At 43.1% G+C, this 60,948-nt stretch overlaps 1 protein-coding gene and 2 non-coding genes across 4 annotated transcripts; 2 read left to right on the forward strand and 1 right to left on the reverse strand.

Moving 5' to 3' along the window:
• Nucleotides 1-5,678: 5,678 nt before the first annotated feature.
• LOC132822794 (microtubule-associated proteins 1A/1B light chain 3A) lies at nt 5,679-43,798 on the reverse strand. 2 transcript variants are annotated; one of them, XM_060836146.1, is made up of 4 exons: nt 43,672-43,798; nt 39,988-40,043; nt 30,689-30,795; nt 5,679-6,832 (listed from the first exon to the last, which is right to left on the reverse strand). In XM_060836146.1, the coding sequence occupies exons 1-4, from the start codon at nt 43,709-43,711 to the stop codon at nt 6,670-6,672; spliced, it is 366 nt and encodes a 121-aa protein (XP_060692129.1). In that variant the 5' UTR covers nt 43,712-43,798; the 3' UTR covers nt 5,679-6,669. The 2 variants fall into 2 exon arrangements, with proteins under 2 accessions (XP_060692129.1, XP_060692128.1); XM_060836145.1 differs by lacking the exon at nt 43,672-43,798 and adding an exon at nt 43,166-43,317.
• A 14,867-nt stretch (nt 43,799-58,665) lies between these two features.
• trnam-cau (transfer RNA methionine (anticodon CAU)) lies at nt 58,666-58,738 on the forward strand. Its single transcript has one exon. It is a non-coding gene; the product is annotated as a tRNA-Met (tRNA).
• Nucleotides 58,739-59,824: 1,086 nt separating this feature from the next.
• Nucleotides 59,825-59,897, forward strand: trnam-cau (transfer RNA methionine (anticodon CAU)). Its single transcript has one exon. It is a non-coding gene; the product is annotated as a tRNA-Met (tRNA).
• The last annotated feature ends 1,051 nt before the right edge of the window (nt 59,898-60,948 follow it).

The raw sequence follows: 60,948 nt of genomic DNA on the forward strand, positions 1-60,948 counted from the left end.
CCTGTGCAATGTGTGCTTCTGCAAACCATCTCCAACAGATCAGCAACTATTAAACGCACTAGTGTCCGTGAGTTTGTACTGTGTGCATATTTAGCTAATGTGTCTTTCTGCATTGTAACGAGTCTACTTCAGAAGTACCTAAATGAATGTCAGGCACATTCAAATACAGAATTAGCAAGGCAGCTGAGGTTTTTAACCCTTGGTATTTGACAGATTAGCATAGACTGTTCAATGTGATCAAATGCATCCAATTTAGACCAGGAGGAATTCTACTAGTGTAAAATGATACACCAAAATGGTTAAACTGTGGACACATTTTTGTCTGTGTGCATTCTCTTTCACTAAATGTTTCACTTTTCTTATTAAAACCTACTTTTTTAACCAAATATCTGCTCACCTGTCCCAAAATGTCTATAGCTTATGATCAAATATTGTCAAATAACGCTTTTTTGCATAGAACATCCATTGCATTAAAAATGGAACTGTTACTTATCTGCCAGTATTGTTCATTTCTCTTGTAATTTGTTGCTGTGAAACAACATTATCATTAACTGACAACCAACCGAAAAGACTATTGCTCTTTCTTCCCTTCACTATTCCCACCATTCAGCCTTTTATGTAATCTCTTCTTCCTGTTCTGACTTGAAATGTTAATCTCCTGCTTAAATAATGGGAGAATTTCCGGTCAGGTACCTGACTTGTTGTTTACATGTCTAGCTGTTGCTGTTTCCCAAAGCAAATGTCATCTTACTTTGTGGTTCCCAGTTTGGGAGAATGGTCAAGAATCTGACAAAAGATGGATTTCTAATTAAAGGAACCACCATATGGTTTACAAGGACAGGCAGTGAAAGGAAACTTGGAAAAGCTGATCCCTAGTTGTCTTACTCTTACGTGTAGATCCTACTGAAGAGGTCTGAGGGTTTGCAGTGAGATGTGTTCTCTCGAGCACAAATGAAAGAGAGCATCTCTATGCAAGCAGGCAGGGTTGGAAGGGGCTGAGGAAGTCAGCAGTAGGAGTGTTTGAAGACCGTGTACCAGGAGGAACAAGGACCTCAAGAGGATGGGAAAGTTAGCTGGTACACCCCTAACCTGTTCAGCATTCTCCTGCATATTTGTCAAGATATAACACTTTAAAGCACAACTCATTCTCTGCTGGCATCACTTCCACTTAGGAGAAAGTGAGGACTGCAGATGCTGGAGGTCAGAGTCGAGAGTGTGGTGCTGAAAAAACACAACAGGTCAGGCAGCATCCGAGGAGCAGGAGAAACAGGCATCGCTTCCACTTACACCCAGCCTATCTTCAATTTTCATAAAAAGGTGTCCTTCCATCCTTCCCTCAAAGGATATTGTCAGCACAGACACATATCTGACACTTCTTCTTGTAAAAGAGAACTGTACTTGGCGAGTGACAGAGAGAAGCAGCTTACCACCAATCCCCCTTCACCCCCAGTGATATACACCTTTGTCGGCCACTGGGGCAATGTGAACATTTGGCTCCACTGGAAGGTGATCTTGTTGCAGGAGGTGGAGGATCTCGACAACAACTTGCCCTGATAGCCTGAGCCTCCTGGGACATTGAAGCTTGAGACATGTTGGGAGATTGACCCTGAGTCTGTAGCCCCCATGTAAGGGTCTCAGTTTATTCATTATTTGTACCTCAGAAGATTGAACCGAATATATTAAAAAGACAGCAGAAATAACCAAAAAAGTGGAGGAGGGAAAAGGGGTACTTGGGTAAATTCAAATTATTCAGGAAGCATCAACATGGTATTGTGAAAGGAAAATCATGTTTAACCAAACTTTTGGAATTCTTTGAGGAGCTAGCACGTGCTGTGAATAAAGAGAGACTGAGGAATGTACAGTCCTTAGAAGGAGGAAGGACTGCAAGTGCTAGCGATCAGTCAAAAAAGCGTGGTGCTGGAAAAACACAGCCAATCAGGCAGCATCCGAGGAGCAGAAGGGTCGATGTTTTGAGCATAAGCTCTTCAAGAATGTCCTGATGAAGAGCTTATGTTTGAAATATTGATTCTCCTGCTCCTCAGAAACTACCTGACCAGCTGTGTTTTTCCAGCACCACTCTTTTTGACTTAGATTTCCAGAAGATATTTAGTAAGGTGCCACAAAAATTATTGCAGACAATAAAATTTCATGGTGTCAGGAGTAGCATGTTATCACAGATAGATGATTGGCTTGCAAGATGTATTGAGTGGTGTCCCATATAGATCAATGCTGCGACTAAAAGCATTTATAATTGATGTAAATGACTTAAATGAAAGGATGGAAGACACGATTGCAAAATTTACTGATGATAAAAAGGTATGTAGGAAAGTAAATTGTGAAGAGAATGCGAAGAGATTACAAAAAGACAGACTGGTTGAGTGAGTGGACAAAAATGTAGCAAATAGAGTATAATGTGAGAAAATGTGAAGTTGCCCATTGTGGCAGCAAGAATAAAAAAGTGATGAGAAATTGCAGAGGGATTTAGGTGCCCTCCTGCGTGAACCTCAAAAGATTTGAATGCATGTGCAGCAAGAAATTAGGAAAGCTAATAGAATGTGATCATTTATCATGAGGAGAATTGAATACAAAAGTAGAGAGGTAATGCTTCGGTTATACAGGTCATTGGTGAGACTGCACCTGAAGTGCTGTACACATACTTTATATAAGGAAGGATGGAAATGCATTGAGTGCCGTTCAGGGAAGGTTTATTAGGTTAATACCTGTAAATGAGCATTCTATCCAGACCTCTTTATTCTGTAAGTTTCAGTTAAATCCTCCCTCATCCTCCTAAACCCAGATTCCTCAGCCTCTCCTCATATGGCAAGTCCCACGGCCTTGGTGAGGGATCTGGGTGTCCTTGTGCATGAATCCTATGCAAGTACAGAAAGTAACTAGGAATGCTAATGAAATGGTACAGTTTATCATGAAGGGAACCAACAGTAAACTAGGGAATCTCATGTTTCCATTACACAGGCCACTGGTATGATCATCTCTGGAGTACCATGCACAGTGTCAGTCATCTTATTTAAAGAGGGCTATAAAATGCAGTTTAGAGAAAGTTTACTTGGTTATACCTGGAATGAGCAGTTGCCTTATGAGGAAAGGTTTGCCAGGCTTGGCTTGTATCTGCTGGAGTTCAGAAGAGAAAGACAGGACTTGATTAAAATATACTAAATGGATGAGGGTCTTGTCAGGGTAACTATGGAAGGGATGTTTCCTCGTAGGCAAACCTAGAACTAGAGGTCACTGCTTAATAAGGTTATGCCTTTGGAAGACCTTTTAGAGGTTGTGGAAGCAAAGTCCTTCAATATTTTAAAGGCAGAGGTAGACAGATTCTTGTGAAACACAGGGAGACAGATCAAGAGTGGGTGGGAATATGAATTTGAGATTGCAACCAAATCAGCCATGGACTTATTGACTGGCAGAATTTTCTGGAAGGAGCTGAATATCCTCCTCCTGTGCTAGATTCTGATGTCCTGCTGGTTTTGTGACCATCCAATCGAAACTGAGAGTTGAGGAGGAGGCAGTTGATGCAGCTGCTACTGTAGCTCCTGCTGGTGACATGACTTCTGCTCTTGTCCCTCAGTGGAGCTGGAACATGCAAAGCAAAACGTGGTGAAGACTGACTGCTGGGAAATGTAATTGAAAGTGAATGAAATGCTAGACACATGAAGTGTCTTCCAAGAAGTTGATAATCGCATAAGAAATGATGGCACACTCTAGGAGGAAAAAAGTTACTTTGAACAGCAGTCTTCTTACCTGGCCAAGGCTAGAGCTCTTCTTTGTAATTGATCAGAGTCTTCCCAGTTTGTCAATTTCACTGAGGGAAAAAAAAACTTATGCAGATGCCTCAGTAATGCTGATGAACTTCAGAGACAAACTGGAAACTAAACACTATTGAGGATACAGGATTTCATGGTAAATCTGCCCCCTAGTTGGCCTTTTATTCACTCAGAACTATTTCTTACTAGACCCACAGAACCTGGAACCCTCCAAAGAGAAAACTGGATGCCATTGGCATCTGATCCTACATGGTTTTCTGTGTCTATAATCCTGTGTTTTCTGAAAACTGCCTCTTTTTGACTGGGGAAATTCTGCCCATTATCTGTACTTTTCTCTCCATTGTCACTGCAAACCTGCCTTGTGTTTTTCAGAATTTATCTTTATTTCAGGTTTGTGGTATTTTGCCTTGTAGCCTAAACAAAAGGACAGCAAAAACATGTAAGTGTGTATGCTTTGCACTGCCTCGCAAGCTGCTGGATTTACCACAAATGTTGCAGTGTTAACTTTACCAACATCCCTGATCCTTAAAGTTGGTCAGCTTGAATTGGCAACCATATCTTTATTTGTTGGATGCAAATCAAGGAAGGGTGGGGAACTCTAGAAACTTTCAACAGCTAATGGTCAGCAAAACAACCCACTGGCTCATAAACTGATTCCTTAAAAGATTACAAGTGCTTCTGTGCTCTGCCTACAAGGATAACACTGTTTCCAGACCACAGTTTCAATCTGGACAGGACATGCAGGCGAGTAACACAAAAGGTAATTCCAGGAATCTGGAATTTAAAAATATTTGGAATGGTTACAGAATTTGAGTTTCTTTGAAAGAGAAATTCCATGGTCTATCATATTGAGATTATGAAGTGAGCTGGCAAAATCTTGCACTGGTGAAGTTATAAATGAAGCAATTAACCAATGGAATATGTTTACCATCAGATACTGGGTATGCATTACCTAAAAAAAAAGCCAATAAATGGATGCAATAAGACTCAAGTTTTTTCTAGCTATTTCTGGATCAAAAAGAATTTGTTGATCAAAAGGATCATCAGTTGGTCTCAAGAGATAAATACCCAGATGCTCTCCTAACAAGAAATCTGGAGGGTGGATTGGTTATAGCACATAAAACAAATGCTGTTGTGTGAAGTGGGCTTTCTTTGTTTGTTTTAAATTGTAATCTTTTCTTAATTCTCCATCTTCCCAACCACCACCTCCCCTTCAGAAGACCCTTTGAGTTCTGTGAAAACGTACTGGTCTTCTAGGGCAGCATGATCGCTCAGTGCTGCCTCACAGCGCCAGGGACCTGGGTTCAATTCCGGCCTCGGGCAACTGTGTGTGGAGTTTGCACATTCTCCCCATGTCCAAGTGGGTTTCCTCCACATTCCAGAAGATGCGCAGGTCAGGTGAATTGGCCATACTAAATTGCCCATAGTGTTAGGTGCATTAGTCAGGGGTAAATGTAGGGAAATGAGTCTGGGTAGGTTACTCTTTGGAGGGTCAGTGTGGACTTATTGGGCCGAAGGCCTGTTTCCACACTGTAGGGACTCTAATCTAATTATCTTGTTTGAAGATCTATTCTTTATGAAGGAAATTCAATAGTAAATGCTGAAAGCACCTATGACTGTGTTCATTTACTCCTGAGTTAGTGCAGCAGGGCTCAGCAGATAGTAACAAAAGAAATGTAACACCTTTTCCCAATCTAAATGTACCCAACACTCCCCCACCCCAGTAGAGATCCTCAAAATGAGCTGCGATCAAAGATCAAAGCCAGATACACACTGGATGGTGCAGTTCAGGTACATATTCCATTTGGGAACCCCACTCTCAACAGGCTGTTCTGGGTTTCACAACTCAAAGACAAACCAAATGTTGAAAATACAAAATGCATTAAGGAGACATGGGCCTGTTTAAATCATAACTTTTGTATTGGACTTTTTTTGTAAATTATGCAAGTTTTGTTCAAAAAGAAGAAATTAAAAAAATCAACGATTATGAGAATTTCCGTGAATGCCATTCCCTTTTTATCACACATTAAACAGGTGCCATAACTACACAGAACTGATGACCAAAACTAAAATAATAGCCAAAGTAATCAGATAGCAACACGCACACATAATTAGAATTGTCACCAAAAAAAACAGGATCCAGCCACCTACATTAACATTCTACCTCTGAATATGCTACAATGTGACAGTACTAGGGTTTTCCTAAACACCCGTGCTGTTTGTAAAGTGCATTAAAAGCAAATTCTATCTACAATAGCTGATCATGAAAACCAGGAAAGAACATTTTACACAGTTCTAAGTTGCTTTCCTCCTCCCACTTTTCCAATTCTTCCCCCCCCACCCCCAGTCTTCTCCCCTCCCTAGTTATTGACTTGTAGCACCGAAATTCGATATGCACTTAAAATCACACTTAAAGTCATTGGTACATTTATATATATATATATAGATTTTATATATATATAGATTATAATATATAGCTCAGTCTCTCCATACAAGGCCATCCTCATCATTCAGTACCAGTCATCCTAAGGCCTTGAAACTCCTCATTGCTTCGGTAGGTGGACCATGCATTAATCACTTTTTTTTAATTACAAAATGAAAATTAAAAACACAAGGGATAAAAGACCAATAACTAGCAAATAAACAATTGCCAATCATATAGATACAAGTGAGAGAAGGCTATTGTTCAATGTTTTACATGACCCCGGTACACCATGCGTTCATAGTATGTGTGAGTGACAGAATGCAGGATAGAAATCCTGGTGGTTTGGGTTTTTTTTTGTTTTGTTTTTTAAAAACACAGTGAAATTCTCTCTTCTCTCTATCCTTGACCAGTTAACGAAGTGCAGGGATCCTCAACGTAGTGATGGTGGTGCTGCTGCGGCCTTCAGCACCCAAAGGTTTCCTGAGAGGCGTATACCATGTAGAGGAAGCCATCTTCATCCTTCTCCTGCTCATAGATCTCCGAGATTGAGGTCGAGACGCTAACCATGCTCCGTTGGTTGACCAGCAGGAAGAAGGCTTGATTGGGGTTCAGCTGGAGTCTGCGCCTGTGGGTGGGTTTTGGGGGGGGGTAGGGGGGGTGGGAGGGAGGTAATGGAGAGAAGCAACAGTTATTAAATCTGAGGGATCTACTCCAAAAAGAAAATTGTCAAATAAAAACATCGTCTCCCGAAGGACTAATCCTGGAGGCCAGCACATGGAGCAGCGACCCCTCATGTTCTGAAGCCCCGGGGGCACGGACTCAGTGAAAAGGACAATAATTTAAAGATGCCTCTTATTCTGGATTTTGAATAAGTCAAAACTTTGTATTCCCATATTAGACCTTTTTTTTTAAACTCTTTCAATTCAAACAGATGAAGTACCTCAGACGGCACTAAAAAGGTGACATTACAAACTTTTCACTGCTGCACTCACGTGACAATAAAGCTGTTCTATTCTAAAACAGAAGTTGCTGGAGAGAGTCAGCAGGTCTGGCAATTTCTGTAGAGAGAAAACAGTGTTGAGTCCAGTGACTCCTCTTCGTAGCTAGAAAAAGTATGATCCAGCTGGGGAAAGAAATGAGTAAATTGATGGCTTACTATTATCTATAGTCAAAAAGTGTGGTGCTGGAAAAGCAGAGCCAGTCAGGCAGCATCCAAGGAGCAGGAGAATTGACACTTCAAGAATAAACCCTTCAACTTTTGACTGTCTAACTATATTTGTCTCTCTTTCTCTGGGCTTCATGTCCATCAATATACTCACTCCTTTCCCCTAACCCCCAAGGAATAGAATAGAACAGCCTTTATTGTCACGTGAGTGCAGTGAAAAGTTTGTAATGTCACCTCTTTGGCACCATTAGATTACTTACAGTGTGGAAACAGGCCCTTCGGCCCAACAAGTCCACACCGACCTGCCGAAGTGCAACCCACCCATACCCCTACATTTACCCCTTACCTAACACTATGGGCAATTTAGTATGGCCAATTCACCTGACCCGCACATCTTTGGACTGTGGGAGGAAACCGGAGCACCCGGAGGAAACCCACGCAGACACGGGGAGAACGTGCAAACTCCACACAGTCTGTCGCCTGAGTCGGGAACTGAACCCGGGTCTCGGGTACTGTGAGGCAGCAGTGCTAACCACTGTGTCACCGTGCCGCCCACCATCTTCGGTACTTTGTGTTCGTTACAAAATTGAAAGAGTTTTAAAAAAAGATCGAGCATAGGAAGTTTTGATTTACTCAAAGTCCAGAATAAGAATAAAAGGTATCTTTAAAAGTACTCAAATTATAGTCCTTTTCACTGGAGCACTGCAGCAAGCCCAAGACAGACGCGTTGGCCAGGGAACACAAAGTGGCAGGTAACTGGAAGCTTGTGGTCAAGAATGTGGTGCTGGAAAAGCACAGCCGGCCAGGCAACATCTGAGAAGCAGGAGAATCGACGTTTCAGGCAAAGGCCCTTCACCAGGAATGAGGCTGGGAGCCTCGGTGGGGAGGAGGTAGCTGAGAGTGCAAAGGTAGACAGAGAGGTGGAGGTAATGGTGATAGGTCAGAGAGAAGAGTGGAGTGGATAGATGGGAAGGAAGATGGACAGGTCATGAGGGTGGTGTTGAGCTGGAAGGAAGGTGGGGGTGGAGGGGAAAAGGAGGAAACTGGTGAAATCCACATTGATGCCGTGGGGTTGGAGGGGCCCAAGGCAGAAGATTAGGTGTTCTTCCTCCAGGTGTCGGGTGGTTAGGGAGTAGTGATGGAGAAGGCCCAACACCTGCATGTCCTTGGCAGAGTGGGGGGGGGGGTTGAAGTGTTTGGCTACAGGGCGGTGTGGTTGGTTGATGCGGGTGTCCCCGAGATGTTCTCTGAAGTGCTCTGCGAGTAGGCGTCCTGTCCCCCCAACTTGGAGGAGACCGCATCGGGAGCAATGGATACAGTAAATTACATGTGAGGAAGTGCAGGTAAAACTTTGATGGAAGTGGAAGGCTCCTTTGGGGCCTTGGACAGAGGTGTGGGGGTGGGGGGGATGCTGGGGAGGTGTAGGTACAGGTTTTGCAATTCCTGTGGTAGCTGGGAAAGGTGCCGCAAGGGGAGGGTAGGTTGGTGGGTGGTGTGGACTTGTCAAAGGAGTCGCGGAGGGAATGGTCTTTACAGAAAGTGGATAGGGGTGGGGATGGAAATATATCTCTAGTGGTGGGGTCGTTTGTAGGTGGCAGAAATGGCAGAGGATGATGCAACTATAAGGAGGTCAGTAGGTGGAAAGTGAGTACCGGAGAGTTCTGTCCTTGTTGTGGTTAGAGGGTTGGGGTTCAAGGGCAGAGATGCTGGAAGTGGATGGGATGCATTGGAGAGCATCATCAACCATGTGGGAGGGGAAATTGCAGTCTTAAAGAAGGAGGCCATCTGGTGTGTTCGATGGTGGAACTGGTCTTCCTGATGCGGCAGAGGCAGAAGAATTGGGAATAAGGGATAGCATTTTTGCAGAAGGCAGGGTGGGTGGAGGTGTATTCCAGGTAGCTGTGAGTCGGTGGATTTGTAGATGTCCATGTTGAGTCAGTTACCATTGATGGAGATGGAGAGGTCCAGGAAGGGAAGGGAGGTGTCTGAGATGATCCAGGTGAACTTAAGTTCAGGGTGGAATCTATTGATGAAGTTGATATACTGTTCAATCTCCTCGTGGGAGCACGAGGTGGCGCCTATACAGTCATCAATGTAACAGAGGAAAAGGTAGGGAATGGTGCAGGTGTAACTACGGAAGATGGGCTGTTCCACGTAACCAACAAAGACAGGTATAGCTGGGGTCCATGTGGTTCTCCATGGGCTATCCCTTTCATCTGGAGGAAGTGGGGGGATTCAATAGAGAAATTAAGGACCAGTTGAGGCAAATGAATGAGTGTATCAATGGAAGGTACTGGTGGGAACGTTGGGAGAGGATGAAACAGAGGGCCTGGAAGCCTACATCATGGCAGATGGAGGTATATAGGGATTGGGAGTCCATGGTGGAGATGAGGCATTGGGGCCAGGCAAACAAAAGTCTTGGAGCAGGTGGATGGCATCCCGAACGTATGTCGGGAGTTCCTGGACCAGTGGGGATAGGACATTATCAAGGTATGTGGAGAGGAGTTCGGTGGGGCAGTAACAGACCGAGACAATGGGTCGGCTGGGGCAATCAGACTGGAGTAGGAGGTAGAAACAGGCAGTGCAAGGTTCCCAATCAATGAGGTTGGAAGCTGTGGGTGGGAGATCCCCTGAAGTGATGAGCTTGGGGCCATTTTTACGGACTGAACATAGGTATTCGGCAAAGTGGCTGGCCGGTCTGCATCTCATCTCAAAGTGGAGGAGATCACACTGCAGATGCTAAGGCTCTCCAGTACTTTCGGCTTTTATTTCAGATTTCCAGCGCCTGCAGTATTTTGCTTCTACTAGTAAATAGGTAAACCCTAGCAAAGTCAGACAGAGACTGGCAGACACAAAAATAAACTTTGCTTTGACATCAGGGGCTGAGATCTCAATCCAACCAGCCCACTGGAGTTAAAAGTTTTCACCTGGTGTTGAATTTAAGGGCCAATGCAGAGTTCTCAGTTCTGCTTGGAAATGTTTCTGGAGGCTTCATCACAAAAACATTCCAAATAGTCTTCTACCCAAATAGCTGTTTTGCTACAAATTAATTTACACAGCCAACTCCCATATGTAGCAAAGTAATAGTGATCAGAAAATCAGATGTTGAAAGATCAATAAATATTGTCAGGATGTTAGTCAGCGGATGATAGTCACTAGATGTAGTCGTCAAGAGAAAAACAAAGAAAAATGATATTCAGGATTGTTAAATATTGCTAAAGTCCCAGACTACAGATATTTATTGTTATTAAATATTTATTTCTGAAAATGTGTGGATATAATATTGCCATTTCTGTTCAAGATTTGGGTTTTCTGTGAGAAAAGTAATGTGGGGAAAGTCAATTGGAAAAGTGACATTCGGTTACCAGGGATCAGGTATAGCATTGTTGTCCATCAGCCCTCACTGAATCCTGAGCCTTTTCCACTCAATATCAGCCACCTTTAAAAGTGAGAAATGAAAGATTTGCAAGAGGAACTAATATGTGAGACAGCAGAATTAAAAGATTTACATTTTTTTTATATAAAAGAGTTGTCTGGTAGGACGGAAATTGAACGTTGCTGAAAAGAGGGACATGGAGTCAAAGGCTTGGAGAGCCTATAATTTTGCCCTAATGTTGCCACGGCAACAGCATGGCCAACCAGAGTCAACTTAACAACTAATCAGTGCACTTTTCTCCTGCAGCATATATTACTGGGAATGTTTGAGATTCGGTATTCTTGCATTTGTCCTGATGAGTGTAAGACACAAAAACCTAATCTCTCTTTCCAGCAGTATTTGCTGTTGCACTTCACCACATCAGTCAGAAATGTTACAAGCCTGACAATGTATAATAATTATTTATTTTCAGAGCAATTCAATGTACTGTTAATGTGCATGGCAAGATCTCAAAAAAAGGAAGAATAGATAGCTGCTTGTGGTGGTTGATTATCAGAGCGAGAAACTATTCTCCCAGATAAAGCTGCCATAGACCTTGCTATCCACCTACTTCATCAAAGTTCCTTTAGGATGGCCACAAATCAGCCATGATCTCCTTGAATGGTGGAACAGATTTGAAGAACTGAATGGCCTCTTCCCGTTCCCATGATGCACATTAAAGATTTCAAGCTTATTCGAAGACAGATACCTCTGGCAGTGTAGCTTTGAAGTGTTAGCCAAATATGTATTCTCAAAAACTTTGAATGTACACCATGGGAGGTTTGATGTAATTGCCTGAACATCTACCTTTGAGGTGGACGAGGTAACTATCATTTTAATGTAGAGATTTCAACGAGGTGTACCAAGGGATCAAGCTTAGAAGATAGAGCTGGCATTTGTAGAGTGCTTTTCACAACTTCAAGATAAAGTACATTTTTTTAAAAAAAGTATAGTTTTAAAGGAGACATAAAACTCGATTTGTGCACAGCAACATCCCACAATACCTGTGGGATAAAGGCCAAATAATCCATATTTAGTGATACTGGTTGAGGCATTGATAGTGACCAGGACAATGGGGAGAATTCCCTGGCCTTTCTTCACAACTGTGTCACAGGATATTTTACATTCACCTGAAAGGATTAACTTGTAACAACAGAAATGGGAACCTTTTTCACTTAATTTCAGTTAATGGGTTTGTGAAATTACCTCATATTCATCCTGAGATGCAGTGAGATAACACTATTAAATGGCAGCATTAGCTGCACCTGCCAAACTTCATTGTGTAAAAAGTAATAAGGACATTAGCAAAGGAACACAGTAGACTTTATAAAAGCTGTCAAATGGAATTATCTACTCAAATAAGTAAATGCTGGTTAGTTCTCACTGCTGTACTAAGTTTTATGCGCACAATACTGGAGGAGAGTTTAATGAAATATTACAGCACAGGAGATGGCCATTCAGCTCATCAAGTCTGTGCCAGCTTCCCCACCCCCCAACAATGCTCCTGCAATTACTTCTGTTCCAAGTGTATTCACAATTCTTTCCCAAAAGAGGTGGGATCCATCACCATCTGTAAGTTCCCCTCCAAGCCACTCACCATTCTGACTAGTAAATATATCACAGTTACTTCAGTGTTGCTGGGTCAAAATCCTGGAATTCTGTCCCTAATGGCAATGTGAATCTACCCCAAACCAAATGGACTCCAGCTGTTCAAGGCAGCAGCTCACCACTAACTCAAGGGGCAATTAGGGATGGGCAATAAATGCTGGCCTAGCCACCAACACCCATATCCCTCAAATAAAAACAAAGAAAGAAGCTTTTATTGCATTTACTTCCAACACCTTTTCAGAGTTTGCTCTAATAGTACAGTGGGTTGTAAACCCAAACATGACTGTGGTAGTGGTGGTGACAGCAGAGGTGGGGGGATTGCCGATGGTGGGAGGAGAAGAAAGGCTCCAATTTATGTGCAGTTTCACTGGTGCCATCCAATTTTGGCTGCACGTGCTGGACTTTGTTATAATCTGTCAGATTTTAGGCTTGGAGAAAGTGAGGACTGCAGACGCTGGAGATCAGAGTCGAAGAGTGTGGTGCTGGAAAAGCACAGCTGGTCAGGCAGTATCCGAGGAGCAGGACAGTCGACGTTTCGGGCATAAGCCCTTCATCAGATTTCTGGTTTGATACAGAAACCCAAACATTCTGACTCAGACATTGCTGACAACTGATCCAGGTAAAAAAAGTGTGTGAAATCAGTGCAGGATCTCCTGTTTGTTGTTGTATCACCAGACCATAGGGGGTGCTCTCTCATTAGAGAGAGAAGCGACTGGTGGCGATGTAACCTGAAGGCCACCAGACCTCAGGGGAGGGAAGAGGTTGAACAGGAGAGTTGTTCAGGGTAACCTTGAACTGGTGATGGGAATTGAACCCATGCTGTTGGCATCACTCTGTAAACCAATGATCCAGCCAACTGAGCTAAACCAATTCCCAGATACTGTAAAGCAAGGTTTTAAATATCTTTTTATGATTAAGAAACCCCATGATATCTTGTGAAATTCTGTTCAACCTACACCCCCTCCCTCCTCCACTCCCATGAAATATAATCATGCCATTTATGTTGTCTAGTGTGCAAGATGTAGGATCAGAATAGGGCATTCAGCCCATCAAGTCTGCTCCGCTGTTCAATGAGACCATGGCTGATCTCAATCTTCAACTCCATTTCCTTGCTTTTTCCCTAATAACCCTCAGACTGAGGAAGTGAAATATTATTGAATGAACAAATTTAAAAATTCAAAAATCTTCAATGATTGTTCTTGCATTTAATGAGAAATAATCTCTCAAAAAATCTGATACACAGTTTTCAAACAACCTTAATATTACACTGGAGCCCATTAAAGAATTATTGCAAAGTTTTCCAGAGAAACTTGGTTGTAATCAACTGCCGTACAGTGCAATTTCTACTAGCAAAGCATCATGACAGATTATCTACTGTTCAATTAAAAATCATTTGGCATCTTTAGGATTTTGCTAATGTAATTTTAAAAGTACTGCCCTTGACTGAAGGCAAGCCACAACTTCCCAGATTACAACCGCATCACTTTATTTTGTCCCATTTTCCAACGCCTAAACACACATTTGACAACATGCATAGCAATTCAAGGTTTTATGTTTAGCCAAGAAGATTCAGCTATTAAATGATCACATATCTTTATTCGTGTCCACCTGACACCATATCCCATTCTCTGATTACAATGTATCATTGGCTTAATTTACTGATGGTTTAACCATTACTGTACAGAACAAATAGGAATTTTGAAGAAAGCAGCTCTCATCCTTGATATAATAGTCATGACCATTTATACCTGTAAAAAGTGTAGATTTCACATTTAATACAAGTGTTAAGATACATGACAGACCCAAGAAATGATCTGAAATGAGATCAAGCCAAATGTCAAACACTAAAGGCTTTTCTCATTACACAACTTTGTCAGCGAGCAAATAAAAATATTTTAGTCATGGAAGTTTACACTTTAATTTTTTAAAAAGCTTGCTAGCATGGAAGTCTTTTAATCCATGACGGGGAAAACAAAATGATTTTTCCACACTTCATTTTTATTGGCAAGTCAATACATGGCAGTCCTGAAATACAAGATTTGCATATCTACATATACTTTTAATTACTAATCCTTTACACAATGACAGTTCCGTTTAGAAATAAACTGGTCAATTTAACAAGATCGAAATACAATGCTGGATAACATGTTAAGATTGTTAACTTGTTGCAGCATGTTTTGACTAAAAACATTGACACAAATATCATGCAAAAATCATAAAATGGAAATCAGTCATGCTGGATGTGTTTGTGTTTATCCTCATGGATCTTAATTAATATCCCTATCCTGGCTCTCATTACAATTTAATTGTGATTATTCGACACAAAACATGTCCTCCAGCTGTGTCCTCAAATCTTTTAAATTCAATCTTCTTTATCCATTTGTTCTAGACTTCCCCAACCATATCCCATGCCTTCTTAATGTTAAACTTCTCTCTCAAGTCATCCACTGTTTTATTAAAATCAGCTCCACATTCTTGCCTATATTTCCTCAAACTAAGCAGTATTCTAGTAGGTCTGTGCTGCACCTTCTCTCTCTTTATCACCAATTCCTCTCCAGGAGGAGGAATCAAAGACCACTGTGTAGGAATTTAAGTTGGTAGGTAAACTGGCAGGAGGCTGAGATAAAGGGAAGGGTTGGGGGTGGATTTTGGGTGCGGAGGGGGCAGAGTGGTGAGGGAGGGATGGGTGAACACAGAGAGGGGGTATGACCTGGCTGGTCAATGGGAGGAATGAATCTGGTTTTTCTAGATTTACTACTGCAATGGCACTTCCCTGTTTTACAGTTTTATGATAAACGCCAGTATCTGTTTTTTTTATATAAAAGACTGGCCTACATAAAGTTGGTTCACAAAAATGCAGTGAAATGAAAGGATGAATATTAAATTCCGAATTTTCTTGGCAATGCATACGGTTAGGGGAATGTCCATAGGTCCCAAAAACATTTAGTTGTTTCACATGGCCAGTTTTTTTCCCCATCGCATAGTCTTCCAGTTTGTTTTCCGCATTGCAAAGTATGGTATTTAACAACAACATGGACTTGCACAGGAGCTTCCACACCGTTCTGCAGCCATATAGCATTCTATCAAGAACATTTCCACAGCCTAAGCTTGAGAAAAAGATTTCAGCAGTACCCCTCCCCTCCCATCCAAAATTTACATTTTTATAGCCCTGGTTGTCTGTGTAATATTAGGAAGTGCTTTCATTACATGGAGTGTACTTCTGAAGTGTTGTCATGTTGGCTTCTCCTTCCTACATGATAACATGCATGTGGCAAACTTCTGTAAATCGTAATGTGATATTGATCAAAACACAAATACTAGCAAGAGACTTCCCTGTTATAAAACACAGAGCACTGGAACTACACAGCAGGTCTGGCAGCATCTGCAGAGACAGGAACGGAGTTAACGGTTCAGGGCGTTGACTTTTCAAGAACACTCTTCCTGCTCTTCTTCAGAATAATGCCATGGGATCTCTCTCACCCACCGGAGTGGGCAGTTGGCACCTTGGTTGGCGGTCTCTTCCAAAGATAGCACCTCTGACAGTGCAACACACTCAGTAATGCAGCAAATTGTCAGCTCACATTTTATACTGTTTCCTGTTCAACTTATCAAAGACTGAATGTATGTGGAGACAGTCTCTCCTCTTTTACAGAAAGGGAGGACTGAAAGAACAGGATATTAAGTATATAAACATTACACTGCTTACAGCCATTCTTTGTCCAATTTCAGGCCTGATTAGTAACTGAATGGAGACTGCCTGGGAATACCAGATGCACTGGATCAGTGTAGGGTATCTGATCAGTGCAGACAAGTAGGATTGATGGGTCTCTATCCATGCTGTATAACTACAATTCTATGAGTAGGGTTTTGGACTTTTGTGACAGAGTGGTAATGTCCCTAACTCTAGGCCAGAAGTTCTGGGTTCAAGTCCCCCTGCCCCACAGGTGTTGTAACATGTCTGAACAAGTCAACTAAAAATACCTATAGGTTAGACAAGATGAGTTTGTCACTAGCTATGTTTATTTATACACAAGCATCTTCTTTGAAGAGGAAGGTTTGGAAACAAAATGGAGGTGTTCAAAATCATTACTGTGTTCGATAGAAGATGTAATCAAAAAGGGTGTACAGCAACAAATCCTCGGTTTTCTTTAAAACGTCTGGCTGACTTATTTCACTATGTCCAAAGACCTTTTCTTTAAGTGTAAATATAACCGTGCGTAATACCTGCTTGAAAGGAGCCAGACTGTGCAGAGATACAGTTAACAAGGGCAACTAATTTACAATCACAGAATGGTCAATGACCAACATTCAACTCTTTTAAAGGCAACTAAGAAAAAGGGCAACATGAGGAAACATTTCCTTTAAAACAAAACAGCAAGTTGTAGTAATCTAGAATGCACTGCATTAATACGGGTGGTGAATGCAAAGTAACTTATGGTTTTCATGAAAAATTGGATTAAATGCATCATGAAAAAAAAACTTAGAGCTCTGGATTAATTGGGTAGTTCGACCAAATACCTAGCACAGATATGATGGGCAGAAAGCTCACCTCCTCTTGCTACATCAGTCTACAATACTGTTTGCAGTAATGGCTTAAAATGCACGTCCCGTTTATTTATTTAACTTTCCACAGAACTGTTCCAAAATTTTTTTTCCAGTTATTTTCATCATTTTTCACTGCTCCTAATGGGTTAATAGTTGTTCCTTGCAGCAGGAAGGTTTCTTCCATCAATAACAAGTATCTAGTGACCAGCACTGTGAACATGTGTTCATTTGGATTAACTCCAGGCACAACATGTGAGCCTCGTAAGATCTCCCCACCATCGCCAAAGCTGGCAGAGACACCAATCTGCTGAGGCTAGGCTAAAATTTCTTTTAAAAGAAGCCCCTCTGTATACATCAATAACTCAGAATTTCTATTGAGCAACTGTGTGAAATATTAAAGTAAACAAGAGAATTGCTTGGTGCGTGATGATTCACCTTTCCACTGGTTGTAAGCTGAGAATCACACTTGATTCCTCCAAAGTCTGCTCACTATCCACAAGGCACAAGTCAGGAAGGTGATGCAATCTTCCCGCTTTCCCAGATTAGTCAGTTTCAACAACGCTCAAGAAACTCAACACTATCCAGGAAAAAGCAGCCTATTACACGGACACCCCATCTACCACCTTAAAACATTCACTACTTCCACCTCTGGTGCACACAGAAGCAGCAGGGTAATACTATCTACAAACAACACTCACCAAGGCTCCTTTGACTACAGTTTCCAAACCCAGTGACCTCCACCAGCTGCACAGACAAGGGCAGCAAATGCATGGAAACATCCTTGGCAAAGTCACACACTATTCTGCCTTGGAACTGTAGTCACCATTGCGGGGTCAAAATCCTGGAACTTCTTTCCTAACAGCACTGTGGGTGTACTGACACTTGATAGATCACCTACTCAAGGGCAATTTGGGATGAACAATAATTGTTGGACCAGCCTGCAAAGCCCATATACCATGAATGAATACATTTAAATGAAACCTTCTGCCTAGCTGCCATACAGCAGGAATTGTCATGCCTGGTAAAAGGGTCCACACATGAGCAGTGAAAACTATAACTCACTTGACGCTCCTTCTCTCACATACAGGGGGTTAGCATGAATGAGTATTTTGGTTGGCATGAACCAGTTTGGGCCTAATGGCCTGTCTCCACTCTATATACAGGACTGACTCTAGAGACCTTATCAAAAGAAGATACAAATCCAAAGTTGGCAATTCCACTCTAGCAGTTAAATCACCTCATGAAATATAATCCCATGAAAGACTAATAGAGATGTTCACATACTGATCAGAATTCTTCTTTATGGATTTTTCTTCAAAAAAAAAAAGAAGGATAAAACAATGGATAGACCATGATTGTTTTCTTTGGAACAGCAGCGGATTATAACTACTGGTCCAGACAGTGGCCACCCATGTCCCATGATCTTACTGAAGTATAAAACCTGATGAGGGGTCTACGCTGAGAGTATATAGAAGGGCCCTAATCCCCTATGAATTCAGGACAAGAGATCGGAGATCTGGTGGAGAATTTGAGAGATAGATTTTTCTTGCTTAGAACAGGACACCTAGAACCCACTGCCTGAAAAGGGCATTAGAATCGCTTTTTAAAAAATAAAACATGGAAATGAAAATCTCAGCAGTCTGACAGTATCTTTTGAGAAAAAGTAAGAGTTAACATTTTGGGTCCAGTGATCCTTTTTCAAAACTTGGATGTAAACATGAACCACCATAAATGCTGGGGAGGCTTAGGGTTTTTAGATTAGATTCCCTGCAGTGTGGAAACAGGCCCTTCGGTCCATCAAGTCCACACCGACCCTCCGAAGAGTAACCCACCCCCGACTAATGCACCTAATAACTATGGACAATTTAGCACAGGCAATTCACCTGACTTGCACATCTTTGGACTGTGGGAGGAAACCAGAGCACCCGGAGAAAACCCACGCAGACATAGGGAGAAAGGGCAAACTGCACACAGACAGTCACCCAAGACTGGAACCGAACCTGGAACTCTGGCACTGTGAGGCAGCAGTGCTAACCACTGAGCCACTGTGCCTGTGTTATTGTTGCTGGAATAGTAATCCAGAATCCCAGTTTAATGTCCAAGAGAAATGGGTTCAAATCCCACTATGGCAAAATGGTGAAATTTGAATCCAATATAATTTGGAATTAAGAGTCTAATAATGCTTGTTATAAATATCCATCTGGTTCACAAATGTCCTTTAAGGATCAAGATAGCTTTTAGCTATCCTTACCTACATTTGCCCTAGAATGGCAAATAAATACTGGTGTGACCAAGTGCTGAAATACGGAATTAGGTTGGGCGGTACCATGTCATCCACCATGTTGGGTTGCCAGGGTTGGAGTGTTTAAGCTATAGGGAGAGGCTGAATATGCTGGGACTATTTTCCCTGGAGCATCGGAGGCTAAGGGGTAACCTTGTAGAGATTTATAACATCATGAGGGGCATGGATGACGTGAATAGCCAAAGTCTTTTCCTTGGTCGAGGTCCCTCCCGAGAATGGCCAGGTGTAAATTTACAGGAATCTATGATTTGAGTCACTCACATGGTCCATTGTTTCAGGACGTTTGCTGCATCACTTCATCAGATGGACTGGTCCCATTTCAAGGTTAGAACAGGAATGTGGGGAACAGTAGACATCGTACTCCTGGACCATCCTGAGAGAGAGGTACTCTGAGCTCATAAATAATTGCTGGCTTCAACCATGCATTGCAAGGTAGTAACATAACCTTCAGGCTTAGATTACTGTTGCTCTTGTGGTTTGCAGCATGTCGGAGTCAGCAAACTGTATTGAGACACATTCATCTATTCAGGGACAATACTTGGTGAATAAGCCTTGGGGATGGGAATGTTGTCTTAAGTTACACTTAATAATGTTAGATGGCAGCTGGGTACCAAAGACACACCAGAAGCCCACTCACATATTTCCAATAATGTTCTGGAGACATGAACCCCACCTCAGCCTCTGCTCATCATCCTGATCACTCTTAGAGATATACTCTTGGAGTCAGGGTTATACAGCACGGAAACAGATCTGTGTCCATGTTCAATTAGCCCAAGCTGACCAGATCTCCCAAATTAACCTAGTCCCATTTGCCAGGACTTGGCCCAGATCCCTCTAACCCCTTCCTATTCATAAACCCATCCAGATGCTCATAGACAATAGGTGCAGGAGTAGGCCATTCTGCCCTTCGAGCCTGCATCACCATTCATTATGATCATGGCTGATCATCCTCAATCAGTATCCTCTTCCTGCCTTATCTCCATAACCCTTGATTCCACTACCCTCGAGAGCTCTATCCAACTCTTTCATAAATGAATCCAGAGACTGGGCCTCCACTGCCCTCTGGGGCAGAGCATTCCACACAGCCACCACTCTCTGGGTGAAGAAGTTTCTCCTCATCTCTGTCCTAAATGGCCTACCCCTTTGAAGCTGTGTCCTCTGGTTCGGCACTCACCCATCAGCGGAAACATGTTTCCTGCTGCCAGAGTGTCCAATCCTTTAATAATCTTATACGTCTCAATCAGATCCCCTCTCAGTCTTCTAAACTCAAGGATATACAAGCCCAGTCGCTCCAATCTTTCAACATAAAATAGTCATAAATGTCATTGTATCTGCCTCCACAGTCATTCCATACACACACCACCCTCTGCTTGAAAAGGTTCCCCCCAGATCCCTTTTAAATATTTTCCTACTCACCTTAAATCTATGCCTTCTGGTTTTGACTCCCACACCCCAGGAAAAATACCTGGGCTATTCACCCCGTCCATGCGCTGCAGGATTTTATAAATCTCTCCAAGGTGACCCCTCCGCCTCAGATGCTCAAGGGAAAACAGTCCCAGCATATTCAGCCTCTCCCTATAGCTCAAACACTCCAACCCTGGCAACATCTTTGTAAATCTTCTCAGAACTCTTTCTAGTTTAATAATATACTTCCGATAGAGGGAGACCTAGAATTGAACGCAGCATTTCAAAAATGGCCTAACCAATGTCCTGGACACCTGCAATATGACCTCCCAACTCCTACGTGCAACGCTCTGACCAATAAAGGAAAGCAAACCAAATGCCTTCATTACCTCAACTACTAGAAACCATGAACCTGCACTCCAAGGTCTCTTTGTTCAGTAACACTCCCCAGGACCTTATCATTAAGTGCATGAATCCTGCCCTGATTCACTTTTCCAAAATGAAGCACCTTGCATTTACCAAAATTAAACTCCCTCTGCCACTCCTTGGCCCATTAGGCCATCTGATCGAAATCTTGTTGATTCCATAGCACCTTTAGAGTGCAGCTCCGTGTTTTTTTTTAAATTTAGCCTTGGGATGTGGGATCACTGGCTAGGCCAACGTTTATTGCTCATTCCTAATTCAACCACATTTTCACACGTAGGCCAGACCACGTAAGGAAGACAGATTTCCTTCCCCAATAGACATTAGTGAACCAAATGGGCCTTCCTGACAATCAATGTTGTCATCATTAGACTCTTAATTCCAGATTCTTTATTGAATTCGGATTCCACCACCTACTATGGCAGGATTTAAACCCAGGTGCCCAGAGTATTAGCTGAGTTTCTGGAATAATGGTCCAGCGATAATATCACTTGCCCAACTGGACACGCTTACTTGCAGTCCGGTTGCCTCATTCAGATGGGCTTGTTCACCTCGTCAGACCAGGTGCGACATGGTAGCTCAGTGATTAGCACTGTTGCCTCACAGTGCCAGGGACCTGGGTTCAATTCTTGCCTCGGGCTGGAATTTGCACATTCTCCCAGTGTCTGTATAGGTTGCCTCCAGGCGCTTTGGTTCCCCCTCTCAGTCCAAAGATGTGCAGGTTAGGTGGATTGGCCATGTTAAATTATCCACAGTGCTCAGGGATGTGCAGGTTAGGTGCATTAGTAAGGGGAAATGTTGAGTAATACAATAGGGGAATGGGTCTGGGTGGGTTACTCTTTGGACGGTTGGTGTGGGCTTGTCGGGTCAAATGGCCTGTTTCTGTACTATAGGGATTCTATACAACCTCTCAAAAGTGATAACAACAACAGGTCAAACTGCAGATGGTGTTTTCTCACGGGCTGATCGACATGCAGAGGCTTCACAACAAGCAGTGTAAGTGTTTGTGCAAAGAAAGGGCTTGGTTATGAAGGAGCCATGTTACTGAAGCAGCCTGGAGCTTGGAGGGAGAAGTCTACCATGTTAGGTAGATTTTTCAAAAATGTTTCCATTGAATCCCCTCAACAGCTTTCTGGGAGAAAATTCCATAAGAATTCCGTAGAGAAATGCTTCACCTCTTAATGGCCTGCTCATAATTCAATAAGTCTCCCGCTTTGTGGGCTTCAGATCTCGGGCAAATGTATTCAGCAAATAAAATAACTAAAAAAAGTGTTAAACTCGATCAATAATTCCACACCCTTTCTTTTAACCTCAATCACTTCCCCATGCCATTTCCAGGATAAAACTATTAGCAGGCCTGAAAATAAAAAAGTTTATAGCTTGTGGCAACGTGTTTAAGGGTTAAACTTCTTTATACCTCTTCTGTGAAATGAAGTGTGGATACAGTGAGCATTTCCTGTAACAACAGATGCCTGAATTTAGGCCTTGGATTAATACTACATTAGCAGCTAATGCACAGATGGTGATTCATGTGGCAAAGACCCGGAAGTGATATGTCACTTTTGTTTAAGGACAGAAGGGGTGGGGTCACTGGGACCAGAAACATCAACTCTGATGCCTTACTGCACCAGGGACATAGGTTCAATTCCAGCCACGGGCCAGGTCCCCCTTCAGGTGCTCCGGTTTCCTCCCACAGTCCAAAGAGGTTCAGGTTCGGTGGATTGGCAAAGCTAAATTGCTCATAGTGTTCAGGGATGTGTAGGTTAGGTGCATTAGTCAGGGGTGAATGTAGAGTAATAGGTTAGGGGAATGGATTTGGGTGGGTTACTCTTTGGAGGGTCGGTGTGGACCTGTTGGGCCGAAGGGCCTGTTTCCACACTGTAGGGATTCTATGATACTGAGTTTCCTAATCTGAGAATGTACCATAAGGAAGACTGCCAGGATACAATTAAAGAGGGCTGCATAAGTCTCCATTACTCTATTGTTCTGAATCTTTCGAAGGGAAATTAAATTCAGAGTTCCCACAGTGCAGAAGGAGGCCATCTGGCCCATCGAGTCTGCACTGATCTTTTGAAGAGCAACCCACCCAGACCCAGGTCCCCATAACTCCACGTTTACCATGGCTAACCCACATTGCGTGCAGACTATGGGGTAATACGGCATGGCCAATCCAGCTAATCTGCTCATCTTTGGACTGTCTGTGGAAGGAAATTGGAACACCCGGAGGAAACCCACATAGTCATGGGAAGAATGTGCCAATTCCACACGGACAGAGAGTCACCCAAGGGTGGGATCGAACCAGAGTCCCTGACACTGTAACGCAGCAGATATTGGCTAATTGTGAAAGAAGCAATACTCTGTGAATGTGTATATCTGAAACAAACAGAAAATGCTGGAGGAACTCAATGGGTCTGGCAGCATCTGTGGCAAGAGACAGAGTTAATGTTTCTATTTCGGTTGTGAAGAAGGGTCACTGGACTCAAAACGTCAATTCTGTCTCTCTCCACACATCCTGCCAGACCTGCGGAGTTTCTCCAGCATTTTGTATTTATTTCAATATTGCTACCTGGTAACAGCCTCTTTAGGATAATTAGTTAATGGCAATCCTCTGCCAAAGAAGTTATTGTATTGAACATCCTCCCTGTCTGGTGAATGCACCAGAAAGTGAACCACAGAGGATACGTTTGTTTTCTGGGGATATGAGGGCAGGACCTGTCTTTTTTTTATTTTCATTCACGACATCACGGCCTGAGGCAACTTTTTTTTTCAGCTCATCCCAGATTGCCCTTGGAGATGATTAAGAGAAGGTAACTGCAATTCTTGTGACGCAAGTAACCCACACCGAGCTGTTAGAGGGAGAGTCTGAGAGCTCAACCTCATCTAGAAATTCCTTAATTTCTCTCTCTCTCACCGTTCTAAGAATCATTAGAGCGATATGCACGGCTTCCCAATATAAAGGGATCGGTCTGGAATGAAAATGCCTTGAGAAGGCTAGACTTAGGGCATCTGCAACATTCTCACCTACTTCCACCAAAACTACAGGGGGAGTTTGAAAAGCCATTATTTGCTCCATTACTGTTATTTTGCTTATATGAACATCCTGTTGGATCCCAGTCCTGATTCAATATTAATTTCCTTCAAATTTCTGATGTGCTGGACTCTTTCTCTGCAGTAAATAGAGACAAGTAAATATTCAACTTCTCTACCACTTCTGTTTTTTTTTGTTGACAACATAACTGAGCAGTTTTCAAGGGGTCCACGTTACTCCTGAACAACCTCCTTTAAGACCATGAGAAATAGGAACTGGAGCAGGCCATTCATCCCCTTGAGCCTGCTCTGCCAGTGAGATCATGCTTGACCCAATACTTGATGCAGTATCCCCTACATTGGGGAAACAGGATGCCTACTTGCAGAATGCTTCACAGAACATCTCCGGGACACCCGCACCAACCAACCCCACCGCCCTGTGGTGGAACACTTCAACTCCCCCTCCCACTCCACCAAGGACATGCAGGAGCCTCCTCCATCGCCACTCCCTAACCACTCAATGCCTGGAGGAAGAACGCCTCACCTTCCGCCCTGGGACCCTCCAGAGCCACGGCATCAATGTGGATTTCCCCAGTTTCCTCATTTCCCCTCATCCCAACCTTACCCCAGTTCCAACCTTCCAGCTCAGCATCGTCCTCACGACTTGTCCATCTTCCTTCCAACCTATCCATTCCACCCTCCTCTCTGACCTATCACCATTACCCCCCCACCTCCATCCACCTATTGCACGCTCAGCTACCTTCCCCCCACAACCACACCTCACCTCCCAATTAACTCACCATGCCCTCGGCTCACAGCCTCATTCCTTATGAAGGGCTTTTGCCAAAACATCGATTCTCCAGGTCCTCGGATGCTGCCTGACCTGCTGTGCTTTCCCAGCACTATACTCTCGACCCCAATAATCCTCACATTCACTTTCCTGCCTTTTCCCTATAACCCCTGACCAAGAATCTATCTCAGCCTTAAATAGCCACAAGGACTTTGCCCCCACCAATCTGTGGCAAGAAATTCCAGAGGGTCTCACCCAAAGAAGAGGTTCCTCCTCATCTCAGCCTTAAATTATTGCCCCTTTATTCCGAAACAAGTCTTCTGGTCCTAAACTCTCCTACGAAGGGAAACATCTCTCAGCACTTTACACAATCAAGCCCTTTCAATCGCTCCGCGCTCTAAGTTCCAGAGAGTAGAGTCCCGACCTGTTTAACATTTGCTGATAAGATATTCCCTCCAAACTGGGGATCATCCTAGTGAAGATTAGAGTGATGCTGGAAAAGCACAGCAGGTCAGACAGCAACCAGGAGCAGGAAAATAGACGTTTTGGACAAAAGCCCTTCATCAGAAATTTTGCCCGAAACGTCAAAATTTCCTTCTCCTCGGATGCTGCCTGACCTGCTGTGCTTTTCCAGCACCACTCTAAGCTCCAGCATCTGCAGTACCCACCTCCCCCTATGACACTAGTGAAGCCTTCTTTAGGTTATTTTCTAAAATACTTTGGTGCTGAGTTTGAAATCTTCTCATTCTCCGGATGGTAATTCTTATTGCCTGCATTATGGCCCTTTGCTCTTTGCAAAGATTTTTGTTTGGTTTCTTTTAATTTTGTTTTAAGTTTTCACTTAGGTCTTTAGACATCCATGGCAGGGTTTTTTTTGGAAAAACAAACACTTACATCACAGCGTATAATCTGGTTCTGGGTCATATTTTCCATGCTGCTCTGTCATTATACACTTCCCTGCGAACATTTGCCATTGTATTCTACTGAAGTTAGCTTGGCCAAAATCTATAATCTTAGTAACTTTCATATTTCAAGTTTACAGGGGGTGGGTGGAAATGCTAGAATTGCATGGACATCTTTGTGTGTCACAGTCTGCATTCTGAGCTGGAAAGACTCAATATAGAGACATCGACCAAAAGTAGCATTCATTCCAAACAAATACAGCTTCACCATCCACAAACTCCAATCCAACTTTCAATTTCTAGTAATATTTTTTGGCCACACAATTTTAAACATGGTCTCAAACATACACAACCATTAAATACCACTACAAAAAGCAGTACCTTTCTCGTCTACTGCACAAAATTGCCAATTTTATCCTTCATTTGTGATAGAGTCAGCAGATACAGTTTATTTTTATTTACATACATTTTTGAGCCACACCTAAATTACAGGTGTACAGCCCAGCTCTTTGTTCACAGTAATTAGCACCTATTCAGTTAATTATCTCTGTTTCTGTCAGCTAATCTGCAGTTTCATCAATGTTAAAGTTAACTGCAAAATGTTAAATTAAAATGTTCGCAGGTCTGGCAGCATCTGAGGAGAGAAATCAGAGTCAATGTTTTGGGTCCAGCGACCCTTCTTCATAACGTTTGAGGAAGGGTCCCTGCACCCAAACCGTTATCTCTGATTTCTCTCCACAGATGCTGGCAGACCTGCTGAGATGTTCCAGCGATTTCTGTTTGTGTTTCAGATTTCTAGCATTTGCAGTTCTTTCAGTCTTTGAATGAAAAATGTACACCTGGTAGTTACCAGAAAACCCCCATCCTTGCCACTATATTATGGTGCATTTCATTTTTGAATGATCTGGATGTTAGCAGAAATTCTGTGATTGTCATGATGTCAATGAACATCCCCGCAATGAAATGTATAATGAAGGAAAGGTCATTGATAACACTGAGGTTGGTAATTATCAATGCTGAGGTAAATCTTAAACTAAGGGCTTGGTAGCATAATGGTAGTGCCCCTACCTCTGGACCAACAGTCCCATCTGCTGTAGTAGTATGTCATAACATCTAAATTTTAGGCCTTTGTAGATCTGGTACAGTAACCCTCAGCGCTGCTGTTTAGGTATAAACAAAACAAGCACAGGAAGCACAATCCAACAATCTTGAACCGACCTGTGGGTATAAGTGTTATGTTTGTTCATAAAGAGTAGTGCTGAAAATGTGTTGCTGGAAAAGCACAGCAGGTCAGGCAGCATCCAAGGAAAAGGAAATTCAACGTTTCGGGCATAATCCCTTCTTCAGGGCTTATGCCCGAAACGTTGAATCTCCTTTTCCTTGGATGCTGTCTGACCTGCTGCACTTTTCGAGGAACACATTTTCAGCTCTGATCTGCAGGATATGAAGTGGTCCACCCTTCCCACTGACCAATTACCATCCCACCTACCTTTCCCTCAACTCCATTCCCCCCCTTTCTACTTATTCCCGAGTTCCCTTCCCCCTTCCCTGTCCTGATCCGAACCAGCGACTTTCATTTTATTACTTTGTCCCTTGTGTTCCATGTTAAACACTCCAGGGGACAGGCATAATACGGGGACCTAAACCTCAGACTGGCCAGCAGCTCCACCCAATGAGGTGGGACCACCTGGGACAGAGAGCTGAGCATGTCTCCAAATGCACATCTCTAAGGCCAGCTGAATATTTACAATTAAAAGTAGCCCACAGTCATTTGGGAAATCAAACATTCCACAAGAATGGTTTTAGCCAGAATTGCCACCTGTTTACAATGGTGGATCGTTCATTGCGTCCACAAGAGAAGATATTGAAGACCCTCTCTGACCTGTCACTAGTCACCTCCAAGCAGCTGCTGGCCTCTGAACTCAGGGGTGGGTTTTGGGACGGTCAGTAAAAAGCAGACAGGTTCAGAAAGTGGTCACTGAGTGAGGTTTCAATGGGTTGCCCATCTCAATGGAGCAGATTGCAGATTTGCAGAAGGAAACGTACCTGGAGATGGGACAGCATCGTACAATTCTATTCCACTCCACACCATCATCCCAATAAAGCTTCTGTAAAACTCAGCCAATCCTCTCTGATGTACGCCATAGCAAATTCCTTTCAGAATCTCCATTAGCCCTCCCTCTCTTGTCTAGAAAGAGCCATAACCTGTTTGTGGTATAACTTCTACCAGATCTGGTATCATCCACATAAACATTACCAGTCTCTTCTCCACCGCCTTGAAATTCTTTACACAATACAAAAATAGGGTTTAGAGGGATATGGGCCAAATGCTGGCAGCAAATATGGGCTAGATTAATTTAGGATATTTGGTCTGCATAGACTAGACAGACTGAAGGGTCCATTTCTGTGCTGTAAAACTCGAGGTGTGTACACTGTACCATAGTGTGTTGTAATCAGGGTTTCGTACACGCTTCCCATAACTTATCTGCTTTTCAATTCCCAAACCGCAAGGAAAACGCCAACAATCTGAAAATTTGACAGCACCGATTAACATCCACTGTAGAACTGAGTCTTTAAAAGGGAGAGAAGGAAAATTATACATGGCAACAAGGAAGCTGGGAAATTTAAAATGTGTAGTCTGAATATAAGAAATAGGACACAAGATTGGTCCATACTCCTCCTCCAACCATTTAAGATCATGGCTGATCACCCTCCTCATTTCCACTAGTTTGTCCTAGACCTTCATTCAGTTAGCCTTCATTAATTTAATGAGCAACTATAGCTCCATGGTGTATAAACTTCCAAAAGATAGAGAACCCACCAAGTCTTGGCCCTAAACTGATTTAGATGCCTAAATGTTAAATTTTCCAGCCACAGAAAACAGCTTCTCAACATCCACCCTATCGAGCCCTTTGAAAAATTGTTATGTTCAATTAGATGACCTCTCATTCTTCTAAATACCAGAAAGCAGAGGTGCATTCGACTCAATATCTCCTTTCAGACAACCCCCTCATCTCAGGAATCAATGCACTGCAATCTCTCTCAGGCTTGCTTGGATAATGAGACCAAAACTGTACATACTACTCTCATCAATTGCGTTGAGACTTCCTTACTGTAATAAGCCAACCCCTTTGCTGTAAAGGCCAACAGATCACTTGCCTTCCAAACTGCACACTGTACCTACATATGAAATTCCTGTGATTTCTGAACAAGAGCAACCAAATCCATCTGACTATTAACGTTAATAATTTTATATTTACAATCTTTTTAAAATTTGGATAACATTTAAGAACAAAATGATTCAGTTGAAATGGGAAACTCAGGCAAGTTGGTCTTGTACTGTTTTCGGTCTTGATTCAAGAGCAAGCTTATACATTAACAACAAAAACACTTGCTCTGTTTACATGGAGGACAAATGATTCTCTAGTTAATAATTGTGCCATCATTTCTTTACAAAAGATCAATCAAAACCAAATAACTGCATGACTCGACTCTGAGCACAAATTAAAAAGGTCCTATGAATTTGGGTTGGTGATTTGACTAGGGACTAAATTAATAAATATAAAGGAAATTCTTCAGAGAACAGAACCTAACACCTAATCCAGATGGAGATCAGGACTGTTTCAAACCCTTTTTGGTTTGAGCACTTACCATGCTTGAAAACAACCGCACTGCTTCAATGAACCGAGAACAGCGTACACACCTATGCAGGGATTAGTACACCAGAGTTTAACAGCTGAATCTAATGAGCCTCATAAGGCATTGTTATCAAGGCCAATGCTGACAGTCACTTAGGGACAAAAGTGCCACTCGAAGAATTGAACATCAGTCACATGTTGATTTTGTGTCCTCTGAATTCGTGGCATTTTCTCCCTTCTTTCCTCTTGCCTTCCCTTCAGATTTGGACACCTTACTCCCCCCCAATACCGCCCCCCCGCCCCCCAAACACACACACACACACACACACACACACACACACACACACACACAAAAAGAGTTGAACAGATGACTGCAGATCAAATTAAACCATTCTTCTGATGCAACATTCTGTGAACCCAGATATTTAAGATAACATATGTCGATCTACAGGGCCCACTCAAAGAGCCGAGTTTGAAACAGTCGAAATAGAAAACAGGTGGTCAGCAAAAAGGACAGATGTTAAATTTAATTTAAATAGAAATGTTATCCTGGAGAGACTAGAGAACAAAGAACAGAAATGTGAAACCATGAAAATCTCTTGATTCTGAATTGAGGGATTTTAAAAAAAAAGATATACATCATAAATGCAAACCATTTTAAGGAAGGTGTTCTCTAATATCTCATCCAATGGACCTTGCTATTGAAAGGGACACAGGAACAGAGGTAGGCCATTCAGCCTGGATTAGCAGCATTGATGCTTTCAATTGCAAACATCAGCAGGCAGTGTCCACAAAACCCAAACAAATTCAGTCCTTGGGACAACACAAAGATAACTCCAGAGATCCTCACTGGCAGGGAGGAGGATCAAGTATGCTGAATGTTTCCCCAGCCTCTACATCACGTCACAGGGCACAATTACTGTCAGCCACAAGTGAGGAAGAGAGCCACTCTAGTCTTCAGGTGAATAGCAGATGCTTTGTGCATGTGCTTGTGTGGTGTCCAAACCTCAGTCATAGCTTTTTTTAAAAAAAAGAAAACAGGTTTCTCACATCAGTTCCTCACCTACAATGAAGCATTCCATTCCAGCTATAAACATACATAAAGAAACAAAAGGCACAATGACCCAGAGTGAACATCCATCTACTGTGCTGTCTGTATTGGTTTAAAACTGATATTTCAAACCAAAGGCGTATCATTTAACATCCTGAATCTCCACACTGCACGTGCTTTGGCTTCTCTTTACTGGGACAGTGACACTCACCGAATAATCTTGACAAGTTCACTCATGTTGACATGGTCGGGAACTAAGAATTTGGTCTTGTCTAGCACAGGCAGCTGCTTTTCCCCCTTGTATCTTTCAATAATCACCTATTGACAAAAGAGATTGAAGGTGAAGATGCAGATATACACTTTTATTTAAAACAATAAAAGTTGCAGCATATTTAAAAAAAGGTATTCAGAAGCTATAGCAGAATCACCATTTCCCTTTGCAAGAAAGTCACCGCCACCTCTCAGTCTGTTCTCTTGTGTTATCGACAATGACCATTTCATGGATTCCAACATGTCTTTGGAACCAGTTTAAAAACCGACGAGGCTTTCTACAGTATGGCCAAGGATGAATTGTCTGATTTAGTTGGAACCGTCCGGCCTTTCTGGCTTGTTTTTTGTCCTTAGCTGTTGGAAGGCGCTAAGAATATACGACTTCAGATTGCCAGCCGAGCAGGTCGTTCTTATGTATTTTTTATCTCAGTCATAGAGTATGGAGTTATACAGCACGGAAACAAACCCTTCGGTCCAACTTGTCCATGCTGACCAGGTATCCAACCTAATCTAATCCCATTTGCCAGCATTTGGCCCCTATCCCACTAAACCCTTCCTATCCATATACCCATCCAGATACCTTTTAAATGTGGTCATTGTACCAGCCTCCACTTCCTCTGGCATCTCATTCCATACACGTACCACCCTCCGCGTGAAAAAGTTGCCCTTTAGCTCCTTTTTAAATCTCACCCTAAACCTATGCCCCCTAGTTCTGGACTCCCCCACGCCAGGGAAAATACTTTGTCTATTTACCCTATCCATGCCCCTCATGACTTTATAAACCTCTATAAGGTCACCCCTCAGTCTCCAACACTCCAGGGAAAACAGCCCCAGCCTGTTCAGCCTCTCCCTATAGCACAAATCCTCCAACCCTGGCAACATCCTTGTAAATCTTTTCGAAACTTTTTCAAGTTTCACAACATCCTTCTGATAGGAAGGAGACCAGAATTGCACGCAGTATTCCAAAAAAATGACCTAATGTCCTGTACAGCTGCAGCATGACCTCCCAACTCCTGTACTCAATGCTCTGACCAAATGCATATCAAATACCTTCTTCACTATCTTATCTACCTGCAAATCCACTTTCAAGGAACTGTCAATCTGCACATCAGTGTCTTTGCCACACAGTTAGTGACTCACCAGCATTTCATCGTGAAATTACTGTATCCGATTTACAACTCTATCAGAGCACCCAAGGTTAGCTAAAACTTTCCACAAGGCCTCTCAACTTACCATATCAATGACTTTTATCAATCACAGGCACACTAAATCCCACCTGTTGTTTGCAACCTTCCTCTTGCATTTGTCGGAGGTTGAAGATGATGGTGCAAATACCACAGCCCTTCCTGAAACCACAGGCAGGTTGCTGACACAAAGGCTTGGAGGATTCCACCATTTGTATTTGGAGATAATGAGTTCAAACAATAGTCCTTGGACTTAATGGACCTACCAGTCTTGACAATCAGTCCCACAAAGACCAGGAAGCTTTGCCTGGTCCGTTGCCCCGTTAAATTGGTTGGGCTTTGTTTTATTTTTGAATAAGGAGATCTATGTTAATATTGATAGAAGACTGAAATTGCAAATCACAGAGTCATAGAGATGTACGGCACAGAAACAGACCCTTCAGTCCAACTTTCCCATGTCGACCATAGACCCTAAACTAATTTAGTGCCACTTGCCAGCACTTGACCCATATGCCCCTAAATCCTTCCTATCCATATATCCATCCAGATACCTCTTAAATATTGTAATTGTACAAACACCACCACTTCCTCTGGCACCTCATTCCATATACATGGCAACCACCTGTGTGAAAAGTTGCTCTTTAGATTCTTTTTATGTTTCTTCTCTCACACTCAATCTATGTTCTCTAGCTCTGGACTCCCCCCACCTCGGGGAAAAAGACCTTATCTATTTATCCATTCCCAGAGAAAGTGAGGACTGCAGATGCTGGAGATCAGAGCTGGAAAAGCGCAGCAGGTCAGGCAGCATCCAAAGAGCAGGAGAATCAACATTTCAGGCATAAGGAATGAGGAAAGTGTGTCCAGCAGGCTAAGATAAAAGGTAGGGAGGAGGAACTTGGGGGAGGGGTGTGGGGAATGCAATAGGTGGAAGGAGGTTATGGTGAGGGTGATAGGCCGGAGAGGGGGTGGGGGCGGAGAGGTCAGGAAGATGATTGCAGGTCAAGAAGGCGGTGCTGAGTCCAAGGGTTGGGACTGAGATTGCATGATTATATGCACCTGTATAAGGTCACCCCTCAGCCTCCAATGCTCCAGGGAAAACAGCCTCAGCCTGTTCAGTCTCTCCGAATTGTGAAACCCTCCAACCCTGGCAACGTCATTGTAATTTTTTTCTGAACTCTTGGAAGTTTCACAACATTCTTCCTATAGGAGGGAGACCAGAACTGCACGCAATACTCCAAAAGTGCCTTAACCAGTGACTTAGGAGCAGCACGGTGGATCAGTGGTTAGCACTGCTGCCTCACAGCGCCAGGGACCTGGGTTCAAATCCTGGCTCAGGTAACTGACTGTGTGGAGTTTGCATGTTTGCCCCATGTCTGCATGGGTTTCCTCTGGGTGCTCTGGTACTAGGTGCATTAGTCAGGGGTAAATGTGGGAAGATGGGTCTGGGTAGGTTACTCTTTGGAGGGTCAGTGTAGACCTGTTGGGTCGAAGAGCCTATAGAAATCTAATCTAATCAATGTCCTGTACAGCATCAACCTGACCTCCCAACTCCTACACTCAATGCTCTGACCAATAAAGGAAAGCATACCAATCACCGCCTTCACTATCTTATCTACCTGCAAATCCACTTTCAAGGAGCTATCAATCTACACCCCAAGGTCTCTTTGTTCAGCAACACCCCCTCAGACCTTAACATTAAGTGAACAAGTCCCGCCCTGATTGGTCTTTCCAAAATGCAGCACCTCATATTTATCTAAATTAAATTCCACCTGCCACAGCTTAGCCCATGGGCCCATCTGATCAAAATTCCACTGTAGTCTGAGGTAGCCTTCTTCACAAGTCACATTAATTCAATGTTATATAGCCCAACTTTGTCTCTGGCATTTGTTTTTGCTCAAGAGGACAGCTTCTATTCTATAAATTTAAGACAGAGGGCATGGAAACAGACCCTTCAAGTCCAACCCGTCCATGCCGACCAGATATCCCAACCCAATCTAGTCTCACCTGCCAGCGCCTGGCCCATATTCCTCAAAACCTTTCCTATTCATATACCCATCCAATTGCCTTTTAAATGTGGCAATTGTACTAGCCTCTACTATTTCCTCTGGCAGCTCATTCCAAACACATACCACCCTTTGTGTGAAAAAGTTGCCCCTTAGGTGCCTTTTAAATCTTCCTCCTCTCACTCTAAACTTATGCCCTCAATTCTGGACTCCCCCACTCCAGGCAAAAAACCTTGTCTATTTATCCCATCTGTGCCCCTCAGGATCTTATAAATCTCTATAAAGTTGCTCTCTGGGTCCCTTTTATGTTTCCTCTCTCACACTAAATCTATGCCCTCTAGTTTTGGACTCTCTCCACCTCAGGGAAAAAGACTTTGTCTATTTATCCTATCCATTCCTCTCATGATTTTACACACCTCTATAAGGTCACCCCTCAGCTTCCGACGCTCCAGGGAAAACAGCCCCAGCCTGTTCAACCTCTCCCGATAACTCAAAGCTTCCAACTCTGGCAACATCCTTGTAAATCTTTTCTGAACCCTTCAAAGTTTCACAAAATACTTCTGACAGGAATGAGACCAGAACTGCCTGCAATATTCCAAAAGTGACCTGGACATTGGTTAGTACAGCCACAACATGACCTCCCATCTCCTGTACTCAATACTCTGACCAATAAAGAAAGCATACCAAATGCCTTCTTCACAATCCTATCTACCTGCAACTCTACTCTCAAGGAGCTATGAACCTGCACTCCAAGGTCTCTTTGTTCAGCAACACTCTCTAGGACCTTACCATTAAGTGTATACGTCCTGCTTAGATTTACTTTCCCAAAATGCAGCACCCCACATTTATCTAAATTAAACTCCATCTACCCCATCTCATAAAAATCCCATTGTAACCTGAGGTAACCCTCTTCACTGTCCATTACACCTCCAATTTTGGTGTCATCTGCAAACTTACTAACTATACTTCTTATGCTCACATCCAAATCATTTATGTAAATGACAAAAAGTAGAGGACCCCAGCACCGATCCTTGTGGCACTCCACTGGTCACAGACCTCCAGTCTTAAAAACAACCCTCCACCACAACCACCCTCTGTCTTCTATCTTCAAGTTCTGTACCTAAATGGCTAGTTTTCCCTGTATTTCATGAGATCTAACCTTGCTAACCAGTCTCCCATGGGGAACCTTGTCAAACGACTTAATGAAGTCCATATAAATCACGACTACCACTCTGCCCTCATCAATCCTCTTTGTTACTTCTTCAAAAAACTCAATCAAGTTTGTGAGATGTGATTGCCCACACACAAGGACAAAGACATGCCACCTCTCTAATCAGTCCTTGCCTTTCCAAATACATGTACATCCTGTCCCTCAGGATTCCCTCCAATAACTTGCCCACCACTGACATCAGACTTACTGTTCTATAGTTCCCTGGCTTGTCCTTACCATCCTTCTTAAACAGTGGCACCACATTAGCCAACCGCCAGTCTTCTGGCATCTCACCTGTAACTATCGATGATACAAATATCTCAGCAAGGGGTCCAGCATTCACTTCTGTAGCTTCCCATGGAGTTCTTGGGTACACCTGATCAGGTCCTGGGGATTTACCCACTTTTATGCATTTCAAGATATCCATCACTTCCTCCTCTGTAATATGGACAGTTTTTAAGATGTCAGCATCTATTCCCCACATTCTATATCTTCCAAATCCTACATGTTTCAAGACTCCTTGGACTCTGGTTTTTATGTATGTCTGAAGTTCAAAATATTTCTGTAGCCATCATGATTTCTTTCAAAACAGTCTTCAAAGGCCTACTTTAGAATTAATAAGCTAGGTAATTTTGTAGGGTTTTGCCACTGAAAAAGATAAACAAGCTCCAGTTTAGAAAGTCAGGGTTTTATTTGTTAAGGTCTCAGTAAACAAACTATAGTTTAGAATGCTTTTGTTTAAGTTTCATTTTGAGCTTTGAGTAGTCTTGTGAAATCATTGGATGAAGACAGCTGCATGGACCAGGGCTCTTGAAAATGGAAGCATATTGTGAAACTAAGTTATCTGAGATTAAAGAGTTAGTTTGGTTTGAAGGAGAACTTACAGGTGGTGGTGTTCCCACGTACCTGCAGCCCTTGTCCTACGAGATGTAAGTGGTTGTGGGTTTGGAAGGTGTTCTCTTGGGATCTTTCCAGGAATTTCTCCACTGCATCTTGTAGATAGTCCACACTGCTACTATTGAGTGTTGGTGGTAGAGGTAATGGACGCTTGCAGATGTGGTGCTAATCAGGTGGGCTGCTTGGTCTTGGATGGTGTAAAACTTCTTGCATGTTTTTGGAACTGCACCCATCCAGGTCAGTGGGGAGTATTCCATTTCACTCCTGACTTGTGCCTTGTTCGTGGTGGACAGGCTTTAGGGGGGCGGCAGCGTGTGTTAGTCACCACAGTTTTCTAGTCTCTAACCTACTCGTAGCCACTGTGTTTATGTGGCAAGTCCAGTTGAGTTTCTGGTCAATGATTAGATTAGATTAGATTACTTACAGTGTGGAAACAGGCCCTTCGGGCCAACAAGTGCACACCGACCCGCTGAAGCACAACCACCCATACCCCTACATTTACCCCCTACCTAACACTACGGGCAATTTAGCATGGCCAATTCACCTAACCTGCACATCTTTGGACTGTGGGAGGAAACTGGAGCTCCCGGAGGAAACCCACGCAGACACAGGGAGAATGTGCAAACTCCACACAGTCAGTCGCCTGAGGCAGGAATTGAACCCAGGTCTCTGGCGCTGTGAGGCAGCAGTGCTAACCACTGTGCCACCGTGCTGCCCAAATCCCCAGGATGTTGACAGTGGGGGATTCTGCAGCGGTAACACCATGGAACGTCAAGATATGGTGGTTAGATTGCCTCTTATTGATGGTTATTGTCTGGAATTTGTGTTGCATTTGCTATCATTGCCCAGACCTGACTATAGGAATTTGGACATGACATCAAGGCTGTACAAGACATTGGTGAGACCTCTTCTGGAGTACTGTGTCCTGTTCTGGTCACCCTGTTATAGGAAGGATATTACTGGAATGGTTCAGAAGAGATCTACTAGGATGTTGCCAGAGATGGAGGACTTGAGTTATAAAGAGAAGCTGGACATTTTTCACTGCAGTGTAGCAGATTGAGGGGTGACATTATTGACATTTATAAAATCATGAGGGGCACAGGTAGGATGTGTAGCTGTGTTTTTTTCCCTACGGTGGAAAAAGTCAGGAAAAGGGGACATATTTTGGAGGAGAGAGAGATTTTAAAAGGGCATGGGGTAATTTTTTTTATAAACAGAGAGCGTGAACTTCGAGGAAGTGACAGACACAGGTACAGTTACAATGTTTAAAGGGCTTTTAAATCAATACATGAATAAGAAATTTTAGGAAGGATATGGGTCAGGTGCAGGCAAGTGGGACTCATTTAGTTTGGGCTTATGATTGGCATAGACTGGTTGGACCCAAAGGGTCTGTGATTGTGCTGAATGATCTATCTCAAATGACCAATCCTATTGCAAATTATTTTAATAGTCATGTTCAGAGTATATAGGCACTGCAGGATATGCCAACTAAGAGAGAATGGCCTTAAATTAGCCCATATTATGAACTCAAAGTCTCCAGTCAACTAAGTAATGACAAATTTGCTGGTGATTTTACAGGCTAAGGCAAGACAGGAACTAATACTCTGATCTAACAGTCTTTTCAATCTCTTTTGAGATGCAGAAAGTTTGATTAGAGAAGGACATCAAGTGGCACGCTGCGTCAGTGATTAGCACTGATGCCTCAAAGTGCCAGGGACCCGATTCAATGCCATCCTTCAGGTTTCTGTGGAGTTTGCAGTGTCTCTGGGGGGTTACCTCTGGGTGATCCGGTTTCCTCCCACACTGCAAAGATGTGCAGGTTAGGGTGGATTGGCCATGCTAAACTGCCCAGAATGTTCTGGCTAGTTAGATTAGCCATGGGAAATGTGGGGTTACAGGGATAGTGTAGGAGGGGTGGTTCTGATGCCGGATGCTGTTCAGGTGGTCAGTGTGGACTTGATGGGCTGAATCGCCTGCTTCCACACTGTAGGGGTTCTATGATTCTTGGAAGCTTTGGTTTAAACCTGACTTGGTCAGAATTGTAGACCCAGTGTTTCATGGAAAGTTATCCCGGAGATGCCGAGATAGGAGACAGATGGAGCCAAGGTGACCAGACACTCAGGAAAAATGAGCTCATGACATTTGAATTATAGTCCCAGGGAGACCGACTGTGTCAGAATGTGTAATATTATCTGCTTTTATAAATTTATATGCCAAAATTAAGTTAGAACTCAAAACAACAGGAATAAATAAAGTATCTAGGACTATGTTTATGAAATTATTTGAACCCACCTAACCAAGGGACAATGGTAAACAGCAACTGCTGAGAAAAAGATATGGATTTTTTTGTCATTGCATTATTGTTATTAATAGGGTCTGGACTTTTCAGTCCGAGCCTGCTTCAAACACGTACATGGGACAAGTGGTCTAACATTGTACTGCACTAACAGTTATCCTCCTGAAATTTCAGAAGCTGGTGATAAAGACGAGTAATGAAAACAGCTCAGGAGCTGAAATGCAGTGTGACTGCACACAAGACCAGTTAGGTCACACTACTCTCTCCGTTGTAAACATGGATTCTATGGGGTCCATGGGTTATTACAAAGAGCTGCAGTTGCATGCGTCTGTCCTACTTTGATGCATAGTTTTGCAAGCTTGCCCCTTGACATCAAACCTTGATATGTTCAGTGGCAATAAACTGTAGAACATGGTTCCACACTTTGCTCACCATTGAAAACAGGACAAATAATTCGCATGGATACTGCACAAATATACTCACATAGGGAGTATACCATTCAGCTCCTCTAGCCCATTCTGACCTTTACTCAAATCATGACCCTCACAAAATCTCAGCTTGACCTCTGCTGAGGGTATCGCCACTAACAATACCTACTCATCCTGGAGTTCTATGAACACTGGCAATTATCCAGCACCTCAACAAAACTGCCATTCTTCATCTGCAAATGAAAATTCCACGGAGGTGGGTTTTAAAAATCTAATTTCGAAGTATACTACCAGCAAGCATTACAGAAACCGAGTTCTCACCAAACGCCTCCCCCCCCCCCACAAAAAAGGCTAATTATAAACAAAATCTTAATTACAGTATTTTTGTTTTCGAATCAATTCTAAAATGTCAATCCTCCATCCATTCACCACCACCCCCAAGCTCCCAAAAGAACAGTGATCTGAAACTTGATTTAAACTAACACAAATGCACACAGTCTGACAATCTTGTATCTTGAAGACTAGCTCCTAGCACACACACACACAAATGCAACGTGTAATGTTAAAATTCTGCACACGCCAGCCTTTGTTTCTGGCAGCTTGATGGATTGTATTGGGTTGAGGGGGTCTGGTTATCACTTAGTTCAGTTTGCACTAGAACTATCGTGCCTTTAAGCTTCCTTCCCGAGACGCAATGCGGTAAAAAGCAATGAGGTAATGTCGCCTGTGTTTTATTGACAAAGGCAGGGATTCAGCTCTCCACCGGCACGGAGTACGTCTGCAGAGCGAGGCCTGATCCCGGTCTGTGTGTAGGCGGCACAGGCAGTAGGGGCGGGATCGCTTCCCTGTTTGCCACACCCTTGTCATGCACAGCAAAACTAAAACTGACAACAAAACTATCCATAACATAAAACAAAGAACTGCGGATGCTGAAGGTCTGAAAACAAAAACAAAGGGGTCACTGAAACCTTAACTGTTTCTCTCCCCGCAGATGCTGCTAGACCTGCGGAGTTTCTCCAGCAATTTCTGTTTTTGTTCCTTGAACTATCGAATTAACCCCGCTCCCCTCCTCTTTCGCCATAGTTCAGTCATTTGTTTCTCTCCAGCTAGGGTCTAAAATGAGGCATTACATCAAAGATATCTTTCCGATAAAAAAATGTTTTGACATGCACAAAAAAAGTTTACAATTCCCTTTTGATCATAGCAATGAAAGGCCACTTACTGGTATCTTGTTAGGGTGCTGGTCTCTGATCTGTTGGACTTCTTTAATTCGATCAGCTGTACCACAAATAAAGAAAAAGATAATATTATTCTGAGCTCATCTGTCACTGAGAAAGCTGACGACTTGAATTGTTCCTTGCCCCAAACCTGCCAAACCCATGACCTCTACCAACTGGAAGGACAAGGGCAGCAAATAGATGGGAAGACCAGCTGCCTGGAAAAGTTCTCTCCAAGCCACACACCATCCTGACTTGGGAATCCATACACATTTCGGTACAGGCACTGGGTCAAAATCCTACAACTCCCCTCCATAGTACTTCCTCCCCCCACAGACAGGAGTCATTCAAATGTTTGACGCCTATCTCGCATGAAAGGAAAGAAAATAATGCTGTCCAAGATCAATTCAACTGGGGGAAAAAAGGTGGGTTTACAGAATGTTATCCACACAGTACAGAATACAGCCTTTGCATCATGAGCTGACATTGGCTATGCACCAGTGTCTCACCACAACAAATGCAATGCCAGTGAAACCCATACCCCATGAAAGTATACATTTAAAAATATTAGATTTCAGATACCATTTGTGGGTCATCTCAATGTTTGTAATGAAGGTTCCACCTTTTCAACTGAAGCGCAGTGACCCTCAGGTTAAACCACCACCAGTGGTCTCTCTTAATAACTAACAACAGGCCAGTCCTACGATGACTTTACAGAATCAGGGTATTGAACAAGCTCAGTACGGTTCTCTAGAAATAGTTGAGTGGATCAAGGTCCTTGGGTAAGGTGTGGACATTGTTACAGCCGTTGCAGGAACTGGGAGGGGTTGGGGGTCTCCCACGGTCAAGCACGTCATTATGGGGAAAATTGTGGCAATGTGTGGTCATTACTGATCTGATAATTTAGAACCCCATTGTTTTAATTGACCATGGCAGATGGTGAAATTTGAATTCAACAAAAATCTGGAAGTTAGCTGAATGATGACCATGGAGACACTATCGATTGTTGTAAAAACACATCCATTTCATGATGCTATTTAGGGGAAGGAAATCTGCCATCCTTACTTGGCCTGGAACACCTATGTCTCCAGACCCACAACAATATGATTCACTCTTTACAGTTCTCTGAAATGCCACTCAGTCTAGAGCAATTCAGGGCAGGCAAGAAATGTTTAATGCCCATCTCGCATGAAAGAAAGAAAATAATGCTGCTCAAGATCAATTAAAATGGGGGAGAAAGGTGGGTATACTGAAAGGGGTGCACACAGGACAGAATACAGCCTTTGCATCATGAGCTGACATTGGCTATGCACCAGTGTCTCACCAGGTCAGTGCTGTGTCGCTCCACATCAGTGGATTGAATGCATTTGGAAGCAAGGTGAAGGAAGTAAGGAAGGTCCTTCAAGGGCCTGGTAGCCTCTAGATCTTCATCCACAAAAACTGAAGACAGCAACATCAACAGAATGTAGTGAACAACAAGATGTTATGGCAAGAATGATTGCAGCTTTCAAGGTAATTAACAAGGCAATGTCTTATTAAAACTTGAAACCTTCCTACCCTTTTAGTTTTTTTTTAAGTGAATTTGGTAAAATGTAGTGATATCTGTCACTTAAGCAAACTAGACCAAAAAGGAGCTAAAAGACATGTTGCTGGAAAAGCACAGGTCAGGCAGCATCCAAGGAGCAGGAGAATCGACGTTTCGGACATAAGCCCTTCTTCAGGAATGAGGAGGGTGTGCCAAGCAGGCTAAGATAAAAGGTAGGGAGGGGCGTTGGGAATGCGATATGTGGAAGGAGGTTAAGGTGAGGGTAATAGGCCGGAGAGAGAGTGGGGGCGGAGAGGTCAGGAGAAGGGCTTATGCCCTGCTCCTTGGATGCTGCCTGACCTGCTGCACTTTTCTAGCAACACATTTTTCAGCTCTGATCTCCAGCATCTGCAGTCCTCACTTTCTCCTAGACAATAAAGGACAAAATATTTTCTCATTGATTTATTGGATCATTGACAAGCATTATAGAAAAATACAATATTATGGAGCATCTTGGTTTTATAGGGAAAGAGCAATGCATTTACACTCCTACTGCTGAAGGAGAGAGAAAAAGTACCAGTATTGCAAACCACAATGTAGTGAGGAAAAAAATCATAATTTACATATAGTCATTCCACTGAGTCTTGTTTTAGCTAAAAATGGAAATTACAGGCTTTTGTGTGAAATCTGAAAATCACATTTAAGAAACAAATGCTAGGGTTCAACTCCCCTGGTGATAACCCATCTCAAAACTAGGCCTCAACTCAGTATGTGACATCAAATGGAATGATGGTTTCAAATATCTCCACCATCTGCGACATTAGTATGAGAAAGCAGAAACATTTTTTGCTTAAAAAGTTAGCACATTTCAAAAGATGAATATACTTTGAACCTTAATTAGCTATTATCCTAATTCATAATAACCTATTGCATATACACAATCTGTCACCCTCTTTTAACTGAAACTGTCTTCATATCAGTTTTTGGCTTTTTTTTAATTAAATGGTAATTGAATGGTTAAGCAGATAATAGAAAAAAATCTTGAGTGTAGCTGTTTTGCTGCACAAATTAGTGCCAAATATGTAACTGAACACAGACTGAAACGATTTCAGCCTTTGTTTTCACCACAGAACAAGTTACCCTGGGAGTTCATAGTGAAATCAGTAAAAACAAAATGTCTGGGTCAAATGTAAAGATTGAATGTTTAAAACCTCCCAACATTTATTCCAGTACTTCTTGACAAAATCATTTAGTTTTTCTATAAAGTCTATTTTTAAACTAGATTATCCAAGGTCAAAACAGAATTTGCCAAAATGTTGTAATTACGTTTTGCGTAGAAAACGAAAGATCTGTTTTAAAAAAAGTGGGGGGGGGGGGGGGGAAGGAGATTAATTTCCATTGTTACTTAAACAGGGTTTAAGGGCGATTTTACTGTAAAATGGCTTCCAAAGTATGAATACAGCAACAATAACCCCTCACGTTCTTTAAGAAGCCCCAGCTCACCAATTATTTTAATGTTAGCTCCAGACACAGTTACAAAAAGAATGTTACAAAAAGAGGAGCGATGATTCACAATATTAGGCTGATTCGTTCCAAATACTGAGAAAACGGCGAGGAAATAACTGAAATTCACTTCAACAAATAAAATGGTTAAGTACAAAGGTTCTGGAGATTAGGTGCGTGCACGCATCGTCCTCGGGCTACCAGAGATCTCAGGGAGAGAGCTTTCCCTTCGTAAGGCACTTCTGGAGACGTTTTCATCATTGCTGGCTGCAACCGATCCATCTCGTCTTTCTCCTCTCCCTCTCTCTCTTCCCCCCCCCCCCCCCCCCTCGTCGCCCCTCGAACCCCCCCTCCCCCGCTCCGATCTGCCTGTGTCCTCCGAGCAGCTGTTTACAAGAATCCTCACCGGTATATCCCCTCCAAGTCAGCTGAGAGAAGGTCAAAGGCAAATAAGAGAGAAAAATAAAAACAGCAACAGTCCCGCAGAAGAAGAGGGGGGTGGCGGTGTTAGAGGAGGAAAGACAGAGACACATAACTAAGACACACTCTTCCCCAAGTGGTACATCTCTATCTCTCCCTTCTCTTTCTTTCTTTTTCTTTCTCTCTCTCCTTCCCTCTCTGTCTGTTCTTCGGTCAGTCTCCCCTTTGCTCGACCACCTACCGAAGCTTCTCCTCTGTTTGAATGACTTATCAGAAGGCATTTTCTGAGCAGGAGAACCCGAGAATAATCAGCTCAAGCGGACGGTGCAGTTCCTGATGTGTCCAAACACAGGGCGATGTAACAAACCGCATCACGTGAACACTTTGACGTCAACGCAAAGGATACTTCAGGGGGAGGACCCGGGGAAGAAAGTGACAAGTTCTCTTCACAGTTTAAATCCCTACCTCTCACAAACACCGCAGGGCAAGGCAGCAAGGGGAGAGGGAAATGTCTTCGTTTTGTTTTCGGTTGAAAGGTATTCGAACGAAACACAACCATCATAACTTAGATCATTACTTACATTCAACGAGAAAAGATTGTTAGTTATCCTGATTTTAATGTTTACACAACTTGCTCGGATAATATTATAAAATATCACGCCGTTAGTTGATCATAGTCGACACCTATTCCTTGGATGCTGCTTGACCTGCTGTGCTTTAACCAGCAACACATTTTCAACATTGAATAGTATCGGTCTCTTCACTTTTTGTTGATCTCTTTAGTTAAAGCGTGTGTTTTTTTAAATAACAGAAATTGCTGGAGAAACTCAGCAGGTCTGAAGAAGCATCACTGGGCCTGAAATGTTAACTTGTTCTCTCTCCACAAGTTCCTCCAGACTTACTGAGTTTCCCCAGCATTGTCTGTTATTGTTTGTTTCAGATCTTCTGCACCCGCAGTTCTTTGTTTTATTTTAGGTTTGTTTTTTTTCTCTCTGGTGACTCAGTATTTGGGTGAGGTCACAGATCCATTCGGAATACTAATTAACGCTTTGATGCGATACTGATAACTAACATTGCTAAAGTGACTTAATTCTTCATCTGCCATTTCAAGGGTTTGCTTTAAAATGAGGTTTGATAAAGATGACATGGTGACGATGTAGGGGAGACATCAATATAACAGAAATTTAAGATAGTCGTCACTCCAGTAGACAATTGAGAATAAACGTCTTTATCCAGAGTGATTAGAACATGCAGAACCAAAAGGAGGCAATAACATGGGATGTTATAAAATTGCTTTTTGAGTTGTGAGTCACTAACAAGGCCAATATTTATTGTTCATTCCTAATTGTCTCTGACCACAACCTTCTCGAAGCATTGCAGTGAATGTAGTGTCTTCTGTAGCAGTTTTGTACAATTTATTAGCTTGCTACAAAAAATAGAAATGATTGGAGAAACTGGGCAAGTCTGGCAGCATTTGGACTCAAAATGTTAACTCTACTTTCTCTCTACAGATGCTGCCAGACCTGCTGAGTTTCTCCAATTATTTCTGATTTTGTTTCAGATTTCCAGCATCTGCAGTTTTTTTTACTTTAGCAGCTTGCGAGCTCATTACAGATAAACCAACCACAGTACGGTGGATCAGGAGGCCAGGCAAGGGCAGCAGATTTCTATTCTACTATTTTACTATTCACTACTTTAACCACTAATTTACCATTCCCTCTGGTTTTGCTTTTAATATAGTAAAAAATGGTAGTTCATGAATATTTTTAACAATTGTTTTAAAATAAAGACTTACAAATTAATTACATTTAAAATCCTAGCTACTAAGGCAAACTTTGATGAGTTCATACCCCTGCATTACCAGTCTCGAAATATCATTACTCTGCTACCATCCCCATGAAAGGGCAACTGGAAAAGATCCTCAGACAGAAATGATCAGGTTTTCATCTCTCTGATCAGATTTTCTGGTCAGGGAGATGAAGAGGGGCAGGATGAGGCTCTTTTGGAGACGAAACACCAGCACAACCCAGTTGGGCCAAATGGCCTGCTTCTGTGCTACCATTGCCCTGTAGTTCTCACTCCACACTGCCCACACCTGACCTCAAGCACAAATTGTACTAACGTTTACACCATGAAGTCTAATTCTTGTTCAACCTCATGGAGGATGCGAACTGACCAGTAGGGACTAATTTTGTCCATGCAGCATTTTTGTATGTCATTATTGCCAGTATTTGCTTATCTGCTGTAAAATCTATATGATAAATATAAGGGGAAACTAATCAGTTACACATACACTGGATTTTACTGTAGGCTACTGCAGTATTTTACCTTGTTCACAATGGCACCTAATGTTTCACTGAATTTTGCATAATAGAGTCATAGAGATGTACAGCAGAAACAGACCCTCCGGTCCAACTCATCCATGCCTACCAGATATCCCAACCCAATCTAGTCCCACCTGCCAGCACTCGGCCCATATCTGTCCAAACCCTTCCTATTCATATACCATCCAGATGCCTTTTAAATGTTGCAATTGTACCAGCCTCCACCACTTCCTCTGGCAGCTCATTCCATACACGTACCACCCTCTGCATGAAAAAGTTTCTCCTTAGGTCTCTTTTGTATCTTTCCACTCTCACACTAAACCTATGCCCCAGTGTGGTCTAACGAATGTCCTGTACAGCTGCAACACGAACTCCCAAGTCCTGTACTCAATACTCTGACCAATAAAGAAAGCATACCAAATGCCTCCTTCGCTATCCTATCTGTCTGTGACTCCACTTTCAAGGAGCTATGAACTTGCACTCCAAGGTCTTTTTGTTCAACAACACTGCCTAGGACCTTACCATTAAGTGTATAAGTCCTGCTAAGATTTGTTTTCCCAAAATGCAGCACCTCACATTTATCTAGATTAAACTCATCTGCCACTTGTCAGCCCATTGGCCCATCTGATCAAGATCCTGTTGTAATCTAAGGTGACCTTCTTCGCTGTTCACTACACCTCCAATTTTGGTGTCATCTGCAAACTTACTAACTATACTTCTTATGATCACATCCAAATCATTTATATAAATTATGAAAAGTAGTGGACCCAGCACTGATCCTTGTGGCACTCCACTGGTCACAGGCCTCTAGTCTTAAAAATAACCCTCCACTACTACCCTCTGTCTTCTATCTTTGAGCCAGTTCTGTATCCAAATGGCTAGTTCTCCCTGTATTCCATGCGATCTAGCCTTGCTCACCAGTCTTCCATGAGGAACCTTGTCGAACACCTTACTGAATTCCATATAGATCACATTTACCGCTTTGCCCTCATCAATCCTCTTTGTTACTTCTTCAAAAAACTTAATCAAGTTTGTGGGACATGATTTCCCACACATAAAGCCATGTTGACTATCCCTAATCAGTCCTTGCCTTTCCAAATACATGTACATCCTGTCCCTCAGGATTCCCTCCAACAACTTGCCCACCACCGATGTCAGGCTCACTGGTCTATAGTTCCCTAGCTTGTCCTTACCACCTTTCTTAAACAGTGGCACCACGTTAACCAACCTCCAGTCTTCCGGCACCTCACCCGTGACTATTGATGATCCAAATATCTCTGTAAGAGGCCCAGCAATCACTTCCCTGGTTTCCCACAGAGAAGATGGTAAGGGGGGGGAGGTGTGGCATTGTTGATCAGGGACAATAATACAGTTGTAGAAAGGATGTTTGGGGACTCATTAACTGAGGTAGTATGGGCTGAAGTTAGAAACAGGAAAGGAGAAGTCACCATGCTGGGAGTTTTCTATAGGCCTCCAAATAGTCCCAGAGATGTAGAGGAAAGGATAGCAAAGATGATTCTCGATGGGAGTAGTTGTCATGGGGGACTTCAACTATCCAAATATTGACTGGGATCACTACAATACGAGTACTACAGATGGGTCAGTTTTTGTCCAGTATGTGCAGGAGGGCTTCCTGACACAGTATGTAGACAGGCCTAAAAGGGGCGAAGCCACTTTAGATTTAGTACTGGGTAACGAGCCTGGCCAGGTGTTAGATTTGGAAATAGGTGAACGCTTTGGGGACAGCGATCACAATTCTGTCAGGTTTACTTTAGTGATGGAAAGGGATAGGTGTACTCCACCAAGCAAGAGTTACAGCTGGGGGAAGGGAAATTACGATGCAATTAGGAAAGATTTAGGAAGCGTAGAATAGGGAAGGAAACTGCAGGGGATGAGCACATTAAAAATGTGGAGCTTATCCAAGGAAAAGCTCCTGTGTGTCCTACATAAGTATGTACCTGTCAGGCAGGGAGGAAGATATAGAACGCGTGAGCCATGGTTTAATAAGGAAGTGGAATCCTTGGTCAAGAAGAAGAAGAAGGCTTATGTTAGGACAAAATGTGAAAACTCAGTTAGGGTGCTTGAGGGTTACAAGGAAGTCAGGAAAGACCTAAAAAGAGAGCACAGGAGAGCCAGGAGGAGACATGAGAAGTTGTTGGCGGATAGGATCAGGGTTAACCCTAAGATTTTCCATAGGTATGTCAGGAATCAAAAAATGATGAGAGTTAAATTAGGGCTAATCAAGAATAATAGTGGGAAGTTGTGTGTGGAGTCAGAGGAGATAGGGGAAGCACTGAATAAATATTTTTTGACAGTGTTCACTATAGAAAATGAAAATGTTGGCGAGGAAGATACAGAGATACTTGCATCTAGACTAGAAGAGATTGAGGTTAACTAGGAAGAGGTATTAGAAATACTGCAGAGTGTGAAAATAGACAAGTCCCCTGGGCCGGATGGGATCTATCCTAGGATCCTCTGGGAAGCAAGGGAAGAGATTGCCGAGTCTTTGGCATTGATCTTCAAATCATCATTGTCCACAGGAATAGTGCCTGAGGACTGGAGGATAGCAAATGCTTGTTCAAAAAGGATAGTAGAGACAATACTGGTAATTACAGACCAGTGAGTCTTAATTCAGTTGTTGGAAAAGTGGTGGAAAAGGTTATAAGAGAGAGGATTTATAACCATCTAGAAAAGAATAATCTGATCAGGGACAGTCAGCACGGTTTTGTGAAGGGTAGGCCGTGCCTAACGAATCTTATTGAGTTTTTTGACAAAGTGACCAAACAGGTAGATGAGAGTAAACCGGTTGATGTGTTGTATATGGATTTCAGCAAGGCATTCGATAAGGTTTCCCACAGTAGGCTATTATACAAAATGCAGAGGAATGGGATTGTGGGAGACATAACAGTTTGGATCAGTAATTAGCTAGCTGAAAGAAAACAGAGGGTTGTAGTTGATGGAACATGTTCATCTTGATGTCCAATTACTAGCAGTGTACCGCAAGGGTCGGTGTTGGGTCCACTGATTAGATTAGATTTACAGTGTGGAAACAAGCCCTTCGGCCCAACAAGTCCACACCGACCCGCCAAAGCGCAACCCACCCCTACCCCTACATCTACCCCTTACCTAACACTACGGGCAATTTAGCATGGCCAATTCACCTGACCCGCACATCTTTGGATTGTGGGAGGAAACCGGAGCACCCGGAGGAAACCCACGCAGACACGGGGAGAACGTGCAAACTCCACACAGTCTGTCACCTGAGTCAGGAATTGAACCCAGGTCTCAGGCACTGTGAGGCAGCAGTGCTAACCACCGTGCCGCCCACTGCTGTTCGTCATTTTTATAAATGATCTGGATGAGGGCTTAGAAGGGTGGGTTAGTAAATTTGCGGATGGCACTAAGGTGGGTGGAGTTGTGGATAGTGACGAGTGATATAATAGGTTGCAGAGAGACATAGATAGGATGCGGAGCTGGGCTGAGAGGTGGCAAATCAAGTTTAATGTGGACAAGTGTGAGGTGATACACTTTGGACGGAGTAATTAGAATGCAAAGTACTGAGCTAATGGTAAGATTCTTGGGAGTGCAGATGAGCAGAGAGATCTCGGTGTCCATGTACACAGATCTCTGAAGGTTGCCACCCAGATTGACAGGATTGTTAAGAAAGCATGCAGTGTTTTGGCCTTTATTAATAGAGGGATTGAGTTCCGGAACCAGGAGGTTATGCTGCAGCTGTACAAAGCTCTGGTATGGCCACACTTGGAGTATTGTGTACAGTTCTGGTCACTGCATTATAAGAAGGATGTGGAAGCTTTGGAAAGGGTGCAGAGGAGATTTACTAGGATGTTGCCTGGTATGGAAGGAATGTCTTGCAAGGAAAGGCTGAGGGTCTTGAGGCCTTTCTCATTAGAGAGAAAAAGATTGAGAGGTGACTTAATAGAGAATACAAGATAATCAGAGGGTTAGATAGGGTGGACAGGGAGAGCCTTTTTCCAACTATAGGAACGGCAGACACAAGGGGACACAACTTTAAAATGAGGGGAGATAGGTATAAGACAGATGTCAGAAGTAGTTTCTTTACTCAGAGAGTAGTAAGGGTATGGAATGCTTTGCCTGCAACGGTAGTAGATTTGCCAAGTTTAAGTCAGGGTGGCAAACATAGAACAGTACAGGCCCTTTGGGCCAACTGCTGAAGCGCAACCCACCCAGACCCATTCTCCTACACTTACCCCTTCACCTAACACTATGTGCAATTCACCTGCACATTTTTGGATTGTAGGAGGAAACACAGACACAGAGAGAATATGCAAACACCACACAGTTAGTTGCCTGAGGCAGGGATTGAACCTGGGTCTCTGGCACTGTGAGGCAGCAGTGCTACCTACTGTGCCACTGTGCCACCACACCACCCTCTATGTTCAGGTCCTGGGGATTTATCCACTTTTATGCGTTTCAAGACATCCAGCTCTTCCTCCTCTGTAATATTGACATTTTTCAAGATGTCACTGTCTATTTCCCTACATTCTATATTTTCCGCGTCCTTTTCCACAGTAAATACTGATGCAAAATGCTCGTTTAGTATCTGCCCCATCTCCTGCGGCTCCACACAAAGGCCGTCTTGCTGATCTTTGAGGGGCCCGATTCTCTCCCTAGTTACCCTTTTGTCCTTAATCATCATCTGGTGAAAACTCGGCAATGTCAAACCCTCCATGATTAGTCGTCCTTTTTATGAGGCAGGATGTGTGTTAGCATCTGTACAATAGAATTACTGCCAAGTTTCATTTCAGGTAGAACTGGTGATTTAAAAAAAATTCTTTCAGGAATGGATTCACACGTATCTTACTGATTAATTGTGTTCAGATGATGGGCATTTACTATGTTGATTTGAATCTGCATAGACACAGACTAATACTGCATGATTTGGTTAGGAAGTCACAGCGTAGAAGCAGACCCTTCGGTCCAACTTGTCTGTGCCTACCAGACATCCCAATCTGACCTAGTCCTATTTGCCAGCAATTGACCCATATCCCTCTAAACCCTTCCTATCCAGATGCCTTTTAAATTTTATAATTGTACTAGTCTCCATCAACTCCTCTGGCAGCTCATTCCAAACACACACCACCCTCTGTGTGAAAAAGTTGCCCTTTAGGTCCCTTTTAAATTTTTTCTCTCCCATCTTAAACCTATGTCATCTAATTTTCGACTCCCCCACCCTAGGAAAAAGACCTTGGCTATTCACCCTATTCATGCTCCTCATGATTTTATAAACTTCTATAAGATCACCCCTCAGCCTCCGAGGCTCCAGGGAAAAATGCACCAGCCTATTCAGCCTCTCACTACACCTAAAAACCCCTCGTCCCCGTAATATCCTTGTAAATCTTTTCTGCATTCTCTTGAGTTTAACAACAATCTTTCTACAGAAGGGTGACCAGAATTGCTTGCAGTATTTTAAAAAGTCATCTCACCAATGTCCTGTACAGCAGCAATATGATGTCCCACTCCTGTACTCAGTGTTCTAACCAATGAAGACAAGCATACCAAATGCTTTCTTCATCACCCCGTCTACCTGCAACTACACTTTCAAGGAACTATGCACCCGCACCCCTAGGTCTTTTTGTTTGGCAGCACTCTCCAGAGCCTTACCATTAACAGTATAAGTCCTGCTCTAGTCTGTCTTACCAAAATACAACACTCACAATGATCAAAGTCCCATTGTACTCCGAGATAATCTTCTTCACTGTCCAGTACACTATCTGTTTTGGTATCATCTGCAAACTTACTAACCATGCCTCCGTTGTTCACATCCAAATAATTTATATTGATGATGAAAAGCTGTGTGCTGAATGTTGGTTCTACATAAATCTGTAAAGAAATATAAAAGTGTGTGAACATTGGCCCCAGTTCCACCTTTCACAAACAGGACATCACTGATGTCTTCACAATTCGCACAAGTGGCAAAAATGGTCAACAGAAAGCTCCAAAGGGAGGGAAGTTAAAAAAAAAAGGTTTGTTTTTATGTAATGCTTTTCCCACCCACCCACAGACTGTATCAAAGAGCTTCACAGCCATGTCAATATTTCTGAACCAATGTCACTGTTGTAGGAAATGTGGGAAAAATGGTAATCAACTTGCACAGATCAAACTGTGATCAGGACAAGATAACCTATGTTTTGTGATGTTGATTGTGTATACATTGGCGGGACACTAGAGTCCTGAAGAAGAGTCACGGGTCAAGCTTGTAATGTTAACTTTGTCTCCCTCTGCACAGAAGCTGCCCGACCTGCTGAGATTCCCAGCAGCGTCTTTTTTTGTGAGAGTGATAACTTCCCCGCTCTTTATCAAGTTTGAACCCTGGGATCTTATACATCCTCCTGTCTGGCAGATAGGGCTTCAGATTAATGTTTCATCACAAGTAACTTCACCAAAGACATAGAAGCTAAATGAAGACTTGCACCTATACAAAATCAAAACACTTCAGGCACTGGGAACCTGAAATTTAAACCAGAGGGTGTGGTGGAGGCTGGTACAATTGCAACATTGAAGAGGCATTTGGATGGGTATATGAATAGGAAGAGTTTGGAGGGATATGGGCCAGGTGCTGACAGGTGGGACTAGATTGGGTTGGGATATCTGGTTGGCATGGACGGGTTGGACCGAAGGGTCTGTTTCCAAGCTGTACATCTCTATGACTCTACAACCCTAAGTGCTGCAGGAACTGTCAATCAGCATCTGTGGAGAGAAAAACAGAGTTAACATTTTGAGTCCAATATGTTTCTTCTTTGGAAAGATTCATGTTGCTTACTCAACAGATGCTGCGTGACCTGCTGAATTTCTACAGCCACTTCTGTTTTTATGGCATTTATATGGTGCCCTTCACAGGTGATTAAGAATTTTTGAAATGTGGTCACTCTTATGATGTGGAAAATATTCCTGCCAATTTGCACACAGTGAACTCCCACAGATAGCAATGTGATATTAACCAGATAATCTATTGTTATAATGTGCATTGAAGAATAAATATTGCCCAAAACACCAGAAAGAGTCCTTGGAGAGTAGGTTCCTAGCACCTTGAAAGTAGAGTCACAGGTAAATAGGAAGTGTTGAAAGCGCTTGGTATGCTTTCTTTTATTGATCAGAGTATTGAGTACAGGAGTTGGGAGGTCATGTTGCGGCTGTACAGGACAATGATTTGGCCACGTTTGGAATATTATGCGCAACTCTGGTCTCTTTCCTGTCAGAAGGATGTTGTGAAACTTGAAAGGGTTCAGAAAAGATTTACAAGGATGTTGCCAGGGTTGGAGGGTTTGAGCTATAGGGAGAGGTTGAAAGAGCTGGGGTTGTTTTCCCTGGAGATTCAGAGGCTGAGGGGTGACCTTATAGAGGTTCATAAGATCATGAGGGGCAAGGATAGGATAAATAGACAAAGTGTTTTGCCTGGGGTGGGGGGAGTCCAGAATTGAGGGCATAGGTTTAGGGTGAGGGGGAAAGATATAAAAGAGACCTAAGGGGCAACATTTTCACGCAGAGAGTGGTACGTGTATGGAATGAGCTGCCAGAGGAAGTGGTGGAGGCTGGTACAATTGCAATATTTAAAAGGCATCTGGATGGGTATATGGATAGGAAGGGTTTGGTGGGATATGGGCCAGGTGCTGGCAGGTGGGACTAGATTGGGTTGGGATATCTGGTCAGCATGGACGGATTGGACCAAAGGGTCTGTTTCCATGATGTACATCTCTATGACTCTAGATAAATCCTACTCTTCTTTGAAATAGATGCATAGAGGTTTACAACATTGAAACAGGCCCTTCAGCCCAACTTGCCCATGCCATCCAGTTTTCACAATTTAAGCCAGTCCCATTTGCCTGGGTTTGGTCCCTATCCCTCCATACCTACCCCAGCCAGTTTCCCATCTAAATGTTTCTTAAATGACAAAATTGTACTTGCTTTCCCCATTACTTCTGGCAGCCTGTTCCAGACACTCACTACCCTCTGTGTGAAAAATTGCCCCGTGGACCATTTTATATCTCTCCCCTCTCACCTTAAACCTGTGCCCTCTAGTTTTAGACCCCCCTACCATGGTTATCTGTTGGTTATCTACCTTACCCAGGCCTCTCATGAGACTTCTATGGGGTCACTCCCAGTCTCCCATACTCCAGGGAAATATGTTCCAGCCTTTTCAACCTCTCCCTATAATTCAAACCTTCTAGTCTAGGTAGCATGCTGATAACGCTTTTCTGCACTCCTTAGTGCCATTGCATTCTTTATGTCTATCTGAACTGATAGACAAGAGTTTTGATTTGACACTCTATCTGAAAGGCTGGTTACAGAGTACCACTGGGAATGGAATAGCTAACTGCAGAGAATAACTGGGAATGGAGTGTTATAGAGAATCTCTGCAATGTCCAATCCCTGCATGTTACCAACCTGATGAAAGAAATGAAAGATGAGAGGGAAGAAAAAAGCTGCTGATGAAAAATAAAATTGCAACTAAGATTCTGCTTATAAAGTCCAGTGTGGTGCAATAGTTATGCCCATCAACAGATTAATAATATGATTTTTATATTGCACCTTATTACATTAAAATGCTTCATAGAATTAATTATGCTTGGAGTATGGTGATGGTAATATTGCTAAAAGAGTAACCTCCTCTAACGCATCCAACCTGAAAGAGGGAGCTATCATTTTGAAACAACAATCATTAATGTGTGTGCTTGAATACAGTAATTGGTACATAGTAATATTGAAGCATTTGCACAGTGCCATAAAGGCCTGAAATAGGCATCAAATTCTCATGCCATTCCAATCTCACAGATTAAGTTTCTCAGGGGAGGATTTTTTTTCTGCTTACTGGATAAATCCAAAGTGAATTAACCACTACGTTAACAAAATACTGCAGATGTTGGGAATCTGAAACACAAACTGAAAATGCTATATTTACTCAGTGGGTCTAAGATATTATCTGTGTTTGTCTCCATAAATGCCTGATATGTTGAGTATTGCCAGTATTTTCAGAAGGAGGGCTGGATGCACTATTGTTGCATACCTTCACCCTCCCTCCTGGATGCGCATGGGATTGGTTACTATACTCCATCGTGGCCAGTCTGTGAAAATTTTGCTATTGTCCCAGAGAGCAAAAGGCTGCTCTCTCATTAGAGGGCATAACTGAAGGATCACATAAGGTTGAGAAGGCAAGGTTATCATGGTGACCTCTACTAGGTTTAGGAATTAACCCATGCTATTGACAGCACTCTGTAATACAAGCTAGCTGTCCAGCCAACTGAGCTAACCAATCCTAAGCCATAGTAGTGGTAGTAAGAACACCTCTATAATATATTTAACAGTATGTTTGTAAGTACTTAGAAATAACGTCAGGAAATAAACGCCAAATTAGGAAAGAAAATACTCAAAAGGAGGCTCAGTTAAGAGGATAGATTTTGCAAGTACTTCTTAAACTTGGAGAGAGTGATGGAAAAATTAAGAACTTTTGAGAGAGAATAAGCCAGAGACAGCTGGAGGTGAATGAGATGAAAGTAAGTGGGAAGATGAGAGAGCCAAAGCCAGAGGAATAGAGCAAGAAAGGAGAAGCTTGAGCAGAAAATATATTTCTATTCATAACAGAGCCCAGAATTAAGGGACAGAAATACTGAAGCGATAGAGGTGTTCAAAGTCGTTGAAAGAATTTGAGGGCTTACCAAAGTGGGAGCTGAAATCCCAAGTGAGGTCACAAGTGCAAATTTTGAGGACTTGAGCTCTGAGGCAAATGTGGATATACAGCTCGGATGTAATAGCTGCTCCAGTTCTAGCAAAGGCCCCTGCTCTCACAGCATCCCACTCCAGTCTTACCAAGTGACGATTTTCAATCCTTGAGATGGGGTCACAGTGGGAAAAATTTTGCGAAGTGCTTATTTTATAGTGATTGATTAAGAATGCACTGTCCGGGAGGCAGATTCAAATTGGCTGAGTGGCAGAATACAGATGTTGGTGGCAGAAGTCTTATTTGTGTGACTGGAGGCTAGTGACCAGTGGTGTAATACAGGGATCAGTAGATTCCCGTATTGTTTATGATATATTTAAACAATGTCAATGAGAGTGGGGTGCTTAATAAATAAGCTTCTATATGAGATGAAGACGGTTGACAGTTATGAAAAAGAGTTTAGGTTACAGGAAGACATTGATGGGTTGGTCTGATGGGCAGATCAGTGGCAGATGGAATTCAACACAGGAAAATGTGAGCTAAAGTAGTTTGGAAGAAGTAACTAGTCAAGGGAGTGTTCAATGAATGGCAGGACCCTGGAAGTTTAGAGAAACAAAGGGATAAGGTGACAGTGCAGGTAACTAGGGTAGTTAAGAAGTCATATGGAACACTTGCTTTTATCAGTCAAGGCATAGGTGATAAGAGTAGGGAGGTTGTGTTGGAGCTGTACAGAACTTTGGTTAGGCCACAACTGAAGTACTACGTGCAGTTCTGGTCACCTCTTTATAGGAAGATTGTGATTGCACTGGAGGATCATTAGGATGTTGTCTGGGATGCAGCATCTTAGTTATGAAGAGAGGGTGGATTAACTTGAGTTATTTTCTTTGGAGTGGAGAAGGTGAGGGGTGATAGATATATAAAACTATGATGGGCATGGTCAAGAGTGTAGTGCTGGAAAAGCACAGCAGGTCAGGCAGTATCCAAGGAGCAGGAGAATCAACATTTTGGGCATAAGCCCTTCATCAGGATTGAGGACAGGGGGCTGAGAGGTAAATGGGAAGGGGGAAGGTGGGGCTGGGGGGCAAGGTAGCTGGGAATGCAATCGGTAGATGAATGTGGGGGTGAAGGTGATAGGTCAGAGAGGAGGGTGGAGTAGATGGATGGGAAGGATGATGGACAGGTCAAGAGGGTGGTGCCGAGTTGGAAGCTTGGGACTGGGATAAGATGGGGGGAGAGGAAATGAGGAAACTGATGAAATCCACATTAATCCCGTGTGGTTGCAGGGACCCAAAGCAGAAGATGAGACATTCTTCCTCCAGGCGTTGGGTGGTTAGGGTTTGGCCACGGAGGAGGTGTAGGACCTGCATGTCCTTGGTGGTGTGGGAGGGGAAGTTAAAGTGTTCAGCCATGGATTGGTGGAGTTGGTTGATGCAGGTGTCCCAGCGATGGGCATGGACATTTGGACAGAAAGCAGCCATTCCCTTTAGTCAAAGGATCAATAACAGGAGGGGTGCACTTTTAAGGTGGAGGGCCAGAGGTTTAGAGGGGATTTGAGGAAGAGGCTTTTACCCAGAGGGTGATGGAGCTCTGGAATGCTCTGCTTGGGAGGATAGTTCAGGTGGGAAATCTCACAACCTTTTAAAAGTACTTGGATGAGCACTTGGAATGCCATGAATTGAAGAAAGGTTATAGTCCAACAGGTTTATTTGGAAATATAAGCTTTTGGAGAACTGCTCCTTTGTCAGCTAACTAGTGGGTTAGGATCATTAGACACAGAACTTGCAGCAAAAAGATCAAATGTCACACAATTTCCAAATGAACCTGTTGGACTATGATCTGGTGTTGTATGATTTTTAACTTTAACCACCCCAGCCCAACACAGCTCACCGCATCATGCCATTGAAGGGTAAAGGCCTAGAGCTGGAATGTGGGACTAGGACAGGCAGTGGTATATTTTTGGCATTACAGACTTGATGGGTTGAAGGGTCTTCTCTTAGAATCCTCATAGAATCATAAAATCCCAACGGAGTGGAAACAGGCCATTTGGCCCAACAAGTCCACACTGACTCTCCGAAGAGTAATCCACCCAGACCCATTCCCCTACTCTATTACCCTACATTTATCCCTGACTAGTGCACTTAACCTAGTTTTAAAAAAATCACACATCACCAAGTTATATCCAACAAGTTTAATTAGAAACACTAGCTTTCGGAGTGCTGCTCCTTCATCATGAGAATTGTAAGAGACTGAATTTATTGCAAAAGTTTACAATGTGATGTAACTGAAATTATATACTGAAAAATACCTTGATTGTTTGTTAAATCTCTCATCTGTTAGAATGCCCACGTTAGTTTCACTTACTGATATTGACTATAACCTGGTGTTGTATGATTTTTAACTTTAACCACCCCAGCCCAACACAGCTCACCGCATCATGCCATTGAAGGGTAAAGGCCTAGAGCTGGAATGTGGGACTAGGACAGGCAGTGGTATATTTTTGGCATTATAGACTTGATGGGTTGAAGGGTCTTCTCTTAGAATCCTCATAGAATCATAAAATCCCAACGGAGTGGAAACAGGCCATTTGGCCCAACAAGTCCACACTGACTCTCCGAAGAGTAACCCACCCAGACCCATTCCCCTACTCTATTACCCTACATTTATCCCTGACTAGTGCACTTAACCTAGTTTTAAAAAAATCACACATCACCAAGTTATATCCAACAAGTTTAATTAGAAACACTAGCTTTCGGAGTGCTGCTCCTTCATCATGAGAATTGTAAGAGACTGAATTTATTGCAAAAGTTTACAGTGTGATGTAACTGAAATTATTTACTGAAAAATACCTTGATTGTTTGTTAAATCTCTCATCTGTTAGAATGCCCACGTTAGTTTCACTTACTGTTATTGACTATAACCTGGTGTTGTGTGACTTTTAACTTTGTGCATCCCAGTCCAACACTGGCAACTCCAAATCAGCACTCAATCAACACATCCCTGAACACTCTGTGTAATTCTATGTGAGACTGTGGACATGGCCGACGGTTTTCCTGTGTCACAAACATCTTTCTGCTTAGTTTGCCTCATGCTATGTAAAATTTAAACCCTACAGTTGCAAACTTCTGATCACCCACAACTCATGACACAAATACAAGAGCTTTGTACTGGATAGCGCAATCTCAGAATCTGGTTATGTTCAGCCGAAGCGACGTGCAGCGCCTCGTTAGCGCAGTAGGCAGCGCGTCAGTCTCATAATCTGAAGGTCGTGAGTTCGATCCTCACACGGGGCACAATGTTTTACGGGGAGGAGCTGAAATTGTGGCATTAAGGTCGGAAGGGGACCGAAGGTTTAATCAAGAACCTGTTGCCCACTGCAATACTCCCTGGAGTCTTGGTATCCACCCCTTCAGCAGGTTCGTGTTTTCTTAAAATTGTGAGATCCGCTGCCCTACTTTCTGGTTATTTTCATTTAGCGGATCATTTACCGGCGGCACCAAAACTCCATCTCCAATTTGTCCCCCCATTCCCCCCTCCACCGTCGTATTTTAATGCTGACTTGGGGTAGCTTCGCAATTGGTTTCGTGCAGATGTCGACAAAGAGGGAGCAGCACGGGGTCGTGCATCACAACTGCGGGGCTCAGAGACACAACCACAATGAGCTGGAGAAGCTCAGCAAGTGTGGCTGCATCAGTGGAGAGAAATCAGAGTTAAATGTTTCCGGTCCTTCCTCAGAGGGTGCCATCACCTGGGCGTCTTGGTCCTGCCCCATGGATATTAACTACCACCTCCTTCCCCAGGACTTTACCCCTTTCCTGGGAACATCTCCATGACCCCACACTCTTGAAGGAAATGAACCTTCAAGTTCAGCGAGCAAACTTACACCCAAAATCCGCAACCCATTAACCCCACGCCTCCTCCTCCCCATTTCTCCCTTCCCTTGAAGCCCCCTGTTTGTTGCCCATTCCTAACCGCCCTCTTTATGCCCCTTCCCACCCCCACAGCCTCCCCGCCCCCTTCCTGCTCCCCTCTCTATTGCCCTTCTTACTGTCCTCTCCAACCCTCGAGCTGTTGCAGCCCCAAATACCTGAATCAGACTTCCCCAAAGTGTAGGGTATGGTGCGGGCGCTGGGACCCAGCTGTTATTACAGCATCCCTCTTGCCTCCCCCCCCCCCCCCAAATACCCTCTCCCCAGCAGCTAGTTGCCCTTTGCAGTGGTCCCGGGAGAGAGGCAGAAAGTGGTCCAGGCGCTGGAGTAACCCTCTGTAACCAGCCGCCCTGAGTGCTGCCTCCCAGTCTCCCTGGAACTGCTGCACTAACCTACCTTTGCATTGACTATCCCAGAGCCTGGAACCGTTCGGTCAGTATCACTTTCAGAGCCTCGTTAGCGCAGTAGGCAGCGCGTCAGTCTCATAATCTGAAGGTCGTGAGTTCGAGCCTCACACGGGGCACAGCGTTATTTTACTCACTGAGACCAGTCCCAATTAAGTTTCAGGGCAGCAAGCTGGTGTAATTCACAATGGATGTTTTAATTCTGAACCGTGTAAGGGAGTTGATCAGTGCATGATTTGGAGATGCCGGTGTTGGACTGGGGTGTACAAAGTCAAAAATCACACAACACCAGGTTATAGTCCAACAGGTTTGATTGGAAGCACTACACCTTCATCAGGTGCTTGTGAAGTACACAATTGTAAGACTCAGGTGTCCTCCACAACCACCTGATGAAGGAGCGTCGCTCCGAAAGCTGGTGCTTCCAATCAAACTTATTGGACTATAACCTGGTATTGTGTGATTTTTGACTTTGTTTTGGGTGATTTTTAAATCAGATGCAAGTAACCTACAATGGTTATTGCCGGTGTTTAACCAAATTGCAGCCCTCAGAGCAGAGGGGGTGAGTGATGATGGGGCATTGATTTAAAATGGGAGGAAGTGAGGACTGCAGACGCTGGAGATCAGAGTCCAGAGTGTGATGCTGAAAAAGTATGGCAGCATCTGAGGAGCAGGAGAATTGACGTTTCGGACTTAAGCCCTTCATCGGGTGTGAATCTGATGGCTTAAGCCCGAAAAGTCGTTTGTCCAGCTCCTCAGATGCTGCCTGACCTGCTGTGCTTTTCCATTGATTTGAAATGAATGATACAAGGGTTAGACAGGAGATGAGGTTACCCCCCAAAGTGTCTGCATCTTGTCCAACAGCAGTATAAGTTCCCCTCCCCCAATTTACAAAGATGTTACCAGGCTAGGAGGGTTTGAGCGATAGAGAGAGGCTGAACAGGTTGGGGCTGTTTTCCCTGGAGCGTCGGAGGATGAGGGGGTGACCTTTAAGAGGTTTATAAAATCATGAGAGGCATGAATAGGATAAACAGACAAGGTCTTTTTCCTGCAGTGGGGGAGTCCAGAACTAGAGGGCATAGGCTTACGGTGAGAGAGGAAAGATGTAGAAGGGACCTAAGGGGCAACTTTTTCACACAGAGGGTGGTGCGTGTATGGAATGAGCTGCCAGAG

This window comes from Hemiscyllium ocellatum, chromosome 15 (genome assembly GCF_020745735.1).
Source record: "Hemiscyllium ocellatum isolate sHemOce1 chromosome 15, sHemOce1.pat.X.cur, whole genome shotgun sequence".
NCBI classification, from domain to species: Eukaryota; Metazoa; Chordata; class Chondrichthyes; order Orectolobiformes; family Hemiscylliidae; genus Hemiscyllium; species Hemiscyllium ocellatum.

Coding starts and splice junctions, on each gene's coding strand:
- LOC132822794 (XM_060836145.1), bottom strand. CDS start 43,292: ATGGATCGGTTGCAGCCAGCAATGATGAAAACGTCTCCAGAAGTGCCT. Junction 30,796..39,987: donor AGCACCCTAACAAGATACCA/GTAAGTGGCCTT, acceptor TTTTGTCAATAG/GTGATTATTGAAAGATACAA. Junction 6,833..30,688: donor GAACTTGTCAAGATTATTCG/GTGAGTGTCACT, acceptor ACCCACCCACAG/GCGCAGACTCCAGCTGAACC.